The 60,948-nt window shown below is 35.2% G+C and overlaps 9 protein-coding genes and 5 pseudogenes across 11 annotated transcripts; 5 read left to right on the top strand and 9 right to left on the bottom strand.

The window, feature by feature from the left end:
- Positions 1-1,315: 1,315 nt before the first annotated feature.
- Positions 1,316-2,629, bottom strand: LOC120139824 (annotated as a pseudogene).
- Positions 2,630-6,335: 3,706 nt separating this feature from the next.
- Positions 6,336-10,680, bottom strand: LOC120137149 (annotated as a pseudogene).
- Positions 10,681-12,387: 1,707 nt separating this feature from the next.
- On the top strand, positions 12,388-13,181 carry LOC120137049 (metallothiol transferase FosB-like). Its single transcript, XM_039152936.1, has 3 exons — positions 12,388-12,608; positions 12,711-12,816; positions 12,897-13,181. Exons 1-3 carry the CDS (start codon positions 12,466-12,468, stop codon positions 13,179-13,181), a joined length of 534 nt encoding a protein of 177 aa, XP_039008867.1. The 5' UTR covers positions 12,388-12,465.
- Positions 13,182-14,828: 1,647 nt separating this feature from the next.
- On the top strand, positions 14,829-16,218 carry LOC120140128. Its single transcript, XM_039155180.1, has 2 exons — positions 14,829-15,306; positions 16,046-16,218. The coding sequence occupies exons 1-2, from the start codon at positions 14,890-14,892 to the stop codon at positions 16,199-16,201; spliced, it is 573 nt and encodes a 190-aa protein (XP_039011111.1). The 5' UTR covers positions 14,829-14,889; the 3' UTR covers positions 16,202-16,218.
- Positions 16,219-16,905: 687 nt separating this feature from the next.
- Positions 16,906-17,443, bottom strand: LOC120140323 (uncharacterized protein At1g15400-like). The gene has a single exon (XM_039155337.1). The coding sequence runs from the start codon at positions 17,290-17,292 to the stop codon at positions 16,996-16,998; it is 297 nt and encodes a 98-aa protein (XP_039011268.1). The 5' UTR covers positions 17,293-17,443; the 3' UTR covers positions 16,906-16,995.
- A 433-nt stretch (positions 17,444-17,876) lies between these two features.
- On the bottom strand, positions 17,877-22,213 carry LOC120136945 (annotated as a pseudogene).
- A 74-nt stretch (positions 22,214-22,287) lies between these two features.
- Positions 22,288-23,378, bottom strand: LOC120136852 (annotated as a pseudogene).
- Positions 23,379-23,781: 403 nt separating this feature from the next.
- On the bottom strand, positions 23,782-25,171 carry LOC120140025 (probable sugar phosphate/phosphate translocator At5g25400). Its single transcript, XM_039155117.1, has one exon. It carries the CDS (start codon positions 25,038-25,040, stop codon positions 23,976-23,978), a length of 1,065 nt encoding a protein of 354 aa, XP_039011048.1. The 5' UTR covers positions 25,041-25,171; the 3' UTR covers positions 23,782-23,975.
- Positions 25,172-25,694: 523 nt separating this feature from the next.
- LOC120139725 (2-alkenal reductase (NADP(+)-dependent)-like) lies at positions 25,695-27,055 on the bottom strand. Its single transcript, XM_039154898.1, has 4 exons — positions 26,791-27,055; positions 26,521-26,698; positions 26,259-26,425; positions 25,695-26,156 (listed from the first exon to the last, which is right to left on the bottom strand). Exons 1-4 carry the CDS (start codon positions 27,022-27,024, stop codon positions 25,695-25,697), a joined length of 1,041 nt encoding a protein of 346 aa, XP_039010829.1. The 5' UTR covers positions 27,025-27,055.
- Positions 27,056-27,588: 533 nt separating this feature from the next.
- On the bottom strand, positions 27,589-29,527 carry LOC120136757 (peroxidase 25-like). Its single transcript, XM_039152750.1, has 7 exons — positions 29,357-29,527; positions 29,186-29,279; positions 28,974-29,064; positions 28,636-28,876; positions 28,390-28,569; positions 28,132-28,294; positions 27,589-28,052 (listed from the first exon to the last, which is right to left on the bottom strand). The coding sequence occupies exons 1-7, from the start codon at positions 29,525-29,527 to the stop codon at positions 27,631-27,633; spliced, it is 1,362 nt and encodes a 453-aa protein (XP_039008681.1). The 3' UTR covers positions 27,589-27,630.
- Positions 29,528-30,205: 678 nt separating this feature from the next.
- On the bottom strand, positions 30,206-32,286 carry LOC120139929 (annotated as a pseudogene).
- A 10,852-nt stretch (positions 32,287-43,138) lies between these two features.
- On the top strand, positions 43,139-43,870 carry LOC120138746. 2 transcript variants are annotated; one of them, XM_039154241.1, is made up of 2 exons: positions 43,139-43,497; positions 43,595-43,870. In XM_039154241.1, exons 1-2 carry the CDS (start codon positions 43,347-43,349, stop codon positions 43,846-43,848), a joined length of 405 nt encoding a protein of 134 aa, XP_039010172.1. In that variant the 5' UTR covers positions 43,139-43,346; the 3' UTR covers positions 43,849-43,870. The 2 variants fall into 2 exon arrangements, with proteins under 2 accessions (XP_039010172.1, XP_039010117.1); XM_039154186.1 differs by having other exon boundaries at positions 43,143-43,497; positions 43,592-43,870.
- An 8,117-nt stretch (positions 43,871-51,987) lies between these two features.
- LOC120138647 lies at positions 51,988-54,352 on the top strand. Its single transcript, XM_039154099.1, has 5 exons — positions 51,988-52,128; positions 52,737-52,993; positions 53,126-53,216; positions 53,954-54,020; positions 54,113-54,352. Exons 1-5 carry the CDS (start codon positions 52,070-52,072, stop codon positions 54,164-54,166), a joined length of 528 nt encoding a protein of 175 aa, XP_039010030.1. The 5' UTR covers positions 51,988-52,069; the 3' UTR covers positions 54,167-54,352.
- A 3,582-nt stretch (positions 54,353-57,934) lies between these two features.
- Positions 57,935-60,559, top strand: LOC120138499 (EIN3-binding F-box protein 1-like). 2 transcript variants are annotated; one of them, XM_039153977.1, is made up of 2 exons: positions 57,935-58,160; positions 58,606-60,559. In XM_039153977.1, exons 1-2 carry the CDS (start codon positions 58,136-58,138, stop codon positions 60,516-60,518), a joined length of 1,938 nt encoding a protein of 645 aa, XP_039009908.1. In that variant the 5' UTR covers positions 57,935-58,135; the 3' UTR covers positions 60,519-60,559. The 2 variants fall into 2 exon arrangements, with proteins under 2 accessions (XP_039009908.1, XP_039009963.1); XM_039154032.1 differs by having other exon boundaries at positions 58,096-58,157.
- Positions 60,560-60,948: the final 389 nt, after the last annotated feature.

Here is a 60,948-nt window from a genome sequence, read left to right as displayed (position 1 = left end):
CTAAGATGGATTAGTCTTCACCAACGTTCGTTCAAATGAAGACCATGCACTTTTGTTTCTTGAACCTAACTTTCTTGATATTAGATAAATTGATAAACTCTCGAGATCCTCTCCCAGTTCACTCGAAATCAATTGAAGAACCAAGAATGAACAAGCTTTGAATTAAAAAGACAATCAAGCACTTAAACAAATCCAAGAGTTTTCACAGCCACAAAATCCCAACAACTCTAGCCAAATAGATTTAGTTCATGGTTGGGTTTAGAAAGAACATAATGAAGAAAATTATAAACATAAATTGAAACAAAGAAAATAAAGAAAATGTAAAAAGCCTAGCAAGAATCTCTCTCCCTCCCGCAGCGTGCATCCTCTTTGCGTTTTGGTTCTCTATTTATAGGAGATGAGTCGGCCCAATTAGTTCTTGTTGAAGAAGAATTTTAGTTGGAATAAAAGAGTAATTGCTTCTCTTTATCTTCATATTTATCTTTAAACAAGCTTCTTCTCCTCTTTAATTTCTACGTGGAAATCCAAACTTCTAGACTTTATCCATTGTTTTGTGGAGTTTGACTTAGACGAGGTGAATTTATCCAGTCATCATTATCCTGCACAAATTAACACATATCAACATTATATTTTCCACAAAATCAACCACAATGCACTATCAAACTTAACGATAAAAGAAACTATGAAATTATGCATGAATGACTAATAATGTAATTAGACCGGACCTAAATCTAGCAATAATTATGGGTAAAAGTATAGAAAATATAGTAACACAATACCCATCGCCAAGTTAAAAGCAAGTCAAATCCAACTTTTCCATTCATTTTCTTTAGCCATTCCTCAGCTCTCACGTAATTAACATTAAAATTTTCAAATTCGGCAGCTTACGAGTGTAGTTGATTAGCATAAGTAATTATATATGCATGCGTATTTTGTTGTCTCCTTTCAAGACTCTACTAAAGATCTTTTGATTGTTTGATCGGCCAGAACTCGCAATAATCAGATATTATATTCTCGGGATGACACCGTCGTAGAATGTCTGAGCTTTTGTCAACTTAGTGATGCCTGTGAAACACCACAATTCCCTTTTAAGTCAAAAACCAAACAGAATATTCAGAAAACCATGCATGATGGCAATACTTAAAGAAGCATTTCTTTTGAACCAAATACATACTTTTCTTTCTTATTTAACTGTTTTCAATGGCCTTTCATACATTATCAGAACACTTGGGATTTGGAATTTTGATGGGTTATTGATTTATATTTAATTGTTTTAATATATTCATCAGGTATTATTCCTTTATTGGCACAATAATAATATGAACAAGACGCTGTGAATTTCTGATAGACAAATATACCCTACAAGACAGCAATAGTTTTGACACCATCTTGGCAACGTGATGCCAAGTATTGTTCAAGTTCTCTTATGTACCTTCTTTGCAGATTTAGCCCATTTTACAGTTGTCCTGGCTAAAGCATCAATCGGATCCATACATTTCTTAAGGAGAGGGTCCTCTCCAGGTAAAAGATTCTGCAGTTCCTCTGAAGCAATGATGACAACATTCACAGCCCTAATCAGCAGGACCTGGATTGCAATTCTCAGTAGGTTTCGAGCCCCTTCCACGTCGCGTTGGTTCAACGACTCAATCGCCGGCATTAGAATGTGTTCCACGGTCGCCTTGTCTGGCAAAACAACCTCAAACCCCTGCAAATTCAAGCATTAGACCTTGGAAAACTTTGCTAACAGTGGAGTTCCTCTGTTTCGTCTACTACCAAGACTAAGCACTTCCTCTAAGACATTGATTGCAGATTTCGAGACCCAAAGTTTCTAGGACTGAAATTGAGCTTTCTATAACCATACAATGTATATCAATTGTATAAAGAAATTAACACAAGGGCAAGTGTTGGGTATTGGAATACCTGATTCTGTAGTTTGTCTTCGTATGTAACAACAGCAGTTTCACAAGCGGCAAGCACCCCAATCCGAACATTACTTCCAGCATCAAGTGGCTTCAGTTTTGCTTCCTTGAGCTCCCTAGCAGCACATTCCCCAATATGGAAAAATGGCAGTGTGCAGCTCTCAGATATTTCATCATACCAGGCATTTGAGATATGGCATGGCATAACAATGCATCGAGCTCCAGATTTCTCAAGAAACACTCTCTTCTGCTTCAGACTGTGGACAATAACATGTTCATAGCTCACTTCATTTTCAGCAATTTCACTTAAAGATGAATGAACCGACTGTCTGCTTCCGTCTATTGCCGGATCGCTGCAGACGACGAAAGGAACACATTCTTCCCCATTCCTCGAGCTCCACCAGACAAGTTTCTCAAGGAAAATAAGAGTGGACAAAACAGAAACCCCTCCAATTATACCTACAGTATTCGCTTGGCTAAGCAGGGAACTATGGGGCTGACTTTTTAGTTGCGCTGAAGGTGAACTTGATATCTTTTTGGATTCATAATGATCTCCATTCTCATCGGTCTGCACAAGAGTTGAAGACATTTGCACCGCGAAACATGGATTTGGTCTTGTTCTACAATGAGTTCTGGTTTTACTTAAATAACCCACAACTGATGGGCAGTTTACTTTATGGAAAGACATGGTCAAAGCCTCCATCAAACATCCCTAATGACTAAACCCTCTCTTGTAGACGGTGAAACACCTCAAATCTACTTCAAAACCTAAAAAAAAACATAACTTCAGGCCTTTCAAAAGGGAAATTTGTTAACGTTTTAACAGAAAAGAGGAAGAACCCGAAATCAAACAATCAGATACTGATTACGTTTGTAAAAAGGTAAGAGGCAGAGGGTGCATGGAGACCAGTGATCCTGTGCTCTGCAAGGATTTCTTTTATATCAGTGTATATGACAATGAATGAACAATCATATAATTATGGAAAGGAATCTCCCTACTTGTCACCGTCTTACCTATTGCAATTGCATCAATTTCCACCGTTGAAAGCATATGAGAGAGAACTAATAATTCAAGGAATGATTTAACAAATCCAAGTAGAGACACACATCCATCACCTTTGGTCCAAATTATTTTTTTACCATTTTCCCGAAAACAATGTGACAGTGATGGCAGCAAATTGTCAGGCTCCGCTGTCAGAGGGAAAGTCCCCAACCATGGCTGCTTGTAGAAGTTACTGCTGTAATTCTTGCTCGTGTTGAAACAATTCTCACTGGACTGGGTTTTTTTCTTTTACCATTTCAAGGGTTTTATGATGATTGGATTTGCTGTATGATAATGATATAAACATATGAGCATAGCTGACAAAGACAGCTTGGTTAATTTTTATCGACGAACAATCTACAAAGGACCCATTGCAAAGGGTTTTGTCTTTCGTGGACCTGTGAGAGAGATGATTATTGTTTCAATAGAATCGACACGCAGATACAAAGTTCCAGTCCCGATCTATCTCCACTATTCCATAGGGTGAATTCGAGTTAATTGGGTTGAATTTATAAAATATAAATTCAGATTAATTAAATTAAATTTTTATTTAATTTTTTGCTTAAATTTAAATATGTATAATATTACGATGCTGGTTGATTTTAATTTAAATGATCTTTTTTATTTGTATAATATATATATATATATATATGATGTCATTTTTTAAAGAATATTTTAAGGATAAATTATGATGAGAGCATAAATAAGTAAAAGAATTAATTGAAATGAAAATTTTGCAAAGTTGTAGTTGAATGAACATACTGAACAAAATAAAAGATTGAAGAATTAAACTGAAAAATAAGAAATTTATTGTCAAAAAGAGGAATGTGTTACAAGTATGTTCAATAATAGTTGACGAGCAAGATTTAACTTTGGTTAAAAATGAACTTAAAGCATAACATAAATTGAAGAAACAAGAATATTAGGAACAGATTTACAAAAAATTAAATTATTTATCTAAAAACTCAATCCTGAAATTGGAATTACAAATCTAATTTAATTTGAAAAAGTTGACTCAAATGGCTTTTTATTATTTACTCTTATGTACCAGGATTCCATCCACTGGACAATGCTTCTAATTTGATTATGATATTTTCTTTAATGGTGTAAGTCTATTACAGGAACCCCATAGACGTTCAGTGCCCTGTTTGTAATCATTTCCCAGTGTTAGTTTGGGTTGGTTCTTAGTGCTTCTAATTGATATAGTAATTTTCTTCAGGAAAAATAATGATGGTTAATTAATCATTGAATTTTCATGTTGGCCTCTTAACATCAGTCTTACCTCTCATGATCCTTCTGCTGAATATTGTAATATTCATATACAATACATTTTTTGTGGCAGGAAATTTCAGATCTGCAATTGACTTCTGCAATAGTTTCTACCTAATAATTGCAAGCAATCTCACCAAAGAAAGTGATTTATCATGTACCTACAGAAACAAAGAACCCCTGTGCAGGCACTATTTCCACCGAGGTAAATTTATCTGGAAGGAAAAATACCTTCTCTTTTTTCACACACAAAAAAAAAACGTGTCATTCATGCAATTTTTGACACCATGTAAAAGAGGAAATTAAACTCTAGCTAAACTATTGATCGTGGAGTCTTGCTCCACTTCCAGCATTTTTATCGTCTTGGACGGTCTGCTCCACTTCAGTGGGGTAGAGTAGAATTTCCAAGAACCAAACAGTAGCTTCCACGCAAGTTTCGCCATGCCATCCGCCACCATATTTCTTTGACGAGGGATGCGTTGAAATCTCAAGTTCCAATTTCGCTGAATCGACTCCAATATGTGGCACCAAATGGGAAAGAACATATCACTACCTGGTTCCAACAAGATGCAAGCTTCTTTACAATCCACTTCTACCCCCAGGTTCCTTTTATGCATGTCCCATGCAAGGTTCAATCCTTCCAATAGCCACAGAGTTTTGCTTCGAGGACCGTGCAGCTCCTAATAGCTTTCATAAAGTCTATTAGCCAATAGCCATTCGAGTCGCTCAGCACCATCGTGAGCTGTTGTTCCAGATATTGTCCATCTTGCACCATCGGTATTCAATTTATACCATCCAAATGGCGGCCGTTCCCAGTTTCGTTTGCTAGTTTATTTTTTTGGATAAATTGAAATCTTATTATCCAAGAAAGCAGTCAAAGCCTGCTACAAAAAACAAAACAAAAACAAAACAAAACAAACGAAACACAGCAGCCCTTCCTACTTAAGGAAGAGTACATCCCCAAGCATTACATAGAGCCTGGTTTACAGCATCAAACCTAATGCTCTTCCTATACACCTTAATCCTAACAACACCCTTTATGATAACTACAATCATATTTACACCTCTTCTAGAATTCCTAAACTGCCTAAGATTCCTTTCTTCCCAAATATAATAGACAAAATCACACCAAGCAATTTTCAACACATACACCAAGAGAGATGTGCCTTAGAGTCTAGAAACAGCCCAAAGCAACTCCTCAATTCCATGTCCCCACCGCCCTACGAAATCCACACAGCCTCAGAACTGTCTCCCAAGCCTCCCTGAAAAAAGAACATTCGAAGAAAATATGATCCCTAGAATCCTGCCCCCTACCGCCACACATCCTGCATCCAGTATCAACAATAATCCCCACTCTTGACAGTCTGTCAGCCGTAGTAAGCCCATCAAGGACTGCCACAAGAGACAGCGGAATGCTTTGGGACACTCATGGATAAGCCTCTGCCATTTAACTTTATCCCTTTTTACTCTAATCTCATCCCAGAACCACCTTGCAGTAACCCCTCCCCAGTCAGACCTGCCACCAACCAAATGCCTAGCCTCCTCCCTAAACCTCAAGATCTTCCTCAAAACCCAATTAAAATGATCCCTACATTCCACTTGCCTTCGTTTACTAGTTTAGCATATTTGTAACATTTAATTATTTGATTAATTAGTAATTGTTAAATATCGATTAAAATTTTAGTTAAAAAATAAATTAAATTTTCTTATAATTCTACTAGTCGAAGATTATTTGATGTTTAAATTAAATTAAAAACCTTTGGGTTCTTTTAACCTTAAGCCACATGAAGCATGGATAAGATAAGGTCACTGGCAATGCCTCTCCCTCCAACGTCAAAGATTTTTGTTTCTTTTGGCTTTGGCTTTGCATCGAGGTAAGAAAGAAAAGGACAGTAAGAGTCAGGAGGGTGTTTTCATCTTTTACAAATAAGAATTCTTGTCAAAGGTGGAAAGAAAAATAGGAATTCTGCATTTATTTTCAACTTATAAAGAAAATCATATGTACATATGTTATTGTCAAATTTAAATTTTTACGTTTTAAATAAAATAAAGGAGGAAAACATAACAGAAAGCACTTTCCAGGAAGAAAAGATGGTTTGCTTAAACCTGAGGGCACGCACTTCTTTTGTTTGAAAATGAAATGAAATTTTCTTTTGTTCTGATACTTGAAATGGAAATGACTCTAACCTGGAAATGTAATCGTCTGTTTGAGTGTTTGTCCTGGTTGGCGTTTTTCTTTGAGGGAGCTACAGCTTTAAAATCAAACTCTAAACTGCTGGAACCTTGAACCTGTAACAACTCAATAAGATAAAGTACTCTACCAATAAGCCGGCGAGAAAATATCAAACAGGGTAGAGAACCAAAGACTGAAATTACTTGCATGATCATGCAGCTTTAGAATCCATGGTTGAATTGCATGGAATGTTGATGAAGCTTTAGCGGGAGTGGTTTTCGTCTCCATCATGCAAGCTAACCAAGTCCATCAGTGTTGAGTATAGTACACCCAAGTTTAAATGACCCAAAAACTTTCTATACTCGAAGGTATCATCACACATTTCTGTTTGAAGCTTCCCATCCTCTGCAAATCCATCTTCCATTACTAACCACCAAGAGATGCCACCTTCAGTGACTTCTGGGTCCACATCAGCCACCAGAGTAACAGTCTCCCTCTGTTCTAGCTCAAAAGTCACGCTCAGAAAATCTTGGTTTGTTTTCACTCCCACCATAAGAGCTTCCTCACGAAGCCAACCAATAACTTGGCTTGCAACCTGTAGCCCCAGTCAAGGACATGTCATTAAGGACTACATCAAAAAATATCTAGACATATGAACATGCAAGCATCTTCTAATCACTTCCAGAGGAATGTGAGTAAACAAGATAACACAGCTTAGACTCTACACTAACCTCACCTAATAAGAAAATGCTAAAATAGACAAGTTCACAATTAATTATTTGTGATTATGCGAGAAAAACCTATTTCATTATCAGTTACCATATACTGCGTACGATAGGAGAGAAAACTAGGGGCAAACATCTTTTACTTTTACACGTCACTTTCTTCTCATGCTTCTATATCATTAGCCCCCACTTCCCACTTAAGCAAAGGAACCTCCTCCATATTATTGTCTAATCATGTCCGAAACACTCTAACTTGATTGGTACCTACATAACCAAGTAGAGCAAGAAACTTGTACTACCCTCATTAACTTTCAATGCATAACTAAGTCTGCCCTAATTTTGATTATGATAATACAAAATCTTTAGTTTTACACAAACAATAATTTAAATTATCTAAACCACCAAGACTTGGTAGACAGTTGTTTCCATACCATATTCTAAATCTGTTTCAGTTACAAAAGACGTCTAACATGTAATTATGCTAATTAAGTATGACTAATGATTTATTTCAGCTTCTCAGCATAGGAAGGGGTAAAGACTTATACTGCCAACAGCAGAGAGAGTACATTCAAATATCTGCTAAACGATATAATCTTCTTCAAATAACCGAGTAACAAACATTTTAATCTTCTCATTCCAATGTTAGGTCATTGATTAGCCTCATTACATTAATTGTATGCAGAGATCAAATTACATGCAGATCATGTCAGTAATAACAGTCAATCTAAACCTTAAAAACAGTGGTTGCAGAATTATTCTAGACCTGTCCATGGCCATTGGACCGATCTAAATAATATTAATGACATCATTCCCCCAAATTTACAAAAGCAACCTACCTGCTGCAGTATTATAACAGGAAGATCAACCAAGTTGCAGTCATATTTGTTTAAAGAACTAATGTACTCAGAACTTTTGAACAGGCCAACAAATTAGGAGCACCTTCACCTTCAACATTGATACGATCATCATTCAGCATCACCTTGGTACCGAACTGTAATTTTACAGAATCCTTGAAGTTCTGGAAGTCTGATTTCGAGGATTGGAACTCTGCATGAAGAATGGACTGAGGAACTTTCATAAAGATTGTCCAAGATGATCTCCGGGAATGCCAAGTTGGATGCGTCATTAAATGAAGATATGGGACCCTGCAAACCTATAAATATCATGTGAAAATTTATTAAGGAATAGGAAAAATAAAATCCAAAGAGAACTTTTAGTAATCCACATAAAATGGTTAATGAGGAAAATACCACATTTTCCAGCTCCATAAGAACTCTGTTAGAAAAGATTCTATGACCCAAAGACGGACAAAAGTGGCCCAGAAGACCGGATCCATCCTTTCCTGATTGACCAGATACTCTAGTACCAGATAAAGTTGGTTCATCCTTCACTTTTAGAAATGCATGTTCAAGAACAATTTGCTGCAGTAAATTTCACAACTGATACGATTAGGGAAATCCCATTTCTTTTTCCCTTTAGGAATATCAGGTTTTCCCTCTCCCAACTTCACATCATCAGATGAGTCCAAGGATACAATTGCAGAATCTACATTCTGCGTATTGGCAATGTCAACAGCCTGATCATCACCTTCACTAGATGGCACAAGTGATATGAATAAAGAGGTTCCTTGACCCATGCTTAATTGTAGATAATTTTCCCATATTCCAGTAACACTGACTCCAACAGGTTGGTTGAATGCTTCACAATTCAACATATGGAATACCTGTCAAAGCAACAAATACTAGTAAGAATGCATATTAGTCACAAAAAGGCTGAGAGAAAGCAAAGTCTACCTGATCATTGAAGATTGATTGATGAACTTCGCGAAGGAGAAAATGTGTTTCTTTGACATATTCATCATCAGTCATTGAATCTTTCCCAGTGCTTTTTTCGTGCTTCCCAACTGAGCCATGTGTACTGATCTTATTCAATTCTTTTGGGTCATCAGCAGAATGCACACCAAGAAAACCAAAATGAAGAGAGTGGCATCAATTTGGAGGTAAGTTGATAGCCAACATTCCAGCTGAATCATGTTCAATGTGAATACTAGAAAAAGAAGATTGTCGAGATATTGCTGTTGAACCATATGATGAATTGTCAAAAAGATCAATAGTGAAGACTTCATTGCTAGAAGCTGCACCTGCCACTCGTTGTCGTTTAACTTTCCAGTTTTGCTGCAATCTATTCAATTGTTAGGAAATAAGAGAAGTAGTGCATATAAAAGAACAAAGCTTCCACGAAAAGAAATTGCAAATTTAGCTTATAGAATGAAGGTAAAGAACGTGAAACATGATAACAACCAATTTTCAGAATAATATTCTTTTAAGCCAATTCAGAGGGATACCTGATAAGAGCACCGTAAAATCTTGCTTCCCTAGCAATCTGTTGTTCCAAAGCTTTGGCAGACTGTTTGAAGTATTTTCCCAGATGCTGCGATAGAAATTAAACTCAATAAGGATATTCGCAAAAATTCTCTGGTACCAAGACAAATAGACATTTTCAGTGGCAATGGTAGTTACAATCACAAATCTTAAACAACTCAAACTTAAGCTGAAGAGGAGTTGAAACTTGAAAATATCACTTCTGTTCTCCAAAAAAGGAAGAATACCATGTAACATTGCAGCTTGGTTGCAGTAGATACGGCAAGATCAGACAGGAGCTCATTAGGTAATGGTTTTGGCCTTGTCATGCCAGCCACCGTTACAGCGTCGTTAGCTTCAACCTTTCCAAAAAGAAAGAATAAAAATCATATATTTAAATGACTTCTCGTTTACCATTCAAAGCAGCAGCACGATCCTCTTTTCGAATCGAACTTAAAGGAAACGGAAATGAAACAAGACAAAGAAGTTACTGAAAACTCCAGAAAAGAAATATTCACCTGAACTCTGTTGCGTTCAGAATTCATTCATTCAAGGATAAAGACAATGATGTGGCAATAGAATTTCAATAGTTAACACTCTCATATTTTTACTTGAGATGAAAAGGAGAAAGAAACTAAAGATCAATACGAAATGCCATTAAATTCAACTCAAGTATTCATATATGATGTGCATTGTTTTACTTTTGATTCGTATAAAACTAATGGTAAATTTTAAATTTTATTAAATTTTAATCAAATGTAATTAAGCAACAATAGCCGAGTGAAGCAGCAACAGCTATGGAACTTACAGTGTTGATAAGGTCGATGATGACGGAAAGCTCCTGATGAGCCAATTGGAGATTCTCCGTCATGCTCTTCCATTGCCACGTGGCGGAGGCATCTTTGGAGCTCTTCTTCTTCCTCTCCCTTTGTTCATCGTCCTCCACAGCCCACGCAAGTCTATACGCCGTATTAGCGAGACTCGTTTTTCGTCGTATCCCGAATCGCTATGAAATACAATAATTTAAAAAAAAAAACAGAAAAGTTAACATTGCCAAGGTCATCAGTTAAGGAGCGAGGAACTTGATCGGGAAGAGACTCTTACGGAGGGTAGTGTTCGAGGCCGTTTTCTTCGATGCATTGAGCCGTTTAACGGAAAGCTTGTCCAAGGAGACTTCAAGGTTTCCGTCCATTTCTTTTTCCCGTAAAATCCGAGAGGAAAATTTAAGGATGAAGAGCGTAGAAGAAAGCGCTGGTTTCAGTTTCAGAGCTCATACTCGATAGTTTATGAGACTGAATAGGAGAAACGTCTACTTTGCCCATGGAGTTGTAGTATGAAGTATGGACTGATGAATAGGTTAGGTTACTTAGGGCCGGTAGAAACAAAGGTTAGGTTTGACTGGGCCTGGGTTCGTATAGATGGATGCAAACGTCATACAAATAACCCAATTAATTCAATTATTGATTAATTTGATTCAAAATTTATTTATTTGGATTAAAATTTGTTGTAATTTAATACTATTGATCAATCAATTAGTTTAAATTTAAATCAATAGATAATAAATCTAATTTTTTTTTCGTTAACAGATTTAATATCTAATTATCCGATCAAGTAATCAAATTAAATTTTGATTTTATCGATTAATTAAGTTAAATCCAAATAATAAACACCCCTAGTACTCAGTTCTAGAGATTCTCAATCATTTAACAATGAGCGCTTAAATACCGTGAGTTATTAGTATTCGAACCCATAACCTCTAATAATAACAAATTAACCATCATCTTTGTTCTTGCTCAAGGCATGATTTCAAACATTGGATTTGGGGTAATTTTGTTTACATAATTTATTCAGCTGGATGATAATGTACCACCTGACTAGTTATGACCTCCGGCAAGGAACAAAGATGCAAAGATATGGATAGGACCGCAGAGATTTTATGCATTAGCAGGCTTTGAACACCTTAAGAATTGAGACCAGTCAACACTAAAACTCTTTGTATAGCTGTGGTGCACTAGAGTAGCTAAACACCAACGCCAACTCTTCTCTCGCATGTTTTTTTCTAAGTAAACTCTGATAAAACGTCATATACCAACGCCTACTATATTTTGCTTACGTTGAGATTAATCGCTGAAAGTCATTGGTTCAATTCAATATTCTCTGGGGCAATCAGCGGTGGACGTACGCGTTACGTGCATTTGGAGATTAATGATAAATCCAAGAAACATATATCTAAAACCGACGTCGAACTACTGTAACGATTATCTGAATTCTGAAGTAGATTGCGTAGTGCATGCAGTAACATTGAACAGATTAAAATCTTATCCAACTGACTATTTCAAGATAAGAAACTTTGAACGCCTCTGTTTGGGTTGAAAAGAAATTAAACGTGGAGAGTTGTTAGAACATTGGAGGAGTAGATGGTACTAGAATTTTTGCTGAAAGCCTGAACAACTTGGATTGCAATACCATGCTTGAAGAATCAAACACAAGTTGTCAACCAAAGGGAAGTAAAAAACCAATTTGCTTCTCTTGACAAGAAAGAAACGTGTCTCATCGGAACCAACTGTCCGATGGAGTTTTAGTTTTTGTATTACATGTCTTTCCACGGTCAAACAAATTGTCCCCTCAGATCCGGAGCCGTATAATGGCCAGCATCATCCACCATATTAGGAGATTAATTTTATTATGGGGACGTAATTATAAATCGTAAAAAGAATATGATGAATTTATTGATAAACTTAATAAGTACAATAATACTTTTTAAAAATAATAAATTTATTTAAATATTTTGAATTAAAAAGATATTTTACAGTTTCTTTAAAATTTGGATATTAATAAGATAATATTCTATTATTTAAAATTTTATAATCCATTAAAATGTGAATACAACCTCTGCTGCATATAGAAAAGAATACAACAGTTGTTTACGTTGTTCGTTATTGTTTAGCTCAAGCCGAAGAATTCCGGGAAGAAAAAAATGGAGAATCCTCTACAGCTGAAGTGCTTGAATCACGTTTCACTATCGTGTAGATCAGTTGAGAAATCCGTGGAGTTCTATCAGGATGTTCTAGGGTTTTTTCCCATCAAAAGACCCGGTTCCCTTGATTTCTCTGGTGCATGGTAATTTAAATTTAATTCCACCAGCAAGGTTCTTTAAACCATTTGCATTCTTGTCATTCTTTTTGGGTTAAAATATTGATTCCTAGTGTTGTGATTGGATAGGCTGTTCAGCTATGGTATTGGTATCCATCTTCTCCGATCAGAAAATACTGAAAGCATGCCTAAGATTGGACGTATTAATCCCAAGAACAATCATATTTCTTTCCATGTATGTTTTATATATTGCATATGCTAACAATACATGAATATTGGAGAGAATACGTTCTTATAGAAATTAATCAATTGCAGTGCCAGTGCGATAGCATGGAGACATTGGAGAACAAATTGAAAGAGCTGAATATAGAATACGCAAAGGGCAGTGTAGAAGAAGGTGGAATCCGAGTCGATCAACTCTTCTTTCACGATCCCGACGGTAACATGATTGAGCTATGCAACTGCAACAACATACCTATAATTCCTCTGCCCGTCGATGCTATCCAGTCATGTTCTCTGACCAACTGCAACGCACGACGACAACGGCAGCAACAGCAACAACTACAGCAACAGAAGATTGAGCATCCAGTAGAAATCTAGTTGTTTATGTGCTGAAACTCTGCCAATGTGTCAACATGTTTATTTATTTATTTATTTTTTGCCACATGAATTCAAGATTCATTTGAGCCTGTCAGGTTATGTGCTGGAACTGTTCCAATCAGTGATATAGGAAGAGTTTTTTCCCCCCTAATCAACTGCCATCCTGATAAATTGTTTACTGTGTCGAGATTTGGGGGCGTCACAATATTCCAACAGAACAAGGGGGGCCCTTAACAGCTTTGGAAGCTCAAGGCCCACATGAAAAAATGAAGTTAAAATTATTAGAATTATTCTTAAGATAAACAACCAAAATCCAAAGACTTCAATCAACATTCATGTCATCGAAACATGTAAATATATGATTGCATAATCTTACGGTCCATGGCTTCGATCGCTTGTCTCCAAAGACCAATGTCATGAGGGGCCATTCTTGTAGATCATGTCATTGCCTCCAAATCACATATATAAGATACTGAAGAATATTATCCTCCATATCTTTCTTTATTAATTTGCATTTGTTCAGAATTCATTGACTTTGATTCACGGACTCCAATTCAGTCCATAACCCAATAAGTAATAATCCTTGAGCATTTGAACAAGTGAAATATCAACTAAGAAATTTTTATATATACAATAAATTACGGACTCACTTTTTAACTTTGCAAAGCAAGAAAAAAGCAAATCCTGATACACATGCTTCGCCCATGCTTCGAAGTCAATTCCACTGAAATCGAGAGAACGTTGCAATGTGAAGCGTGCTAGCTAGTCTGGAAGGATGAAAGCCATGAAACAAAAAATAATTGCAGGCTTTTCTATCCTTTAGTTTAATAGCCGACTTCTGACATGTTAATAAATAGGAGGGCTAAATCTTAATCTATGTGGTCCAATCATACAAGTGATTGAAATATATAAAAAGTAATTGAAGGTAAATTATAAATTATTCTAGGCAGAGCCAAAATCACACCTATATGGTTATATTAGTTGGAACATAATTTCTTAATAGATTGAAAACTCATTATCTAGAATTAGTTGATCACTGCTAATCTGTCTTTTATTACCGGAACTATACCCATCATATTTTTTTCTTACAAATTCTGAATCGACCAACATCGCACACTCAGTTATGATGTGTGACTCTCTCAACTGAGATTTTATGCATACACGAGAACTTCAACCTAAGACTTTACTTAAGTGATATCAAACTGTTTACCACTAACCAATCTGTTAATTAGAATTATACCCATCATATTATTGTAATTTTATCTTAATTTTTCGTCTAATCTACAAAGTATAATCCCAACACAAATATAATCATTTGAAAGTGACAGTTCCGTTAGGTAGCCTAATGGAAGATCCCCATGTGGGTGCCGGCTCTTCACAAATATGCCCCCCCCCCCAAACTCTAAATCAACTCTAACCCAGACACTCGGACTAAACCTTGCATGTTACAGAAAAAGGCCCATCAAATCTCTTCAAAGCAATCATCACCCTTTAATTTATCCTTTATCACAGGCAACAACACATGGTTTGCTTATATAAATTATTCCGTCCACTTTCTAATCGTATTATTATTTTCTATATGGCTGGTAATGACTCCCAGACACCTCCCCTTCTCACATTATATATATATTTATGCACCTTCGTGGCTTGACTTCATAGACTAATACAATATTATTAGAATAAGACACAGTGAGAGAGAGAGAAATTAATGGCTTCCAGAGAGAAAAAGCAGAAGAAACTAATAAGTGGTTTCTTTAGCAATTTTTATAGGTCAAGTACACGAAGTCAGAAGCCAAAACCCGAGCCTTCTGTAGCGGCAAATAACAAGCCTGTTTCACCGAGTTTGTTGTTGAAGAAACTAGAAAATGGCCAAACTGTAGACAGGGGTGGCCAGAAGGGAATCGAAAAAGAAGGTATCGAAGGAGGAAAGGTGGTTGTTGAAGGAAGAAAGTCAGTATCCCACGTCGAGACGAATCTGTTATCAGTGATCTCGTTTCTTCAGGTGAAAGTTTTGGTTTCCGACATGCCCGGGTTCATGCAAGTGCATGCCTTCCGCTCTGCCAGAAGAACATACGATAGTTTGGAGAAGTTTAGCTCCAGGCACATGGCTTATAACATCAAGAAGGTATGTTCCAAAAACCTCAACTCTTTCACAAGCTCTGCATTTTCAAGATCAGTTTAGCATTGTACATGTAGATTCATATAAAAACGAATAAGCTCTTTTAATCGATTCACAGTTTCACAGTATGTAATGACAGTGGATTTATCTAGCTAGGTAGGTAGATTGATTATGGAAGTGTTTCTTTTTGGAATTGCCTGAGTTTGAATGATTGAGGCTTATTCACGGAACCTCACGAGTCACAAGGAAGGAGACAATACTCTGCAGGACAGATAGAAATGATGACTTTCTTTCCAATCTGTTTCTTTCAGCAGAATCTAGGTGTTAAGTCGCACATGGAACCCTTGACTCTTGTATTTTTGGCTATTCCTTACATTCTTGAAAAATGATAAAAAAAAATACAGCTTTAATATGTATATATATATATAGCAGAATAAAAGAGTTTCAGTTCTGAAACCTCAAGTATGGGAATCCATAGTGAGATGAGACCTGATCCAACACACCATGTGTAAAAACAGCAAGAGGACCCTCAAATTCAAATCAAGTAACTTTTCTTTTATTTTTTCTTCATTTTCCCTTTGAGTCATTTGCATGGGTAGAACAATGGAATAGTATATATAATGTCGAGTTAATGTCCAATCTGTACCGTGAGTTCTTTTTTTAACCATTTTAGGCATTCAATTTATCTTCTTTTTATCCTTTTATATATGTCTTACGGCCAACAGTTTGGGCTTTTTTTATACAGGAGTTTGATAAAGTTTATGGACCGACCTGGCATTGTATCGTGGGATCAAATTTCGGCTCATTTGTTACACACTCAACGGGTTGCTTCCTTTATTTCTCAATGGAGAAACTGTACATTTTAATATTCAAAACTAAAGTTCGTAGGGTTGCGAATTAGACAATTGAAGGCTACTAATCAAATATAGGCCCCTGTTCTCCCCTCTATTTGTTTTATCGAATTGGATGTCCCTTGGCATGATGTTTGTAAATGACAAAATCACTGTAACAGTGTACGATTATTATGAATTTCTACATGAATTATTGGCAGCCAGACTGGACCCTTTTGGCACCTCTGTGGCTGCTGATAGGAGGAGTGTGATAGCAATGCGTGTAAATAGGTGGCTTGATGGGCTTGTCCTTTTTGACGTAACTTCAAGATGAAGTGCTGATAATTGAAGAATTTATAATATACATTAACTTACAAGAATGACATTTAATTTATTATTAATTTAGAAAATGAACCGAAGCCCAAGTGGCAGAAGATGAGGAGAGCAATTGTTGAATTTGATGGGAGTGGTTTGGAACCATTTTGGGTCATAAATGATGGGATCGGTGGGCGCCTCATCAATCAAGCTATGGACTATCGGCTAACGAACAAATTAAAAGTCGGCTGCCTTACCAGTCCAAAATGAATAAATTCATTTATTGAAGGGGGTTTGGAATTTAGTAGCTCAATTTTACCTGAGTTTCTGTTGGGATACATTGAACCTTTAAGAACAAATTGAAATGGAATCAACCCAAAGCTCAGGGGAAATTGAAAGAGAAAAGGAAAGCATCTCTATAACAAAATCCCATGAAACATAAGCTGTTGAAATTCTACACGAGAACAGCACACATATAATTTGAAATGGAATGTGGAAAGCTGCGTATCACATTAAAGTAAACATAAACAAAAAAATTATGTAGTGATCATCAGGCCTTGCGCTTGTTTGATCTTCTTTTCTTGACGGCATCTGGTTTGCCAAAAACCCCACAAAAACCGCAACCGGATAGCTTTGGAGAAGGAGGATCCACGCTAGGAGTAGCCGCCTTGGTCGTGCGGTAGGTATGTCCGCCGCTGCCTTCGTCTGATCGGCTTCGTCTCCCTCGGCTGCTTTCTTTATTTTCTGTCATTTGGTTCAAATCCCCCGATACGGCCTTGTTGTCCCATACCAAACCCGACGATCCTTGCCTCCTAAATGACGTCGTAGACCTCTGCAAACCCTCCATCTCTTCTTCAAAAGTCTTTTCCTTCTTCTCTGGTTTATGCTCTGGAACTCTGTGGCGGTTGGTTATAGGTTTTTATTGGTACAAGGTGAAGGGACGCTGGGTCCGGAGGTACGTGGTGAAGTGCGACTTTTTCAATGTGGGAGAGAGAGAATGACAAGTATGGACTTTAATGAGTAAAAAACAAGTGGATTTTTGGTCTGCTATTTGAAACACCGAAGAGCTGACGAATTCACAATAATAAAATAAATATATTTCAAAACATTTACCAAAACTCTTCTCTCGGTTTGTGTTTTCGTGTAATACATAAATTTATTAAATGCCTGAATAATTGAATTTAATTAAATAGAATAGCACCAAGGCTTGGTCCAAAAATATTTTAAATTACCTCACACTTCCGCCAACTACAGACCAAAGACGATACATAAAGTATTTGAAAGTTTTAATCATTGTAAATACAATAATAGAATTAAAAAAGGTAATAAGTTTTGACCATTTAAAGTCAAGTTTATTCTTAGGTCACAGAAAATATGACATACAAAAGCTAATTCACATCTTCAATTACTTGAGAAAAAAACCATCAATAATTAATCTATTAGTTCATTAAAGTCGAGATTTTTCAGCTGTGATCGGAAATGAAACATAAAATTAGTTCGTTTGTCTCTCTTGTTCCGCAGTAAACAAAATTGTGATTGTACTGGAACCCCATTAATAAATTCATTTTGCCTTCCCTTTCTTGAATTGAAAGACCCTGCTCCTCCCTTCTTTCCAGTCTTCTTATGAGGTTGCTTTTTTGGTTTCAGCTTGTTTGTGGTCGATGAGGACTTCCCTTCTTGATTCCTTTTACTCCTAGCTTTCTTCACGTTATACATCGTAACAGCCTGATCTCAAAAATAACATAAAATTAAATTAAAAATCATTCTCAGTTTAAAAATGCATTTCCATTTTGGAATATCAACTGATGAACCTAAGTTGGCCAAATCATATGGCTCAAGCATACCTTGTCAACATCGAGTATCTCGTGCGAATGCTTAGAGATAAGCTTATTTAGAACACTCTCAGTTTGTTCCTTCTCTCACGAGCCTATCCCTGATCCTTCGACCAACAGGTAAGAACTAACAAAAGTACAAAATGACCATATTAGAGCATGCCATCACAATTCATCAGAGATATGTACACTAAAGTGAAGGCCAAGGATGCAAACCTTGCGATGCTTTCCTTGCTTTTTAGCAGGCTTTTCTCCATCAAATCTCCCCCCCCCCACTAGCCGTAGAAGTGGCGGCCATCCCAGCAACATTCCCTAATTCATCTTTCGTAACTTTCTTAGGTGGAGCCTGTGTTCCTGTTATGGACAGAGCTGTAGCAGCAAGCTGAACATGGCTGCAGCAAACCACTTCAAGTTAAAAATAAACAAAAACATTAAAAATAGCCAGACTCTAGCATCCGCAAAAAGATAAAGTATCCTCTAAAAAGTTACAAGAATCAGATGAGAAGCAATTACATGAAACTCAACCAAAGAGCTAGAGTTTTTTCAATGCAAGCTAAAGCAACCGCTAGAGTTTTCTCATCAAGAACTAGAGCAGTTAGGATGAAAATAATGCCAATAGGAAAGAATCAACAATGACTTCAAACTCATTGATGTTTATAAGAAATTCCTATGACTATGGTCAGCAATCATAGTCTAACCCCTAAAGTGTTAAAATAACATAAATGTTAGGGTGTAAAGGAATAGTATTAATATCATAGAATAGGACTTAGAGGCTAATGCAGCATAATGAATTAATGATGCTAGATGAAGAATAGGCTAAGAGGAGCCATTTATACCAACAATATCTCAAATATGATTAAGCTATCAGTTTCTTGTTGAATATAATAATTGTGATTGTACATATAGAAAACTACAATGGATAGGAAAAACCTTGGCAAAGCACCAACTTTTGCAGCTTGCTTCAATTTCTGGAGGCGATTCTTCTCTTGTTTATCAACTCGTTTCTTCTTATAATCTTGTCTTTTAGCAAAAGGATCCACTCCAGGCTCTGCAAAATAAAAACAACAATGATCAACAAAAAAGTCAACTATATTTCTTTTCTTCCAAGCAAGGAAGGCAACTCATTAATTACTCACCATCAGTCATCTTGGCCTCGATGATTGGTATATCTTTATCATCATTGACAAGATCATAACCAAAACAACGTTTCCATGTACCAGTCTGTTCATTCCATACAACTTTCTCCCTTTTTACGTTTCTTTATACCTAAAAGATATCTCAAAAGAGAACAACCAAAAAGTAGAGAATCAGCAGACCCATGGAAAATGAGATTTAACTCTAAATTCAAACATAGCCATGTATGACAGGTGAAATGATTTACATTTCCTTTTAGCAAACTCCTCCCATTTCGTGGGAGGTTTAGGCTTCGGAAGCTGAAAGCACAAGCCAATAAAGCATTTCAGGTTTCACGAAACCTTACAAACTAGAATTTTCAATGCATATAAATAACCAAAAAAAAAATTCAAATTCATTTGGTAGGATATACTTGTTCTTTAGTCTTGGTTTACAGAAGTCCAAAATTACAGAATTAAAAATGAATTAATTATAAGGGTAGGCTTACATGCTTCTCCCTATGAAGTTTGTTGGGGGAGGCAGCTTAACAAGCGGTCCATCTACATCCTCAGTTTTTTTTCTCAGCAAAGGACAATTTATTAAATTAAATAAAGAGTCAAAGTTCAACTTATGAGCCTCATTAAAAACCTCCCTATTCTAATTGGAGGAAAAGAGTACTACATAAGAGAACAAAACAAACGCATCGAACCAAAAAAAACAGAACCCAGATGCACAAGAAACCCACCCCCTACAAATTCACACTCTTGGCCATAAAAAAAAACATAACATTACAACCATCAAAACGCTCAAAAGTAAAAACCAACAAAACAAATCCAATCGACAGAACAAAACTCGACACCAGGAAACTCATACCGAGACATAAAAACATTTCCACACACTCCAGAGTGGGCTACCAAAGTAATTCTCGAAGAAGATTACGCTAACACAAACAATACTATGGAATCCAAAACAAGGTCTTTCCTAATATCACCAAGCTTGAAGTCATGAATCTATCAACAAACCAAACAATAACCAACCAATCAACCATACCACAATCGTCTTTCACCCAGCAGTGCAAATACAACACCAATGGTAATGGCTCTTCCTTAATTATTCCTACTAAAAAACCTCCACTTAATATTCATCAGAACAGTATCTAATTGACACAAAAATCCAGCCCTTGAAACGTTGAACAAACACTGCTCAATAGAATACAATACATTGTCCGAGACCCCTAAGGCAAACAAAAATGATCGAAATCATGCCACCACAAAAACCTCCTGCAATACTATCATTCCCCACAATATAGACATCTTACAAAACAAAAGATCCAAAATTTTCCAGCTTATCAAGGCCATTCACAATCCAACTTTCTCAAGAACAATGATACTTAAATTCAGCACTTTAACCTAAGATTGAAGAAATCCACCATATCGTCTCGGTTTCCACAATTTTGAATTCAACAACGTACCAACAACAACCAGCTACCATAACACCATTGACAATTTTTTTGGACACACTCCATCTCATACCAGCAGAACCAAAACTTCTGTCAAAACAGCAGCAACAACCTCTGTTCCATTCCAGACTCGAAGATAACAAACAGATAGTACAATCACTAAAACATTGAAGAAACAGCCAAATACTCTTTCCTTACAACCCCCAGGCATGAACAACCATGAATTAAACACACGAACTCTCTAATTACACCACAAAGCCAGCATAGTAAAGAAGAAAATATAACAGATTTACAACCAGGATAATAACTTCTTTTCAAAACATCCCCTTATGAAGACAACTAAAATTCAATGGACATAGATTGAGATTCACCTTCCAATTCCTCCAAGGCTATTATTTCTCGAACCAACTTCTCTTCTGAGCCTTTGAACTCTATTCCTAATTCTCTACCAATCTGTAACATTAACATCGCTTCCCTCTTTAGTCTCTGGCATCCTGCTTGTATGTCAAAATCAGATAGGGACCTACCTTCAAGTTCATTCAATTCTTCTTCGCTCTGTATCTTCTTCTTACTTTTCTTCATTCGACAAATTCTATTCTTCCTTTTTGAATTTACGAATTTCTCCTGAATGCTTTGAATAGAACTGTATTTTTTGTTTTTCCTCGCCTTTGCTCTTTGGATCTGCCTGGATTTGAGAATTAAAGTATCCTCGCTCAGCTCTTGGTTTGAGAGACCCATATTAACCACATCCTCCACTGCCCTCGTATCTATTCGACCTTCCCATATCTTCAATTCTTTAAAATTTTCCTTTATTTCCTCAGTTGAAGGCAAGTTAAAAAGACTATCTGCAACGTCTTGAACTAACTTGGTGCCCTCCTGTAAACATTCCTTCACTAGCTCATCCCTAAACATATTGTCCAGCAGACATATAAGATAAAGGAAAGGAACGCGAACGAAAATAAACAACGACTTCTTTATAAACCAAACAATAGACTACGCTTTGAAAAGACCCACTAAACTAGGTTTGAAGGAAACCAAGTATCCCCAATTCCAAAGTATGTCCATTTATAGCATCAAATTCAAAACCCATTGCAGAAATCGAAAAAATTAAATGAGAAACAAAAGAAGGAAACCTATTTCAGCTAATTTGATACAAATCTGCAATTATAAAAGAAAAAGAGAAAGAAGTAAACCTGGAAGCGGGGAGCGAAGGAAAGCTATGAAAAGGGTTGAAAGCAAAAAGATTCCCCACGTCTACATGAAAAGGTTTCGGGCTGTCCATCTCCATTGCCATCTCCCCTTCGTTTCGCTGTATGGAGCTAACTGTTAAGCTTTGGTTTGGTTTGTTCTTCCAAAACCTAACGCCGAAAAAGGCAAAACAAAACCTATTGAAGAATGCGCCTATCAAATTATTGAAGGAACCTATTGTTTGTAATGTAACATTGTTTGGAGAAACATGATTTGATCGCATTTCATTGAAGTGGTTTACAGCATACTTGTCATCACTAGAAATCATTGTAGTCCATGAGATCACATTACAGTCATTCATTCTTCCGAATACTGATTTTGCATCTTCAACAACCTCACACTTTGCATACATTGACATCAAAACATTACAAACAGAAACATGCGTACCATACCCTTGTTTTATACATAGACCATGAATTTGTCTTCCAACATCTAAGTTCCTCTGACGACCACAGACTGAAGCTGCCACAGTAAATGGTACATGATCAAGGTATATTCTTTGTTTTACTATTTTAATGAATATCCAAAACGCTTTTAACCCATAACTATCCTCCTGGCTGTACCCCGAGAGGATCCCAGTCCATGAAACCAAATCTCTGATCGGCATTTCATCGACACCCTTTGAGCTTCCTCTAAACGTTTCCACCTAGAATACAAAGTTATAAGGGCATTTCCCACATTGACGTCGCAACCTAATGCAGTCTTCATTAAAAGTGCATGCAACTGCAACCCGAGAAGACAGCCTTCGAGGTCAAAACAGAAAGAAAGCGCTGTTGTACAAGTTACTGCATCGAAAAGAACCCCATTACGATTCATCCTCAGAACAAAATTGAACGCTTCTTCACTTCTTTGAAACCCCGAAAGCAGATTACTCCATAAAACTATATTGGGATCATTTAAGCCCTCAGAGATGCACAAAGCCTTATCAAACTGCCCAGATTTAGAGTACATGTTCATCAATGAATTCGGAACCGTAATAAAGGACATGAGCCCGGAGTTGATAGCAAATTTGTGAACCTGCGTCCCTTGCTTTGAATTACCGCAAGACCCCTTAAGAGCAAGAGTCGGCGTAACTTCTTCGATGGCATTAAATTGGCCCGAATTAAGGAGTTGTTTGAACTTTTTAAAGGCATCAAAGTGAAGATTAACGCCAAAAAAGGTGGGCAGAGACCGGTTAACTGGGCGAAGGAGGGTTGGGTTTGTGCAAGGGCTTTCGTCGAGCAAGTTCCTAGAGGCCGTTGATCGTTGGTTGGCGATAAAAAGGAGTTGGCGGGTAATCATGACAGTTTCATAAGAGAGAGTGGCTCAAATGAAAAGAAAATTAACAGTATATTTGAGCCAGTTAATCAAGGGAGAGCTTCAGCATATCGTGGTCATCTTTGAGCCAGCTCTTTCACTGTACTGTTCCTTCCGAGTAGTTCACTACTCGTCAACTAGTACGATCGATGTTTTTCTTTTTTAAATTTTGGATTCGAATATCAAATAAATTAAAATAACTACATATCAAAATATAAATAATTATTTATAGACATATATTATTTTATATTTATTCATATTAATTAAAAAAAAAGTGATTTTTGTGAACTCGGGATTACTGATGTCGGTAAAATGCAGGTAGTATAAAAAAAACCTAAAATACGGTTGATTCAAACCCAAGTAAAATCTATAGATCCACAAGCATAAGTAAAATTAGCGAATACATAAATAATTCATTCAGTATTTTATTTTGGTCTAAAACAACATGGGATGCCAATCGACAATATATAACTGGACCATAAGCAGAACATGCAGAGAAAAGAAAGAAACTAAAACACCTCTATAATTATAAATCTCTTTCGAGTCTAATCGTATCACTATCTAAAAAGTTAAAAACAAAGATTAACCCTGAGATTCATCTCTTCTGCTGCTCCCATCCCCTTCTCTTTCATCCAACAATCTCCCCGTTTCTTCATCCTTCCTCTCTGCTGCTTCCTTCTCTCTAAGCGCTTTCAGCTTCGAATGATTATAATAAGCAACCCCCAAAAACGCTACCCCATAACCAAACAAGTTAACAGCGGTCACCCTGTCTTTGATCACCGACCACGAAAAAGCTATCAGCAACCAGTCTTTGACAACTCCCGCCACGTTCATCGTCAGCGCGGATGTCTTCCCCACCAACAAAAACACCGCCAGGTTCAAAGCGAAGGCGCAAAAGGAGTTGGTCCCGAAGATGAAGTAATCGAAATGGAAGGTTGAGTTTTCTTTAAGTGAAGGTAGTTCCACGGCGACCCAGGGAACAAGCAAGAAAACGAAACAACAAGGGGCGACGTAATAAAGGGAAGTAATGGGGTTAAGGTTGATTCCTTTCGAACCGAGGAGTATTTGGATTAAAACCAGCCTCGTGGCTTCAAAAGCAACAGCTCCGAGCTGTAACAAGACACCCCAGGTATCGAATTTGGCTTCTCCATAAGCAGCGATGGCGACACCGGCAGAAATAGCGAGCATGTTAGCCATGGTGGAAGACTTGAAAGCATCTTTACGAAAGAGGACGCCGATGGAGTAAACGGCAACCGGCATGAGGGCTTTGAGCATTTGGATGAAGGAAACGGAGAGATAGATGTAGGCCGAGTTGGAGAGCCAAAGGGAAAGGGAGTAAAGGGCGCCGATGGGAACAATAGAGGAAAGGTAGAGTTGGGGAGTCATAGAAGAAGGGAGGTCGACGACAAGGAAGACTCGAACGAGGAGGAAAGCTATGGAGGAACAGAATCCCATGTGGATGAGCGTTAGGGAGATGGGGTAAGGCCAGTTGTAGAGCTTTTTGTCCAGGATGAATTTGTTGTAGACAATCACGGTGAAGGAAAGGAAGATCCATATGGCTACGTAGGTGTATGAGAGGATAATTTTTTTGAGGATGGAAGGGGAGATGGTGGTGGATGAGGAGGAGGTTCCGGTGGCGTCTCCCATGCTGGTTGGTGGTGGGTTTCGTACCGGAGCACCAAGGGAAGAGCTTTTTATTGCTGCAAAGGTGGTGATTCTGTTGGGGGCAAGAACTAGAAGGATCGGATTTAAATATGGAAACTTGGAGGGGTTGAACTTCAGAGGCGTTAATTAGGGAATTTGTAGTTAAATGACACGTTCGTATTTCTCTTGATTCACTGAACTTAAGACTGATTGTTCTAAAGTAAACATCGACAATAGACTGATTAGAAACTAATAACAACCGGTGAAAAGTCTACATCTTCTTTACATTTACTGGGTCTGCAAGGTTAGAGTTTATCGTCCGAACCCACCAATTGCTGGGGCCCGAAGCCTTGAAACAACTCCACGTATAATGAAGCATTATGTGGCTTATTCAAACACTATTTTCACGTCCACAAATGTACCAATGTTAACATTGTTTTTTTTTTAGATAAGAACCTTGAATTTTACAACGCCACGTGTTTAAATTTTAAAAAGTTTCGAAGCGTATGAGGATTGAAAGGCAATTAAGCCTTTTAATTCATGATTTGTCTACTTTATATTTCGTCATAAGGTGCAGTGAGGCAATTACAGATGGTGGCCTAAGCATATTTCTTTCCTCATGTTACGCTGGCGAAAATTATTAGGTGAAGCAATATATCACTGTTCTGCAATTTTAATAATCTTCTTTCCAATGTTTTGTCCTCTAAAGAGATTGATCAAAGCAGAAGGGATACTCTCAACCCCTTCCGAGATGTCTTCCAGTGGCTGAATTTTACCCGTCCGAAGGTGATCACAAGTCGTCGAAAGGAAGTCACCAAAAAGGTTCAAGTAATCACCAGCCAGAAACCCTTGGATCTTGATTCTCTTGTAAACAACGTCGATCATACTCGGCGCAGCTCGTTTTTCGCGATCTGTATACTCTGAAATCACCCCACAGACGGCTATCCGACCATTGATGTTCATGTTACTCACTGCTGCTTCTTGCATATCTCCCCCTACGTTGTCGAAATATATGTCAATCCCATCCGGGAAATACCTCCGGAGAGTTGACTTTAAATCAGTTTCTTCCCTGTAGTTGAATGCATCATCAAAGCCAAGCTTTTCTTTAAGCAACGCTACCTGACAATTTTGTATGCACATTTGAAAATCATCGCTTTGTGCTAAGATTCTTCAAACCAACTAAACCATGAACGATGGACAATTTGTGTTAATTAATCTGACCTTTTCTTTGCTTCCAGCGCATCCAACTACGTAACAACCGAACACTTTGGCAAACTGGCCAACCAAGTTCCCGACTGATCCCAAAGCAGCAGAAACGAACACTTTCTCCCCTTTCTTGGGCTTGCATATCTCGAACAATCCAGCATAGGCTGTCAGTCCACTGAACGCTGAAACAAAGCATATGGTTTTGAACATGTGCAGATGATAAGCAGTGATGACTGAGGAGCTAATGGCATATAAAAATAATGAAATAGTGGTTTACCCAAAATTCCAGCGTGGTAAGACAAGGGAAAGCCCATGGGGTCGAGCTTGTTCAACATGCCACCAGGTTTTACCACCGTGAATTCCCCCCACTTGAGGAGTCCGGAAACAATGTCACCCTTGTCAAATTTAGGGTTCCCAGAAGCCACAACTTTGCCAACACCATAAGCATCGATATCCTGTCCCAAAACAGAAAATAATGGTATGAAAAAAATCCTCGAAAGAGATTCAATTAACTGAGCCTGAGGAGGGGCATGCTGGGCAAACTTACCTCACCAGGAGTAATGGCGACTGCATAGGCTGAACTTTCTTGTGAGGAGCTATAGCTTTTCATGCGGTTTAATTGGTAAGGGTCGATTGAAACGTAGAGATTTTTGACAATGACCTCATCGGAGCCAGGTTCCAGGGAAAGAGAAAGGGGTGAAGACTTGAGCTCGAAATCAGAGTCTTGTGGGGCCCCATCTACGTGGTGCTTGATAGTAATGTACCTGTTGATAACCTCCATTTTTGAAGCTTCTCACAACGAAATAGCTGCCGGTGCTGAGAGCCCACCTACAGCTATTGTGGTTATATAAGGGCCGAGGAAGAACAATATTCTAATACAAACAAAAGGGTATTAATACAGAAGCTGAATTTATTTACAGAATCAATGTATAAATATTTATAAGAAAAACAGCATCCCTCGGCGGCTTTACGCAAACTCCAAACGGGGATCGACATTATTCTACCAAGAAAATTAAAGATTCTTCATCCGAATCGTGACAAGCTGCCAAATAGGAAGCCTGCTGCCGTCCTAAACCCCAATGCTTAATTACATAATATAATTAAGTCTCAATCAAGAAGAGAATGTCAAGCATTTCCAATTGATGCTTTTAGACAAATTATAGATTAATTACAAAAATGTAGTGATCAATAAGTACCATTTCGATTATTTCAAAAAAAAATTCTTCATTTAAAATTTTACATAATTTATTTTAGATTGTATTTATAAATAACATACAGCCATATATGAGATTCTTTTTGGCATCAAGAATGAGATTTGCAAAATAGAGGACTTTCGTAGTGCATGTAACAGAGATGTTCTGTTACTGCTAAACAATGCAATCAATGATTAATTAGTCTTTGAACATATCTTCCTAATCTCTCCTTCGGACCCAGTTTTCACTTCAATCCTACTCATCTTTATCATCGCTTTACGAAACTCATAATCAAACCTTAACCCCAACAATCCTCTTATGTTCCCTGCATATTTTTCCACTACCCTACGCGTAGCAGCATCTCCCCAAAGCCTCTGGTCCGATTCTAATACTCCTTTTCCATCACGAACATTTTTGAAGAAGCTCACGTCAAACTTCGTTGGGCTGTTTATATCTAATGCCACCCTTTTCGAACCGTCACCGTTTCTCGGACATAAAGTTTTGAGTTGTACTAAGAATGATTGGTTAATCGTCGGGTCTGCACTTCCGGTTACTGTGAAGTTATATAGGCGGTAGCGAAAGAACAAGCAATCCGTTTGCCCAATGGTATGTGCCCCTGCCATAGAAAACATAACATGTAATTAAGCAATCGGAAACTTGGTGGCGAAGAAACTATGTACGTAGTATATGCATACCGACTAATGTTACAAGATCTTTATCGTCGAGGCCTTTTGCTGCAAATTTTTGCCTTTGAGCAGCAATGGAACCAAGTGGAGACGGTAAACTTGAGGCTTGTGATGATGAAGAAACCCTGCCATCCCTTCTTCCGGTTGGAACGGTCCAACTTGGACCATCAATCTGAAATGGAATCAAATTAATGAAAATCTCATGTCGATGTATGTTTGTGCGTACGAGCTCGGGTTTATTGTTAGTAGAGAAAGAAAGAAAGCTACCAAGTCAACCGCGTCCCGAGCTGCCAATGCTAGGATGTCAGCACACGAGACTACTCCAAGGCATAGAGATTCCAGCTGCGTTTTTGCATCGTCAATAACTTTGAATCCTCGAAGTCCAAGGTTTGGCAATGCACTTCTCTCGCTGGAAGAGCCGGAGATCAACACCGAGCTGTCACATCCCTGCACGGAAGTCATGTGATCAGTAACACTTCCACCACAATAAATCAGGAAGAAGAAGAGAGTGACCTGAACAAAACAGTCATGGAAATGAAGCCTAAGCAAGCCAGCTGCAACGGGAGGATCATTGTTGAAGTGAGATTCAACTATGGATCTTACAACAGCTTCAGCCTTTGGACATGAAGAAGAATAAAATCCATTCTGCAAACCTGATCCCTGCCCCTCAACTAAAGAAAACATCACCAAGTACTTCGCTACAGAAACCAACCAAAAACCTCCCATTTTCAAAACCTGTGCTAAACAAAACCAAATTCGAGCAAATTATATATGCACAATGGGATTTGCTTAAGTTGCATTATTGGCCTGTCTTTTCGTCGAAATTCGGGCTACTCTTTGTAGTGGAATACGTGGAACCATTTGTGATAGAAATGCTTTCTCTTTTTGAAATAATTAATGCATTAACAAGTGGATCAAAGTGGAACTGGGGAGGTGCAAGAACTGTGCATATAAGAAATGGGAATTGATAACGTTAGACGCCTTTCTTATCATTTGATCAACACGTTTTTGTTGTTGTTTTTACTTGTTAATGTTGAAAATTGAGAATGTCCAATTGGAATACATTCACGCTTCACATTGACATCATGGAGGCTAAATTCTGAACTAGGTCCATGTCCTCTTTTATCTTCCATTTTCTTCATCAACTGCTGCAACTCCTAATGTATTATATCAGCTCTGATTCTGGGGTGGTAAACATCTTATGTTCCAAACCAATTTCTTTGATTGTTGTTACCTTCAGATTATCAACCGTGCAGCATTGAGGGGCTTCCAATTCACAAGGCTGCTCAACAATTCGTTTCCCCATCTTTACCTGCTGCTGGATCCTGCATCCATCTAGCAAAGCTCTCAAATCATCTGGCACTATTTTCAATCTGGTGTTCCTTGTTATAGTTGCGTGCCTCATCGAAGAGTCTATCACGAGCTAGAAGGGCTACCAGCAGAACACATTGTGTAACTGTAGGTGTCTTAATGCGATTGAAGAATGACATTCCTACATCAACACTTCAAGCTGTCACACAAGCATGGAGAACTGCAGCATATGTCATATTTCTAAGCTGGAGTTTTTCTCCATCTCCAAAAACAAACCTAGTCCAGTGTCATGTCTTCATGAGGTGGAGGATATAAATCCCACGTTAGAAAAGAAAAGAGAAGGCCTGAAATTTATAAGAGATGGTAATTTCATATTCTATGAAATTTGATTTTTGAGAGAGAATGTCATGCCTCGAAGTGGTGGAGATATATCCAATTACACAAAGTATAGTTGTCAATTTTTCACTCGTTAATATTTTTTTTATGATTTGATTGATTAAAATAATAATTAATTCTTGAATTTTTACAATTATTTTAATTTGTTTTACTATATTATTCTTTAAATTTGTTAGTGCAATATCGAAGGTGCAATATTATAAAATTTATCATATTACATAATCTTAAGGAAATCAGTTACTTTTTCAACATTACATATTCGAAAAACAGGAACACAAACCAACAGGATAAATGATTAATTAAAATAAACATTTGAACATAAATTTATGATTATACCAAAACGTAGCTTCAAGTTATATAGGATTTACATGTGTTTGCATCTAGGCCTTGCATTACAAAAGCATAAAATGTAGTAAGAAAAGTAAAAAACTAAACCCAAAAAAAAAAGATTCGTTTTCAAGCATAATTCACCTATATTACCACAATTCAACTACTTGGCAGCTTGTTCAAGAACAGGACTCATTTTCCATGCCTCGTCCAATCCGCTTATTTGCAGTGGAGGCAACGAGAAAACGCTAACAGTTGAGCTTCCACTCCGAATTTCCTTCAATACCCGCAATGCTGATATTGTGCTTTTCATGTATAAGCTCCCCACATTCTTTGCTTCACCGGAAGCTGGTTTTTCGTTCTTGGGGAAGATGTGTTCCAGCATCGCCTCGCACTCCTTCACGAGCTTGTGAAGCAAGTCCGTGGTGTAAAAGGGCTGTCGCAACACCCTTTGAATGAAAGGCAACCGGATCAAAGCACCAGTTCTTTTGTCATACTTCTTCAGTATTTTCACCAACCCTGTTCATAGCATATTGAGTTACTGATCTAATCCATTTGATGCAGTAAGGGCATTTTAAAAGCATTAACGTCAAAAAATCCAGGGGATCTTCACGCAAATTCTATTAGATAATGAAATCAGTTTCCAGGAGATCATGGTGCAATTCTGCACCGCCCAGCAGTATTCAGTACAACTCTAATTATCTCGTCTATAACTCTTTTTACCAAATGGTTTTTCTCAAATAACCCTAACAATTTGGAGAAAGTCAGACCATACTGGCATAAATCTATAATAGTGGCAGGCACATGGTGAAGCAAATGCTCCCAGTACAGTCAAATGGGTCTTTTAAAGAAGTGATGAACATTTCATGTTTGATTAAAGAATGGATGTGAATAAGTTGTCCGGCAAAGTATGGATGTCAGAAGGAATGCATACAGCTGTTCTACAGGAGTTTCCCAGCAGCTACAAATCTAATATTTTCCCTAAACAACTCATCCGGCCTGCTAAAACCGTGTACTACTGTTTTGAATAAATCACTAGTATTCAACTAGTATTCAATTTATTAAGCGACTAATTCATATCGAATTTTACACATATTATGGAAACTACCTATAAACTCAATTTACTAAATTCACAATCGTCAATATTTGAACCTTTATTTTACTTAAAAAAAATCTAGTGTCTCCCCCGTTAAGTTTAATGGTTATGGGTAAATTCATGTACCACTAATCATGTAAAACATTGAAACAAAGCAAGTGGCATATATATATTTGATTGAAGTATTAAACAGAGGAAGAGATTAAAAAAAAAGGTGAAATACCTGTGTAGTTAAGGGCGCTATAATTTTCTAATAGAACCATCTCGCCATGGAAGTCGACTATCTCCCTCCAAATCTTTATCATCTTTTCATTAGAATCCTTTGCCTTTGCCACGTTATCTTGTAATTCCTGCATCCCAAGTTCCCAGTCCAAAATAACTCATAAAACAAGCATACAAAATTTACACAATAGAAAATCCATATAGTTATGTCTTGAACTTAGAATCTTTACATAGCAATTAGAATGTAAAAAACCAACGTCGTTTCGTTTTGGTTCTAGTAATGAATTTTGCATCCCTGTTTGTTTATCGGGAAAGCAGGAGAAAAAGAAAAACAAACAAACAAAAAAATGCCGCCAATAAAACAGATCGAAATCAAATCAGAGTTGGAATTACCTTCAATCTAATGATGTATTCTTCCTCTTTCTCAACAAAAAACGTGTTGAATTTCTCGAGCTCATCTTCCAACAGCTTAAGAAAACGGGTCTCCTCTCTGGACATAACGTCTCCATCACGGAGTTATCCACGGCATCCACCACGTCACCAGAATTTTCATCCAACTTACGCCGTTTATTCGGCCTCTCATCGGAATTACGTTCAATGAGCTTTACTTTCTTCTTAAGCTCCTTATAAGAAAGGAATTTGTCCCGCCATTCAGGCAACGTATCCTCGATCTGGTTACTAAGGCTCTTCCCAAATTTCATAGCGAAAACTCCTTATTGCTTGAATCTTAACGGCTGGAGAGAACAACGACAGAACGGAACGGGGGTGGTGGAGGGAGAATAAGGGGTAAATATAACAGGAAATTGAAGAATATTCGGAGGGAAGCGGTGCGAATTTAGAATATCTTTATTTTTTATTATTAAATATTTTGGATTTTCTAAATTCTTTCGAAAGAGTACCTTTTTACTTTGTCTATTTATTTTTATCAGAAAAAATATTTTATCCATTATGTTATTTTGAAACGTTTCAAATATTGACACGTGGACATTTTACTGGGGACTTCTGGAGAGGCGTAGCTTAAGAAAGCCTTGCTTGTACTACTGGCACTTGAAAGTTAGGATACAACTTTATTGGCCTAAATAAGTTAATAAAAATAATTTAATTACATATTTGATCTTTACTTGAGATTAACATTTTTAATATAATCAGTATTTTCGTTATATAGTTTAATGACTATACACACTTGTAGTTTATCCAAATTAATATTTACTTATTATTATTATTATTATAATAGTCTAGAAATATTAAGACAGTTTTGAGTGCAAAGCTTCCCAAGTATCTTCAAGAGCACAGCCACAAAGCCCAGCCCAAGTAGGGGACTTTTTTTTTGTATTTGTCACGTATAATTTGAGACTTGGTATAATTCCAAAGGATTTGGAATATCCATTTCCCTTTCACCTCATCAAAAATTAAAGAAAGACTGGTTCTGCAATTAAACCAAAATAACTGTTGTGTCACCCTCTCTCTTTTCTCTAGAAACTAGCAGAGAAGTCAACTAAAAGGGTAACTTTGGTATTTAGTCCTTAAAGTAAGGTTGAACATGGAATTTCCCATTTACACAAGTTGCTAATCTTGCCGGGACAATATTAAAATGAAATAATAATAATAATAAAGCATATTCTATTTTGGTCCCTTTGTGCCCACCACCCACCCCCAAAGATCTTTTTGCACTTTTGAAAACTAGCAATGCATCCTATGCACAATATAAGGAATATTCCATATAAGGAAAAAAGACAATTATTAAACATAAATAATATATATTTATTATCAAATAAAAAATATTTTTTTGCCTTCCAAGTCAAGATATCCTTTGCTTGTATAAAGAATATTCATTTCCTTAATAAATAGCTCACCAATTACTCTATTTAATAAATAAACAAACACAAATAAAAATGTGTTGATTCGTTTATATTCATGATTAAGCTAATGAATCGAATGAATAAACAAAAACCAAATGCTCAATAGGGGCACTATAATAGTAATAATTATTGCTTTATTTTAATCATCCAACCTAAAAGAAGTGTGAGAAGCATCCTTCTATAGTGAAATGGGATGGACCATTGAAAGTGAAGCCCTTGTGGGATGGGCCATTGAAAGTGAAGCCTCAAGCGTCTCCTCTATATCCAATGAAACAACGCAACATTTAAGACCAACCAAATACTTTGACTTATCTCAATTATACAGATATTTTAAAAAAACTAATAATTAAATCAGAAAATAGAGAGGCAGGCATTGGTAATATGGTACACCATCCATCAAATCTACAGCTTTCCTACACATAAGTGATAAATACTCATTAATATTATACGGAGAATTAGATCTAGACATCCGAACTTGTTTTTTTTTTTGAATAAAAAAGAGAAGACAAACGAACTACATGGCCACATTGAAATATCAGCATGGAATGCAGCGTTGCACTCTTCAGGAGGATCGTGGAAGATAACCTACTCATGTGGAAGAGTCCACGCCAAGTGAGCCAAGGTATCCGCTACTTTGTTACACTTCCGGGGAACATGACGAAGCAAAACAGACCAATCGCGTTGCAGGAGTTCATGGACGTGAGGGATTAACGACGAAACACCCCTTTAAGCTCCTCTCTTGCTAAGCAAAGTTATCATATCTTTGCTGTCCGATTCAACTAAAATCCTCCGCAAACCTGTATCCCAAGTTAGACGCAGCCCTTCGAAAAGACCCCAGAGTTCCGCGTCCAGGATTGAACAACTCCCAACAATTTTAGCCAACCCCACGAACCACGAACCGGCTGAATCTCCAATAATTCCGCTACAGGAAGCAAAACCCAAGTCTGTTTTCCGAGCACCATCCGTGTTCAACTTGTAGACACCATCAGGAGGCAGTTCCCAGTCTCATTCCTGTCAACACGAGCAGAAGAACTCACCACAGTATGGGCCTTTGAATCGTACATCCGTTCTGTCGACCAATACATACGCCAACACTCCTGCAAAACATTGTCCATAGGTGTGAAATCCTGGTCAAAAACCAATTTATTCCTCCTCTTCCACAAGCACCAAAGAATGACCCAAAAAACAAATCCCAATCAACGGATACATTGAAAAAATAATTAGAGGAGCGAATATTCTTCGCGATCCACGGCACCAATTCCAACCGATCGAATTCATCAAGCACCCCGTCTTAATCAGATTACCCCAAACTGCTCGAGCAATCACACAATCCCTGAAGATATGAGAGACAGATTCAACAGTAGCTCCACAAATAGAGCAGGCCGAATGATTCGCCATGTGCCGTCGCACCCGCTCCTCATTTGAAAGAAGTTTATTCTTACAAATGAGCCATAGCAAGGATTTAACTCGAGGTAAACCCTTATAACTCGCCAGCAAGCTCCAAATGGACCCTACTGCATGTTCAACAGGAGGAGAACACCGAGCGTAAGCACTCTTCGTCGAAAATTGGCGATGCTTATCCCACTTCCACCCTGGAATATCCGACCCACAATTTTGAAGAAACAATCATATGAAAACCATACATTTGCTTCAGTTAATCTTTAATTGTCTGACCCAAAATTTTGAACTAAAAGTGAGGTATTTGCTTCCGGGGTAGTGCAAGGTGATCATTTTCTGCAATTACAGGTTTTAAAATTGGTAGACCTCATGTCAGATACCTTGGTCTTCCTCTGGTTTACCAGGATGCAGCCAATATTGTAATTATATGATTCAATTATTTCTGTCTCACAAACACCATTTGCTCGTAAACTTATAATTATGATCTATCATATATCATTGATATATATACAGTCATATATATTCGCCCATAATTAGGATCGATGGTCTATCACTAAAGAAATAAGCCTCCCCTTCTGGCACACCAAACGACGAACAGTTCCTATGAAACAGGTCCTCTATCATTTGCATTGCAATTCTCTCTTCTTCATCAATCTGATCTCCTCTCAGTTCAATAGTCTCTGTCTCCGCTTCTGCCCGATTTTGCCGCACGCCGATATGGGAATTATCGGTGTGAAGCCTTAGACAAGTGATGGAAGGAGATGGCGCCTTGCTGCATTTTGTAAGCGTGGCATGGAGAAGTTGAGATAACTCATTTGGAGGTGACGAATGGGAAGAAATTCCGAGGCCAACTGACAGGCATGTACTAGGAAGCACTAACATTTCTTTCTTTTTCTAAAGTTCTTTTTCCTCTCCACTCTATTAGAATTAGATTTAAAATTTAAAAAAAGGCCTTGAGAACCTACCAAATAAAAGATTGGGGCTTGCCTTGCATGCTACTACGTCATTAAGGGTTTCCATGCAATATACAGTTAACAACATCAATGTACAGTTAAGAAAACACATCGATAAAATTATTGAATGGCTTAAATGATAAAAATAAATGATATTCTTTATAGAGATCCTATGTTCAAACAATTGTGTTTAAGATTGCTCGTCCATTATGAATAATTAAAAATGATTTAAATTAAATATTATCTTGTAATCACACACGCTATTAAAAAAATCGATGGGACATACCCTTTTGCATCCATCGTAATCAAACCTACTATTACATTTTTTAAAACGGTCATTACTGACATATAGAAATTAAATAAAAAAATTATTGGGTAATTACAGTGATAAAAATGTAATTCTTTTAAATGATTCGAATTTAAATAGTTACATCTATAGAATATTTGTTATCAATTTTAACTAAAAGAATTCTGAATATATATATATATAACATTTATTTTAATGGTATACTTAATGGTATTGGACCACCATTACAGATAGATGGTGAAATGTCATAGTCTAGAACAAAGGCATCAAAATTTTCAAAAGATAATACTAAACACACCCTAAGTCGTGTCAAAGTGCAACTATGCTAATGTATCGTTATTATTTTAATTTAGGGTTGACTCATGACTTGAAATACAGATCATCATCAAAGGGATATTTGGGCTCAGCCTGCCCAAATTCACTCTCGGCACTTGCAAAGCCATTCTGTCTATGGGTTTAGTCTCTTGATTCTTCACTCTGTATGAGGCTGCTAAGCTTTAAGGTAAGCCCACTGCCATGCCTCTTTTAGCTTACGTTGTTAGCATATTAATATATAATAATAGAATAATAAAGGTTGGGGTAATAGTAAACATAGTGTATTTTATTATAATAATTTAAGTTTATATTTTGAGAACGATATTAGTTAAAACAACATTAATAAATTTCGATAATAAATTATAAATCAAACATGAACGATAAAAAAATTAATAAACAAACGGGTTGGTTCGAGTAGTAAGTAGGGATAGACATGAGACCCAATCTCGACGGGTTCCAACCCGACCTGATCGGTCAATTTATTTTTAAAAATCAGGTTTGGGTCAAGTTTTTTTTAAAGGTGATGTTCAAGTTAGGTCGAGTTCGGATTTAGGCAAAAAAATATCTGACTCGACCTGACCCAAAATAATAATTTTATCTTATATATTTAGAGATAATCACAATAATATCGCTCTATATATTATTTTTTTCCAATCAAATCCCTATTTTTATTGAATAAAAAATATTTTTATTATTATTTCGGGTCGGGACAGGGTCGGGTCGGGTGGAGGGTGTATATTTTTCAGGTCGGGTCTTGACCCGTGCCCATCTATAGTGGTAAGCAGCTTAATACCACCTAAGCAAGGTGTTAGGTTCGAGTCATTGTGTATGTAGAAAATCCTCACTGGAAGACTCACCCACCAATACTAAGTGTGCGACTCGGATTAGTCAGAATTAATCAAGGCTAAACCTTGAAACTGAAGCGCAAGAAGAAAAAATATTAATTGACAATGCGAAGATTTTGAAATTCTTCATCCGTCAATAATAAGAGATTTTAAAATTTTAAAAGAATTTTTTAAATGATGTTTTTAGTAGCTTTAATCTCTCGTTCAAATCTACCCTTCCCTAGGTAAACATTTAAACTTATCTAAAATTCTTCCCCTAAATAATTGTTGAAAATATAAAATATGCTCTTGGATGATCTTCTAGCATACTAAATAATAATAATAATTTTGTTTTATTTTAAATAACTAAATGCCTAAATCATAATCTGCCCACCCATGACTCCTGATTTGTTGACTTCTCAAGTTATATAAACTATAACCTACCCTTTCAGATTCTTCCAAGACCAATATGCGTTTCCCATGAAAACTGGAAACCCTAGTTTCTTCTTCCACGAAGCTTCGTTGTCTCAATCAATTATTGTTGCTTGAGGACTACTTCTAAAAACCCAAAGTTACTCCATAGACTTGTTTGTGTATGACGTTAGTTGGAAGGTAGATAGATAATATATCTCTAGCAATTTGCAGAGAACTACAGCAAGTGGTTTCCATCAGTAACCTTTGTCTACCAAAACTTCTTTTCTTTGGTAAATCATCATCACATGATGGTCTATATGCTCACCTTTTCATCCATTCACCCTAAAGTATTATTATTTACTTTGGAAAAAGACGGCCTACAATATTCTTTTAATGTTTTCTTGCTTTAGGACATGCCCGCCGACAATATTCCTACAGTCATTCATTACGGACTTAAAGAAATAGAAATGTGCTTTCACATTTGCCATATCAAGCCTTTAACTTGTGGCTGCAGATTAAGTTCCAGGATATATGATTGAAAGAAAGCTTGCCTTGCAACTATTTACAGGCTTTAATTTCTGGGATTTAACAGGATTAAGTTTTTACCTGTTGATTTTATGAGTGTGGAATGAGTCAATGATTTGATTTGATGTAAATCAAAGACTTTGTCCAAGCCGAATAGGAACCTGGAAAAGGATTTCTCCAATCCGAATTCTGTTAGTGTCGCCAATACAACAAAATATATTGCATAAATCAAAATTAAATGGCACCCACTTCTGAAAATTAATGTCGTTTACCAGTTTCCTGTTTCCCTCTTAATATGTGAAATCTCATGATTAATGAGTTTGATCACTACCAGAGGACATTAATGGTTGAAGTACAAGCATGTGGCAATTTTATATTAAAAACATTAAATAAATAATTATTTAAATAAATAGGATCTTCTAAGAATTATTTAGAATAACAACCTCAAATCATTCACATAAGATGACATCAAATAACGTGTTAAATCTTTGTACCTTCCAACACGCGAGATACGTCTGATGTAGGTAAACTTTCCAGGTAAACCAATAAAAAAATTGGATAAATGACCTCGCGCATGACGAAGCACGAGATAGCATGATAACCAAAATATCGCAAGATTTATGAGATGCAAGCCACGAGGATATTTCAAATTGAAATTAATAACAAATAAATATAATAAATAGATATAATAATATTAATTATTAAATATAATAACTAATTAAAATATAATAATAAATAAATATAGTAATTAAAATTAATATTTTTAAATAATAATTATAATATATTTTGTAAATTTTGAAACAATGAAAAATTACATGTATAATATATTAAATATGATAAATAATTAATAATATTAATTCTAATATATTTTGAATTTTTTTAATTTTAATTACAAACGTGTAGTGTTGCAATTTATCTTTAAGGTGACTGTAATATCATCATATATGAGACATTTTAAGCGAAAAACAAATGACTTTGAAAATGGTTAGAAATAATGATTTTGTGAAGGAAGAACAAAAAAATTGGTTTGATAGACATATTGGAGTGTTATTTATGGCTTGTAAATAAGAGTGATTTCATAATTTATATGCTTAGAGGTATAGTATTACAACTTATATTTATGTTGAGAATAATTTGGCCACATACTATATATTTTAATAGGAGTAAAAATCATGTTGGAAAATGTTGGAATGCATGATTTGGTGCATAAAGAAATCGAAAGATATTAAAAACTAAGTAACATTTGTTGTTAATTAAAAAAAGAAATAATACAAAAAGCCCATTTAATTGATATGTGGGCATGAGCGATTGGGACATTTATTTTTCGTATGTCCGGGATTCCTACAATATAAAGCATAATTTCGATTCTTCGATTTTTTATTGATGTTCGACCAAATCCTCATCACAAAAAATCTGGGTTGACCATAGACGACCGGATTTTTTTCGTCGCAGTACCTTAACCTGGTCGTATTGTAGGTTCATCATCAGCTTTATCTATATCTCATTTATTTCCAATGAGAGGGAACTCGTATTCATAAACCTTGAATATAGTTTCAAGTAAGTAAACCCGATCGACGAATCTCATGTAGGGTATTCGAACAAAATAAACAGTATAAATGGTGTGCGCGCACTGGTATTTGAAAGTTTGGAAGAATCCGCACTTGCATATTTTTATCTTAAATTAACCACGTATGTGTTGTGTTGTATGCCTTCCAATGGCTTCTCAAATTCTGATACAAGGAATAATGACATTTCGCGAGAGAAGCCTATGGCACTCATCGCGTTGGAATGTTGTTAGAATGTTTGTAATTTTATGAAGAGATCTGGGTGGATTTGATGGCCACCTATCATCCAGTCAACTGCTTGTCATCTCAAGGTTGCAAAAAAGGTTGTCAATCGATAATATGTCGCTTTGACATTTTTCATCGGAATTACAGATTTACAAAGCTCTCGTTCCTTAATCACTCAAATTTTGCAAATGATTAAACCACATTATATGCACTTTATTTTGGGATTTGTCTAGCATTAAAATCCCCCCATAACTCGTAGTATACGCGCACGAGCAAATCACTGCAAAATTTAATAAAATAATATAATTACTTAATTTCTAAAATAATAAATAAATAAATTACAATATTAATAAATATTCATAAATAAAAACATTTATATTTACTTCATTCACTACATGCTCCATATCGTGGGTTAGGTGTGTAAAATTATCATCCAAAAATTTAATTTTTATTTTTCCACCATCTCGTGTATTATCAGGCGAAACAATTCCGAGCAATGCCTCACATACATTTATAGGGGCGCCGACAACACCAGTAATAGCTACTCCATCAATAGGCAATCCCAGTTAAAATGCAATATCTTGTAGGGTAATAGTTGCCTTCCCACACGGTAAATGAAACGCGTGCGTCTCTGGTCTATATCTTTCCATCAACGCATGTATAAGTGGAGGATGCAACTTCACATCGTCACCAGTTATACTACTGATATAGCTGAAACTCGCTAAATGTAAATAGTCAATAATATTCGCATTGGGTATTGTGACACGATTTATATGACACTATAATTCACATTCATATCCCTACAAAAATAAATATTAAAAAATTATTTAAATACCAAAACAAATAATTTAAACAAACAAACAAATAAATACTAAAAATACAAAATAATATTAATTAATTGACCTCATCATTTCGCCTCCAATAATCGAATACGTGACTTCGATCATGTCTTAATAAATCTACTACCATAATATGAAATCTTTGAATATATTGAAAAAAGATTATGACAAATTAGATGATAAGAAAGCGATGGGTGTGATGATGATTAGGAATGAAGGGTCATATTTATAGCATTTTTGCATCCGATGAATCGTGGATTTAAGTATCTCATGTCCTACACGACGCGATTTACATTGAAAATACACGAATTTTTTTCCGTTGACAGTACCTCGCGGTTTGCAAGGCGCAAGATAGATGTTTTCAAAAAATTAATACAAACTTTTATCTTATAAATTTCAAAATATTTTATAATTATAATATTATTAATTATTTATTATATTTAATATATTATACATATAATTTTTCATTATTTCAAAATTTACAAAATATATTATAATTATTATTTATAAAATGTCTATTTTAATTAATATATTTATTTATTATTATATTTTAATTATTTATTATATTTAATATTTAATATTATTAATTATTATTATTATTATTATATTTATTTATTTATTATTAATTTCAATTTGAAAGATCCTTGCGCGTTGCAGGCCGTGAGGCCTCTCATAAATATCGTGCTTTGCAATACTCGATGTCATTTTATTCAATTCTTTTATTGGCTTACTTGAAAAGTATGTTCACATCGACGTATCTTGTGTGTTAGAATGTACAAATATTTAACACGGTGTTTACAGGTCACGAAGTCGTCATATGCGGAAGATTCGAGGGTTATTCTTTTATATAATTCATAGAGGGTCTTATTCCTTTACATAATTATGTATTTGGGGGGTGTTTGGTTCAAGGGTTGTGGGATTCCCATGGGATGGGAATCCCACATTCCTATGTTTGGTTGGCCGGGAATCTCATTCCCGGTAATGTTTTATTACCAATAGTAGATTTTTTTAGGTATATTACCGGGAATGTCATTACCTCCATTCCCTTAGGTATTGTAACATTACCGGCGTTTTGGACTAAAATGCCCTTAAATTTTTATTTTTTTCAAAAATATCATTCTTCTGTCATTGAATAATAAAAATTCTACGAATGTTAAATTACAAATTTATCCTTAAATTATTTTAGATTTACAAAAAAAAATCTATAATTAAAATTTTATATGAAGTTTATAGATTAAAATATTTACCCTTTCATTAAACATTTTTATATTTTTAATTTTGAAAAAATATTTATATAAATATTATGAATTTAATTTTTTTAAAGAAAATATAAATATTTTCAATTTGTAATATTATACAAATATATAATAAGAACAATTTGGTCAAATATATTCTAATAATCTTTTATTCCTTTAATCAAACACGGTAATCTTACATTCCTGCTAAACAAACCAAACACAAAATACAACATTCACAGTAATCCTATTCTCTGATAATCTTATATTCCCACTGGTAATCTTACATTCCCACTAATAATCTTACATTCCGTGAACCAAACGCACACTTGAGGTTTTTAATATAAAATACCCTTATGAAGCCCCAAACAGAAGCCTTTGGCATGGCGGACTCTGACACATCATGCATGACACGATGCAAAGGAATCTTCAAAGGTAAATTAACCAATAGATTATTTAGCAGATGAAACTCTCAATACGCTCCCTTGACTCTCGTAAGGGCGTGAAATTCACTCTCCTAGTGAAAATTAAGGGAGCCCCATGTGTGTGGAGTTTGAAAGAGTTTTACAGACAAAAGCATGTTTGTCTGTCATTGTACATTGCAGATCATTGTCCGTTTCATACAAAGTCTCTTTTTTCATCTTCTTGTTTTTGCCCCCCGTTTTTGGTTACTTCCTTAATTAGCCTCATTCTTTCCTTGAGATTCTGACTCTCTTGAAAAATGTTTGAATTTTTGCCCAACACAGAAACCGATTCGACTTTTCTTTTATAAATGGAATTTTGAGAAAGCAAACGAAAATGCAAACACCTAATCTTTCATGCATGCATCCGCCACCTCTAACTGATCTTACAGATAAACAAGCATTGAAAGCGCCCTTAATTGACATCTTATCCAAAGAATCTAGCCATTACAGACAACTCAAAAACGAAATATATATAATTTTTTTTTTAATTATTACCAACAACCCAGAGATCCAGACTTTATTCCCTAACATTTAGACATAAATTCCCAAATCCCAATTTGTAATATACTAAAGAAATACATATAATAAAAAAAACACCTAAAAGTGAAGCGTCCAGGTGACGCGCTACAAAGAATTAGTCGAGGGGTTTGGTTATCTAGTCGGGCATTGCCGTGTAGTGCACGAGCAGCAGTTAAGAGATCCCAATCCTAGAGCCTTGTCTGTAAAAGCAAACAACGCTAGTCATCCCTTTGCTTTCCTTTCAACCCACCAATCAGAGCTTCTTTTCCTTTCTAGAGATACAAATAATTGGCCATTTGATTCCAATATTTTATTCAAGCATTCAGACTTAGTTTATGTTATAGACCATCTTTGTATTTATACTCAGTAAACACCAACTCTCTTCTCCCATCAACTCTTTTCCACCCATTTTGAGATTGTTGGTTAAAATATGGCGTCGATGTTGAGCTCACAAGGAATGGTATTAGCAACAGCTATGGCAGTCTCCGGCACTGTAATTCTCCTTGCTTTTCGCCTACAGAAATCTTTAGATCAAATCTCACACCCTTCTCAACAAGTCCTCCGTTCCTGCATATCTTCTGGTACATATCTATAACAAACGATTGCATGAGAACATACTGTTTCTTTACATGATTAAAATGTTTCCTTTTTTCTTTCTTGGGTTTGTTTTTAAAGAAGGGAAGAAGAAGAATAAGAAGAAAGTGCGGTTTGCAGAGGATGTGATGGATCCAAGGAGTGATGGAGCGGAGTTCAGGAAGCAGCTGAAGAATCGTGTCGGGACCAACAATTCAGCAACGACGGCTTTGAATTCAACGCCAAAGCTCAAGAAATTTGGTGGAGGTAGAGATTTAGGAATCCCTGCTAACAGACTTGCTCTGTACAATGGAATTCTCAGGGATCGTGTTGTTCAACGATTAGCTTACTCCTACTGAAAAATATATTAGGGCAGGAGAACAAGGAAAAGTAAAATTAACACAGATTTTGATTTTTATTATTGTACAATCAAATTAGTGTTTATTTTGTGCCTGTAGTTTGTAATTTTGTAGATAGTCTAGCTTTTCTTGTGTAAATTTTTCGTAATTATCCTTCTTAATATATTTAAAATTTGAATTTGAATTTTCAATATTTATGGTTGATAATCAAAATCAATTAATAATTAATAATGTATTGTTTAAAACAAATTGTAGAAATTGTTTTAAATTTTGAAGTTTTATCAGAAATTGTACTATATAGGTTGATCCGGTCATGATCACATCTGTTCTGTCTCATGACTTCATATAAATAATTAAGGTAAAAGTGAATAAAAAAAAATTAGCCGACGGGCGGACCAAGCAAAGCTTTTAACGTCACAATATATATAATACTCATGTATAAAAGGAATGGAATTGTGTAGATTACGTTACGTCTTGAATAGTGTTTCTTTCTTTATATGCTATTTACCGGTAATTTTCTTACAGTAAGAAGTTTAATATATATATGAATTTATCTCAAGAATTACTTTTAAATATCATAAAACAACATGCCAAATGACGTACGTCCATCTTAACTTTGACTAAATTACCTTCCTCTCCGTTATTCAATGATCCGCATTCTTTTTTATAATCATGGACAAACATAAAATTTTATGTTAGGGGATGAATTTGAATTTATAAAATTTTAAGAAATGAATTTAAATTTATAAATTTATAGGAGGGTGAAAATAAATTTTCAATAAAAAATATATAAATATTTTAAATTTTTAGGGAAACTACATTTACTTACCCCGCCTAGATACTTCCCTATTCACACTTATGGTCGGAGAAACTCGACAGATAGGCAAAGGATGCAATATGAAATGTTTGCACTGAAATTGGGACACAATCGGTTTTCCCATCACACCTCTTGTCTTTTTTTAATATTTATTTGATTACTAAATTAACAAAAGCTTTTATAGAAATATATTTTTCTTTCAAATTTTTAATTTAGATATTATTTTTATAAGTGATGAAATATATTAGTCGGTAAATACTATAATGTGTACTGATTACGTACCTAAAATGCGTACTAATAATTGAAGTGCAACGCAGTTCAAAAGAATTTGGGGTAGGTTAGTCAATGTTTGATGACCCAATAATTAGAGCCTAATTGAGCAATAAGGTTAACGTTAAGACTTAAGTTATATATTAATCCTCCCTCAGCGGCCCTTGTCTTGTCCCAAACATGTTCCAGATGTGATTACACAAGCCATGTGAGCATTTTCATACATCTTTAATTTTTCCAAATTTAAAAAAAATGGCGGACAACCATTTCACCTCTTTTTTTTGTATGGCTGACGAATTGTGTTAATATTAGAATCTATTTGAAGACAATTCTCTTTAAGATATCAAATATATTTCCTAGATCTATCAGATGATTTAACCTCTCAACTGACTCTATAATTGTGAGACAATTAAGACGTTCGGAGATCAAATATAGATATGGAGGGTTAAAATTAGTATTACACTAATTAGAGTGACATCAAGAATTAAAATTTAATGATTTAACTGATAAACTTTTTTATTTAATGATCAGCATATAATACATTTTATAGTTCAATGACTGATTACGTAATTTACCCTAACAATAATCGGAGACGGCAGTGGAACACGACACATCCCCATTTCAAAAAATACGCTTCAATCAAAGACAACCACATTACCACATCGATAAAAAAAAAGGCACATGACGTAGAGAAATCTCATGGTAATATAAAGATGCTGATTTAGATGCTTCCCTAGATCCCTCAATTACCTTACTGATTAACTTTTTTTCAAAAAAATATTATTTTTAGGGTAAACTACACGGGTGATCACTGAACTGTGGTTATCAATCATTTTGACCACCAACATTTAAAAACGATCAAACATATCACTGGTCATTAATTTTTAACATAGCTGATGACGTGACCGTTAATAAAATTGATATACTATATATTTGGTTCTTGATATTTATACATTGTATCAATTTAGTTACTATTTCAATTCAATTAATTAAATTTAGTCCTCAAATCCCAAGATTTCACATGCCACTATATAATTAGAGGGTAAATTTAATTAATTTTAATATGTTAATTAAATAATATTTTTCAACAATCCGATGATGACACGTATCACCACTTGTGCAAAGGGAAAATATATTGGAATGGAAGTACATTTGGGTGGATTCGACCGGGGACCTTGAGAGTCCCTAGGCAAGCTTTTGGCACTGAGCCAAATCCATGTGTTTGGTTCTAAAGTGTACAATCTTTTTTATATTGTATTTGAAATTATTTCATATAAACATAAATATAATTATTAAAAAAATATAATAAATAAATTATATTTCACATATATATCAAATTATAGTCACTGTAAGATTTAAAAATAAAAACGAGTTTAATAGTTTTTACAATTATTTTTAAATAATAATATATGAATTATATTAAAAATAAAATTTTATTAAAATTATATAGAGAATCTAAATCAAAAAATAAAAATAAGTTTAATATTTTTATTTAAATTATTTTTTACAATTACTTTTAAATAATAATATATAAATTATATTAAAATTATTTAGAGAATCCAAATCACAAAATAAAAATAATTTAATTTAAAAATAAAAATATTAAACTCATGTAAAATAAAAATTTATTAGAATTTTAATAATTATATATATATATATATGTTTGTGTGAAATAATGTGAGTTGGACTGTTACTATAATTTTAAAATTGCGCTCCATTGCTCTCACAATCTTATCTTCTTATGGTTATCTTAGGCTTAATGACATTTGGGAATCTATTCGAATCAAAAGGGAGAAAGTTCCCTGGAAGAATCTGATCTGATTTTCCATGCACATTCCTAAATTCAGTTTGATTGCTTGGATGTCTTTGTTAAACAGATTACCAACAAGAGATCGGCTTCTCAAAATGGGAATTTTCACTAAAGGAACCTGTGTTAACTGCAGTAACGATCAGGAGACAAGAAATCATCTTTTCTGTCAATGCGCTCTTGTTGTTCGCCTTTGGAACTCTGTCCTTTCGCTTAATGGCTTGAAGAATGTTTCATCTTCATGAGAAGAAATGGTTACTCTTGCTTCTTCATCATGGAAAGGGAAATCATTGCTCACCACAATCCTGAAGATTGCTTGGACTGCCTATATCTACACATTGTGAGAGGAAAGAAATTGTAGAATCTTCCAAGGTCGTCATAGATCACCTGATGAATTGCTCAAGGTTATTACTGAAGTTGTGCGAATTCAACTTAAGGGTAAAAATATTAATAGAGCTGATAGAATAAACTCTAACCTTTGTATTAATTGGGGTATTACTTAAACCAATCATTGTCTTTTAATACGTTGTTGTTAGTTTTGTTCTGATTGGTTGATTGTTTTTGTAGCAGAACTCTGCTCTTCTGGATAATAAAATTTGATTTATCCAAAAAATAATAATATCAAACACAATATATAAAAGATTGTGTACCAAATAAATGGCTTCGGCTAAGTGGTAAAAGACTTCCTAGGGACTCCCAAGGTTCTTGGTTTGAATCCACCCAAATACATTTCTTTTCCAATATGTTTTCCCTTTACACGGGTGGTAACACGTGTCACCATTAAATTGGTAAGAAAATTTATTTAATTAACATATTAAAATTAATTAAATTTACCCTCCAATTATATAGTGACATGTGACATATTCGGGTTGAATGACTAAATTTAATTAATTGAATTAAAATAGTGACTAAATTGATACAATGTGTAAATATCAAAGACCAAATATGATTATGCTAATTTTATTAACGCCCATGTCATCAGCTCTGTTAAAAATTAAAGGCCAGCAGTTTGTTCGATCGCTTTAAATAGTTGTTGGTCTGTTTGATCGCTTTTAAACATTGGTGGTCAAAATGGTTGATGATCATAGTTCGGTGGTCACTCGTGTAGTTTACCCTTATTTATATTTTTCAATTTTAAATCAAAACAAAAGAGCCAATGGCTTTCATGTTCTCTTACATGTTCTTTTTATTTATATATATATATATAAATAAAGTGGTCCAATATGGGCCCACCTCTTACATTTAGTCAGAAAAAAGAGCCAATACTTTTTGCTTAAGTTAGCCTTCTCAACTAACTTAATTAACATAAAGTTAGCCAATAATTTGATCAAAATCCCATTTCCTTATCACCTCAATAATTTGATCAAAATTCCATTTCCTCATCACGTCAATAATTTGAATTTTGTGCCATGGTTGTTCCGATTGTTGCTTATTTTCGCTCTTTAAAATCACCTTTTTTTATTATTTTTTTATCGATACTATATATGATTTCAAAATTTCTAAATTTCAATAATTAAAATAAGAGTGAAAAGTAAATTAAATAATAAAATTTATAATTTTTTAAAGCATCAGGTTTTCAAAGAAATGAGCATCGACTAATTGCTTGAAGGAATTTATGTGGGTGAGGTAAGCTGATGAGTGGTGTTTGTTTTGCCTTAATAAAAATGGCGAGGCAGGCGGTTTGAAGATAAGGATCACCACACAAAATTAAGATAATGGGGAGTTTTGGCTATTTGATTTAGTGGTAATGACGTTGGGTTGACGTTGCTATTGATTCCTCACATGTTTAAAACAGTTCTAACATTACCATTTCTCCTTCTTTTTCGACGAAGAAATGAATTTAACCATTCAGACCAACCGATAATGTTTTGATCCATTAATTTAGCAACAACGTTAATTTGGGGATATGCACTTTTAAGAAAGTACACATTGGTTCCAAATGTTGTATGCGTTGTACCGACAACTTGAGATTAAACAAACATTCTTTCTTAGGTGGGTGCAACGTTGCATCATTGCATGCATATCAGCTTAGGGGGTGTTTGGTTCAAGGAATATGGGATTCCCATCATGTTTGGTTGGTCGGGAATCTCATTCCCGGTAATGTTTTATTACCAATAGTAGATTTTTTGGGGTATATTACCGGGAATGTCATTACCTCCATTCCCTTAGGTATTGTAACATTACCGGCGTTTTGGACTAAAATGCCCTTAAATTTTTATTTTTTTCAAAAATATCATTCTTCTGTCATTGAATAATAAAAATTCTACGAAGGTTAAATTACAAATTTATCCTTAAATTATTTTAGATTTACAAAAAAAGTATAATTAAAATTTTATATGAAATTTAGGGGTTAAATATTTTTTACCCTTTCATTAAACATTTTTTTATATTTTTAATTTTGTAAAAAAATTATATAAATATTATGAATTTAATTTTTTAAAGAAAATATATAAATATTTTACAATTTGTAATATTATACAAATATATAATAAGGACAATTTGGTCAAATACATTCCAATAATCTTTTATTCCTTTGACCAAACACGGTAATCTTACATTCCTGCTAAACCAACCAAACACAAAATACAACATTCCCAGTAATCCTATTCTCTGGTAATCTTTTATTCCCACTGGTAATCTTACATTCCGTGAACCAAACGCAACCTAAAAGTTTCATGTCGATTAAAAAATAGTTTAATTATTATATTTGAGTTTTAACAAATCAATTGTTTAGATGAATACACCAAACAAGAGACTTCGTTAGTAAATGAATTGTTGTTATTTATTGATGTTCGGGATTCGAGCACTAGCGATAATAGACGTGTGAGTGTTCAAACTCAAATGGTTGATGTTTAAACGGATATTATTTTTCACTTACCACATATTAATAAAAAAAATTGTTTAGATGAATCCCTGAGTCTTATGAAGCGAGTTTTAAAAAAAGCTTATTAACAGCTTGCACGAGCCCAATTCAAACTCAGTTAAACTCGACTCAAAATTTGAGTTCTGATCTTGAAGTGTTAGGCCGAAAAGAGAGCCCATTTGATATTTTGGGATTAGATGAGGATCCATGTTTACTTTTTACTTTTGCCTTTCACATGCACGTCTCACTTTGTTTGGGCTTAACATTATTTTAGCATTGTTTTCATGTATTTGATTGGCCAATTCCACTGTTTTTTGGCCCATTACCGTCGCCCAGGATTTTTTTGGGAAATAGAGCCGTCAGACTTTTATTTATATTTTATACAGGGGAACTTGATATAATATTATTATATTTGTAGTAAAATATTTTAATATTTTTTTGAGAACTCGTCACATCGAAGTGATAGGTTTGTTTATATTATTTTTATTTTTAGTTGAATCGAAAATTGGAAAAAAATACGTTGGAACTCATCAGTTGAGGTGACGAGTTGCTTAATATATTTATTTGGCGTGGCTGATGTTTTTTTATGGTCTATTTAAAAAGTAAAGTCGTAATGCTTAGGTGATGTGATGTAAGTGGTTATATTTAGTTGTTGTTTTTATTTCCTTAGTGTCAGGAGTCGGAACGATCATATTAATATATGACTGAAAAATTAATCAGATTGCAATAGATTTTGTTCAAAACAACAACGAACTATGAACATTACATTAACCATTAAGCATGACATTATGGAGAGAATAACAACGAACCATGAGAAATGCACAGTAAGAAGAAGAAAAAACAACAAACTTAATACATCACCTTAAGTACGTAAATAGGACTAACCTCACAAACACCCTAAACAGTAAATAAAATCATAATCATAGCAATATTCATTAAGATGTTTTAATCTTTGTAATTAGTAGACCATGCTTCTGGGTTTCCATCATCTATGTTTGTTTCTTTGACATTTGTGTGAGTTGGTGAGATATTCGAGTTGGAAGCAACATCCTCAATTGTACGAGCAAGGTCGAGATCAGCTAACTCTACAAACAAATCAACATTAGACAAAGAATGATAAAAATATGTCTTAATCATGCTAGCAAGGTCGATTTCACTGCTTAGATGAAACCTCGTGCATGATAGTGACAATTTATAGTGTAACGAAGATACTCTTCTACTGCTTTCGAGTTTAACCCTTATTCTATGTTGAACTTCAACTCGTCTAGTTGAATATTGGTTTCGAAACACATGGTTAAAGTTTTGTAATCATAAAAAAATTACACAAATAGTTGCCATGTTTGAAAAAAACTCAAGCTTTGATGGTTAAAGATGTGTTTTAGTTTTTTTCCCTTCAAATGAGTAAAATGGCTTTCAACTCACGCATATTAATAGTTGTTGAAGATGATTAAATGGTCACTACAAAAGTTGGTGAAATTGTGCATTATTTGACCTATGTGGAATGCACATTTTTCTGATATGAAGTGATAATGCACTAGAGAAAAGTTTTTTGATTTGAGTTTATATATCACTGATAAGTTTCTAAAGATGATTAAATGACCGTCGCAAAAGTTGGTTAAATGGTGTATTATTTGGCCAATATGAAATACACGTTTTTATGATATGAAGTGATAATTCACCACTGAAAATTTATATTCTTCTCCTCCTCCTCCTCTCTTTTCATCTCCTTACTTTGATCAAGAATCAATTTATTGACTCTTTCACACACTTCTCATCTAAAGACAAGTTTGAATTAGAATCATCAATATCAGAGTAACCAGACCCAAAATGATATTTCGAAATTTGCATGAAATATTATTCCCACAAATGCATGATTTGATTATCATATAACTCTATTAACTAACTCAACTCTTATTTATAGTTAAAATTTCTCAAAATGAATGTTGGAACTCATCACATCGTCACCTCGACGTGACGAGTTTCAACATTTTTATTTTCAAATTTCAATTCAACTAAAAAATATATAATAATAGAACTTGTCATTTCGAGATGTCGAGTTATCAAAAAAATTAAAATAATAACCGAAGAATAAAATAATTTTAACATATTAAACTCGTCTTCTATATTGTAGAAAATGTCTTATATCCCAAAATAAAACTCAGACAATCCTATTCTCCAATTTTTCTTGGCTACAGTAATGGGCCAATTTTACCCCAATTCCACCCTACTACCAATAAGACAATAACCCCAATCAAGTTGCAGCAGCCCCCTTTTCCTCACTATCAAAATATCTTTCCCACCACTGTCCTAGTCTCGACTAGCCAATAAATTATTTCCACATTCCTTGCTTTCTATTTCAGCTGGCTTTTGGAGTTTTTTTTTTCTTTTTCGGATTCTTCTTCTCGTAATCGTTGTCGGTTGTGAGGGGTGCTAATGACTGGTGTTCTTTGATAGTTTTTCTGCCATGGTCACTGTTCATAGTATGATCACTACTTGGGTCACTGACCTCCTCAAATACATGTCGTAAGTTCTTTTATCTTCTTCTTCTTATACATAGATTGTAGTTTATTTCTCTTTATGTACTGAGAAAATGAGATTGATATTTCAGCAATTTAATAGGATTTAAGTTAAAAGAGAGGTAGTTACTAGGAGTTAGGACCAAACCCAGTTTAGAGTTGCTATTAGAAATCAATAACATAGCTTGTTTATGCACGATATGCCTGTTTGACGGGATTGAACAAAATCCTTAATGAATAAACATCTGATGTGAGGTGGAGAACAAGGGGCTTTTGCGAAGCTTAATATGATTTCTTAGTTTTCTTGGTTTTAATGGAGCTTTAGTACCACGAGAAGATGTTAAGACAAGAGTCTTTTGGAGGGAAATGTAGAAAATGGACACTCTTCAGGTTGAGTTCCTTCATCCTTGTTACTGAATCTAATGCTCACAAGAAATCTGGCTCTAGTTTGCTAGTCTAGGAATTGAATCCTTGAAAAGGATATAATTTCTTTGACCAAATGGAACCTCCTATGCTTGGGAAAATCCATGTTCCTTCAAATTCATGTGTTCTGAAGTATCTTTTCGATAGATGTTTTATATGTGTATTGTTTTAACTTGGTTTTCAACAGAGCAGTGGTTGTTTTGGATGCTGCTCTAAACCAACACCAATTATTGCGGTGGATCAGCCATCAAAAGGATTGAGAATTCGAGGGCGTATAGTGAGGAAGCCTAGCATTTCTGATGATTTTTGGAGCAGCAGTACATATGAATTGGAAAACAGTGCTCTCCAATCTCAAAGGAGCTTGTTGTCGATCAGTGCATCAGACCAAATTCTAAGTCAATGCAGTAGCAGTGGTGGCATGGTCAACTCATCTGATTTTGCGAATCAGGGCAAGTTTTGATTATTATTCTTTTTCCAAGTCTACAGGATATATGAACCAAGGATTGAAATTTGATGCATGATATTGTCAACTTCGAGATCCTCATAATTAAAATGTGTCATTATCTTTGTGCTCATTGCAGGCCTTATTATCTGGAATCAGGCCAGACTCCAATGGATTGGAAGTGGTAGGCATAGGAATCATACTCAACGAAGCCGAGAGCCTAGATTAAGGTGTGCCACTCATCATCATCATCTTGAGATTCTGAGTTTCTAGTCGAAAATAGTCATCCACGAAATTTTCAGAGCAAAGTGCTGTCCTGCTGTTTAAGTAGATGTCAGTTTAATACACAGTTTTCCTATACTAACAGCAGTTTTTTCTTCATCTCAATTTAGTGACATTCAGTAACTAAGAAGATGCTGTTGAAATGAAAATCAAATCTTGCTTAGCTAATCCTATTCTTTGATTGGCATTGAAAGGCTGGACCATTCGCTGAAAACAAAAGTGCATTGAATCTAGCTGAAATTTGCAGATTATGTTCGTTGGACAAATAGAGGATCAAGTTTTACTCCTTAAGAGTACCATAAATTAGCATGTCATTTAATTATGGCATGAAGTCTTAAAATATGGTAACCCAGAGAGAAGCTAGCCGGCATATATAGGGCATGATAGCTTCTTTCCCAATCCCGATACTTCACTCTGTTTTCATTCTACATTTTACTTAATAATCAATATATCTGTACGGTCAAAGTTTGTTTTGTCTTTATGTGACATACACACGCACTTTTTAGCGGTAATGAATTTTAGTGTATGTAATTCTGGTTAGTAAAGATTGTTATGAACAAATGAGGTGAAGAGTAAACGTATTGAGCTATGAATAAACGTTAACCGGACTGTGGATCGAACATGATAAAGTAATCTTTTAGTAGTTTGTATCCGTCCTACTAATCTTAATTTTGCCATGTTACAGTTTGAATGCATCTTATGAAAGTTTACTTGGGACCAGGAATCCATTCCCTCAGCCAATTCTTCTTTCTGTAAGTCTGCTCCCCATGTTGCTGGCTTGTAAGTAAGCTTTTCATGGCCTGCATTGCTTTTGCCGACTTCTAACAATGGCTTGATTTTGCAGAAAATGATTGATTTTTTGGTTGAAGCATGGGAGCAGGAGGGATTGTACGATTGAAGTAAGTATAGAGAAAGAAAAATGAGTTTAGTTTTTACTTATTTAAACTGTCCATCTTTGTAATTCTGAACATGTAGGGGAAGCTGTATATAGATGTGGGGAAAGGAATAAACAAAATGATCAAAATGGAAGCTTCGATTTCATTTGTATAATTTGATATATCATATATAAGTATTTTGTGCACTACATGGTACATCCCGCACGTGAGCCGTAGAATTTTATGTCAGTTGTGTGAATTTGGAAAGTTATATTAGAAATTTAGAGGGTGTAAAACTATAAAATTTCAAGGTATGTCAGATGCGGTTGTATCTCTCGGTCCATTCCTGACCGTCAACGACGGATAACCCATCTTCTTACGAAAAAACTATTGCCTATGGGTACATACAACACAACTGCATGCAATGAGATCATAAAATGAATCAACTTATGATCTCATTCACATGAATTAATCAACTTATGTATTCTTCGGTTTTGCCGTTTTTAATACTTTTTGCATTAGTTTAAACATTAAGGCAAAATAATATTTACAAACATAAAAAGGGTAAATATATTTTGGTACCTAAACTTAGTTTCAATGTACAATTTGATACATAAGCTTAGTTTTAAGGTTTAATATGATATCTAAAGTTTTTTAGAGTCCGATTAAGTGCTTGAACAAACTTAGTGGTTCAAATTAGTACTCAAACTTCACTTTTTGATCTAAAATAATACTTACGGTCAATAACTTATTTGAACTATAAATGGAGTTCAAACACCAAATTAAAACTTTAAAATTAAATTTTAATATTTAATTAAATAATAAAATTATTTTTTATCCCCTTTTGCAACTGGTCATTATAGAGGTGCATGACAGAGTAGTCATTGAATTGATCGTAAAATAATTGGAAACTTTTTTAACCTAAAAATCCAATCTTGAGCTAAAGCGAACCAAAAGTAGCAACTTGAATCCACACAATTCTTCCCCACTTGGCAACTAACTAAAGTCTCAGACTTGCCTTTTGTCCACTAAAACAAATAAAAAGATTGGATCTTGAATATTGGGTTGAATTCTTAGTACCAAACCAAGAAATGTCGTTTCCTCCCAATTGTAAACATTTCTCCCTCAAATGACATTTCTTACATTAAACAGAACCCCTCCCCCAAAGATTTCTATTAAACTCATTCAACTTGATGTATATGAAAAGGGTTTGCTTATTTTATTATATTATATATAACTTTTCGTGTAATTATTAATTATTTAATCTAGATTAAAACTCTAGAGATTCCATTATATCTAAAGGATTGTATAATACAATCTATCCCTGTTATTCATTAAAATGATATAAATAAATCTTTTATGCAAGAATATAAATCCACTTGATGCACATAAAAAAAGTGTTCTTTTATATTATTGGTATATTGCTAAAAAGGTATTTCCAACATTTCATTAAATTGTTATTTTGATAATATTATTTAAAAAAATAACTTTCAATATTTTAATTTAGGACGAAATAATCTCTTATCGTTAGTCAACAAAGGTTCAGTTTTTAAAGAAGACTACACATGCATGGTTGGACCGAAATACTAACATGACATATCTTAATGTGAAAAAATGACTTAATAAAATGCTACTATTTATTTTTAAATTTCTTTAAATAATTTTTATATTAAATTAAAATAATTCTATTGATCAAAATATAACACATATCATCAACATTTAAATTTATTTAAAAATCTTAAAATATATAATCGAAAGACTCGAATCTAATACCACTCTATAGTAAAACATGTAAAGATGTATAACAATATTTACTGTATAGGAAATTATTGGAATTAATTGGCGACCTCCACGATTGATTCGTTGGGAAAAAAATGATTGAGCTGATCCGTTAGGGGATAGAATGAAATGCCAATGGTTCGCATTCAGATAAGCCAAACTATACTGATCACTTGCTATGCTGTCAACAACAAAATCATACAGCCCGTGGATAATTTTATTAAACTGCTTAACGAGCAACAAACTTTCTTAACGAACAACGAATCAATGAAATTTTTTAACGAACACGAGTAGAACAATGTCCAACTCGCTCGATAAACACCCCTAACAATATTTATCATCCATTTCCAGGTTTTCACGTAGAAAACAAAACAAAGAAATTTGAAGACTCTTGTTGCCTTTATGCTTTGTCTTAGATAAAAACTGTATAGTTGATTTTTTTTTTTAAATTTTCATTCATAATCATTATTTTGTCCCTAAATTTACAACATTTATTTAAAATTTAAATTCTAGACCCTGAACTTAAACAAGATAAATAGTATTAAAGTAGATATGTTTGTATATTAAGTGTTTGACGTATATATATCATTATCCGAATGACCCAAAAATGAAGATAGTATTTAATTGATAAATACTAGATACATTGTAATTCGATTAATATTCGAAAAAGATTGCAAATAAAAAGTGAAGCCAACCAATGCTAGAAATTCATGCAATGATTCTCTTGACTCTTTCAATTTGTCAAATTTCACCTGCGTTAGCGGCCATATATTATATATTGGACCTACATTACATAATATCAACTCATAAAACCATTTTTTAAAATAAAGAGGTGATCAAATTCATTGCACATAATTCTCCATTTGTCTTTAACATAACAAGAGATCCTAAAAAGTTCATGCATTTGGGAACCCATTTGCCACTTTACTTCCCATACTCGTTGTTTTATTTATTTTCTATTCTCAAAATTAAAGTGATGTGAGGTTCAACGGCTGCTAAATCTACTCACAATTATCATTTAGAAAGTGCAATTTTATAGGTTGTTTAAAATATGTCAAAAGTTACATACGACGTGACGCACTTATGAAATTTCACCTATCAAGTCAGTTAAAATGTGCCCTATAAAATGACCCTTACAAAAAGTATAACCACATGATGAAAAAGGGTGTTATTTTTTTAATACTAAAAGTATTATTAGTGTAAAAATGGACGAAAATTAGTTTCCAAAATAATTCTGAAAGAGTTCCACTAATGTTGTTATAAATTGTGTACTGGTACATGAACTTTCTTTTTGCATTATCAATTGTTACCCCTTAATTTTGATATTATTTTAAGCATTTTAGGATAATAATTATATAATTTAATTTAATTAAAAAATATTATTGATTTTTTATAATTATAGATATTTGACTCATTATGAATGTGATTTATTTTTAGTTTTATTTATTGTTGAATAATTTTTTAAGAGACATTTTATTTTGGTCAAGTGGTTGATGAATAAAACCATTGACAAATTAATCAAAGATAATGAAAAACACTCACTTATACAACTTGTTCTTGAAGCATCGAACAAGTCGTCGTTTTCCCTTTCTTTTCATTAATAAATATTTCATTTAATTTAACCAATAAAACAAATTACCGATCTTATCTACTTAAATATCAATTAAATTTAAGCCGTTGGAAGTAAAATTTATACCTAATATAGATCAGCATAATGGAAAATAAGTCGGCATGCAGAGTCCCAAAATAATTACGTAGTATCTGCATAGATTTCAATGGCAAGTAGGCCGCCGTAACTGGGTGTTTGGTTGGACTCGGCGAGAAAGAGAGAGAAAATAAAAGAGAAAACGGGCTCCAAGAAAGATTCATTGCATGTGCAGTGCATAAGTTGTCAGATAATGTATCTGCAGCAAAGAATTTTAGATAAGTAATCAGATAGAAATTTCTTAACACGGCATTTTTCGTTTTTATCTTTTCCCAAACCAATATATAGAACTATGGTATTCTGTTTCGGCTAACACAGATTTCCCTTCTTCTTCCTCTACGTATTCCTTTTTCTCCCCGTTTAAGTATTCTTACGTCGGAACAAGTTCTGATGCATTCAAGCTTTCAAGGGATACACTTGGTCTGCGTTCTTCTCGCGTTTTTCTTTTTGGGTGTTTTATTTTCGGGTCGGAGGATTATCTGAAAGGTTTATTCTTTGGGATTCAACCATGCCTGCTCTTGTTAATTACGGTGGTAAGCTTTTTTTTTTCCTCTTCTTTTTTGTTAGTTAAGATTGGGTTTGGGTTTATAGAGATGTTTATGTTTATTAGATCGATTATATACTTTGAAATATAAGCATGATATGGAGATAGCTTCTAAGTTGTAATAATCATCTATGTTGATATGAATATCCTTTATTCGGGTTATTTTTTATATGCTATCATATTAAGCACAATAGAGGTCTGATTCTGATATTGGTTTCAGCTAGTGTTAGTTATATGAATATGTATTGTAAGGTTTGGATCCTTGAATATTTGCATCAAAAGTTGGAAGCTTTTACCAAATAGTCTGCTGTACGATTGTTCTTGGAAGGGGGGAAATATTGTTGTAGGAATATGTCTGATTTTCTCATGGATTTTTCATTTCGAAGTATCCTTTGAGTTGGTGTGTGATGATGATATGTTTGCTGGAATTTCAGATGATGATGATTTCTACTCCGGGGGTTCCTTTTATACAAAGTCCAGTGACTTGGGTAGATTGTGTTCAATCAGTTCCCAATTGGACGTGTACTACCCTCCTCATAAAAGAGCTCGTATTGGTGCCCCGTTTCTCTTTGGAGAAACAGAGGTCGAGCATAATAAGCAACCATCAATCGATGTTCTTCCTGATGAATGCCTTTTCGAGATCTTTAAGCGCATTCCTGGGGGCAGAGAAAGGAGCTCCTGTGCTTGTGCCTCAAAGCACTGGCTTATGCTTATGACCAGCATCCGTAAGGGCGAATATGAGTCATCCAAGGTGGTCAAGGAAAATATTAGTTCAAGCTCTGATGATGTTGAGACTATCTCGTCTGGGGAAGCTGATGGTTATCTTTCAAGGTGCTTAGAAGGAAAGAAAGCAACTGACATGAGGCTTGCTGCGGCTGCTGTTGGAGCGAGCGGTCATGGTGGTTTGGGAAAGCTTTCTATTAGGGGAAGCAGCTCTTCGTGTGGAGTCACTAATTTTGGGCTATCTGCTATAGCCCGTGGTTGCCCTTCTCTCAAGGTACTTTGTTTGTGGAACGTCCCGCATGTTGGAGATGATGGTCTGTCTGAAATAGCTAAAGAATGTCATTCGTTGGAGAAGCTTGACCTTTGCCAGTGCCCTTCTGTTTCAAACAAGGGGCTAATTGCCATCGCAGAGAACTGCCCTAATTTGACTGCTCTGAGCATCGAATCTTGCCCAAAGATTGGTAATGAGGGCCTCCATGCTATTGGAAAGCTCTGCCCCCAGCTGCATGCCATCTCTATCAAGGACTGCCCACTTGTTGGCGATCATGGAGTATCAAGCCTGCTGTCATCATCTTCTTCTGTCCTTTCAAAGGTTAAGCTTCAGGGTTTGAGCATCACAGATTTTTCTCTTGCTGTGATTGGACACTACGGCAAGTCTGTGACAAATTTAGTTCTCAGTGGTCTACAAAATGAGACCGAGAAGGGATTTTGGGTGATGGGTAATGCTCAGGGCCTGCAAAAATTGGTCTCTTTGATGATTACTTCTTGCTGTGGGGTAACTGATGTTAGTCTTGAAGCCATTGGAAAGGTGTGCATAAACCTGAAGCAGATGTGCCTTCGTAGGTGTTTCTTTGTTTCTGGTGATGGATTGGTGGCTTTTGCCAAGTCTGCAGGTTCTCTTGAGTGCCTGCAATTGGAAGAGTGCAACAGGGTCACTCAAGCCGGAATTATCGGTGTTCTCTCAAACTGTGGATTAAAATCTCTTACCATAGTGAGGTGCATGGGCTTTAAGGATATATCATTGGGAGCTCCTTTGTCCTCCCCATGCAATTCCCTTAAATCATTGTCTATAAGGAACTGTCCTGGATTTGGAACTGTCAGCCTGGCTTTGGTAGGCAAATTGTGCCCTCAACTTCAGTATATAGATCTGAGCGGGCTATGCGGCATCACAGATGCAGGTCTTCTGCCTCTTCTACAGAATTGTGAGGCAGGACTTTTAAAGGTGAATCTGAGTGGCTGCTTAAATTTGACCAACGAGATCATTTTAGCCTTGACGAAAATACATGGTGCAACCCTCGAAATGCTCAATCTTGATGGTTGCAGGAGGATTACAGATGCAAGTTTGGTTGCAATTGCAGACAATTGTGTTTTCCTAAGCGACCTGGATGTGTCAAGGTGTGCAATCACCGATGCTGGTGTTGCTGCCTTGTCTCATGCAGAGCAACTGCATCTGCAAGTCCTTTCGTTTTCGGGTTGTTCTGGAGTAACAAACAAAAGCTTGACCTTCCTGAAAAAATTGGGCAAGACCCTGATGGGGCTGAATCTCCTGCAATGCAATTCAATCAGCACTCAAACCGTTGACCTGCTCATGGAGAGCTTGTGGAGATGTGATATCCTTTTCTGATCGTGGGTTGAAGGCGCTGTTAAGCCAGATCCGAACAACTATACTTACGGCATTAAAGGCAGTAGAAATATTGAACTCATGTAGTCAACTCACACATGTAGCAACATTCAGCACAGTTTTTTGGTTGGACCAAGTAGCCATGCCTGTTGCTCTGTGGCTTGGTGTTTTTCCGGGGACTTTTGGCTGTGTGACAGATGGCCTATCCATCTCAATTTTGCAGGACTTTTTTTTCCTTCAGTCCCTTTGAAATTATGTTGTTCGGATCAGTCCATAAACATCTTTCATTTAAGAGTCTTCAAGTGTTTCCTTTTGTAATTTTAACTCCATAGCGTGGTTGCTTTGAGAAGTTCCATGATTAGGTGCTCCAGATTGGTGTGCTTCGGCTATGGCAGTGGATCTCTCATCTGCCATAACAATCTTCATTTTGGTT

The sequence above is a fragment of the Hibiscus syriacus genome, unplaced genomic scaffold (assembly GCF_006381635.1).
Source record: "Hibiscus syriacus cultivar Baekdansim isolate YM2019G1 unplaced genomic scaffold, ASM638163v2 tig00000170_pilon, whole genome shotgun sequence".
In the NCBI taxonomy this organism is placed as follows: domain Eukaryota; kingdom Viridiplantae; phylum Streptophyta; class Magnoliopsida; order Malvales; family Malvaceae; genus Hibiscus; species Hibiscus syriacus.
This window is presented reverse-complemented; position numbering and strand designations above follow the sequence as displayed.

Bases quoted from the DNA above. Each gene is read 5' to 3' on its own strand.
- LOC120137049 (XM_039152936.1), top strand. From the start codon at position 12,466: ATGGAGAATCCTCTACAGCTGAAGTGCTTGAATCACGTTTCACTATCG. The intron at 12,609-12,710 runs GTAATTTAAATT...GTGATTGGATAG, and splicing joins CTTGATTTCTCTGGTGCATG to GCTGTTCAGCTATGGTATTG. The intron at 12,817-12,896 runs GTATGTTTTATA...AATCAATTGCAG, and splicing joins ACAATCATATTTCTTTCCAT to TGCCAGTGCGATAGCATGGA.
- LOC120140128 (XM_039155180.1), top strand. From the start codon at position 14,890: ATGGCTTCCAGAGAGAAAAAGCAGAAGAAACTAATAAGTGGTTTCTTT. The intron at 15,307-16,045 runs GTATGTTCCAAA...TTTTTTATACAG, and splicing joins TGGCTTATAACATCAAGAAG to GAGTTTGATAAAGTTTATGG.
- LOC120140323 (XM_039155337.1), bottom strand. From the start codon at position 17,292: ATGGAGGGTTTGCAGAGGTCTACGACGTCATTTAGGAGGCAAGGATCG.
- LOC120140025 (XM_039155117.1), bottom strand. From the start codon at position 25,040: ATGGGAGACGCCACCGGAACCTCCTCCTCATCCACCACCATCTCCCCT.
- LOC120139725 (XM_039154898.1), bottom strand. From the start codon at position 27,024: ATGGAGGTTATCAACAGGTACATTACTATCAAGCACCACGTAGATGGG. The intron at 26,699-26,790 runs GTAAGTTTGCCC...GTTTTGGGACAG, and splicing joins TCGCCATTACTCCTGGTGAG to GATATCGATGCTTATGGTGT. The intron at 26,426-26,520 runs GTAAACCACTAT...GCTTTGTTTCAG, and splicing joins TTACCACGCTGGAATTTTGG to CGTTCAGTGGACTGACAGCC.
- LOC120136757 (XM_039152750.1), bottom strand. From the start codon at position 29,527: ATGAGGCACGCAACTATAACAAGGAACACCAGATTGAAAATAGTGCCA. The intron at 28,570-28,635 runs GTCACTCTCTTC...ACTTCCGTGCAG, and splicing joins TCCATGACTGTTTTGTTCAG to GGATGTGACAGCTCGGTGTT. The intron at 28,053-28,131 runs GTATGCATATAC...TTTCTATGGCAG, and splicing joins AGATCTTGTAACATTAGTCG to GGGCACATACCATTGGGCAA.
- LOC120138746 (XM_039154186.1), top strand. From the start codon at position 43,347: ATGGCGTCGATGTTGAGCTCACAAGGAATGGTATTAGCAACAGCTATG. The intron at 43,498-43,591 runs GTACATATCTAT...TTGTTTTTAAAG, and splicing joins CCGTTCCTGCATATCTTCTG to AAGGGAAGAAGAAGAATAAG.
- LOC120138647 (XM_039154099.1), top strand. From the start codon at position 52,070: ATGGTCACTGTTCATAGTATGATCACTACTTGGGTCACTGACCTCCTC. The intron at 52,129-52,736 runs GTAAGTTCTTTT...TCAACAGAGCAG, and splicing joins GACCTCCTCAAATACATGTC to TGGTTGTTTTGGATGCTGCT. The intron at 54,021-54,112 runs GTAAGTCTGCTC...TTGATTTTGCAG, and splicing joins CTCAGCCAATTCTTCTTTCT to AAAATGATTGATTTTTTGGT.
- LOC120138499 (XM_039153977.1), top strand. From the start codon at position 58,136: ATGCCTGCTCTTGTTAATTACGGTG. The intron at 58,161-58,605 runs GTAAGCTTTTTT...CTGGAATTTCAG, and splicing joins TGCTCTTGTTAATTACGGTG to ATGATGATGATTTCTACTCC.